This window comes from Macaca fascicularis, chromosome X (assembly GCF_037993035.2).
Source record: "Macaca fascicularis isolate 582-1 chromosome X, T2T-MFA8v1.1".
Lineage (NCBI taxonomy): Eukaryota > Metazoa > Chordata > Mammalia > Primates > Cercopithecidae > Macaca > Macaca fascicularis.
In genome coordinates this window covers 23,914,635-23,986,224 of record NC_088395.1, presented here as the reverse complement: position 1 = coordinate 23,986,224, position 71,590 = coordinate 23,914,635, and the positions used below count along the sequence as shown (strand labels likewise).

At 43.3% G+C, this 71,590-nt stretch overlaps 1 protein-coding gene across 7 annotated transcripts; it reads left to right on the top strand.

Moving 5' to 3' along the window:
- The first annotated feature begins 15,579 nt into the window (after positions 1 to 15,579).
- Positions 15,580 to 65,140, top strand: KLHL15 (kelch like family member 15). Of its 7 annotated transcripts, none has more exons than XM_045384507.2 (4): positions 15,580 to 15,626; positions 17,711 to 17,912; positions 37,994 to 38,705; positions 59,835 to 65,140. In XM_045384507.2, exons 3-4 carry the CDS (start codon positions 38,001 to 38,003, stop codon positions 60,942 to 60,944), a joined length of 1,815 nt encoding a protein of 604 aa, XP_045240442.2. In that variant the 5' UTR covers positions 15,580 to 15,626; positions 17,711 to 17,912; positions 37,994 to 38,000; the 3' UTR covers positions 60,945 to 65,140. The 7 variants fall into 7 exon arrangements, with proteins under 7 accessions (XP_045240442.2, XP_065394609.1, XP_073886338.1 ...); XM_065538537.1 differs by lacking the exon at positions 15,580 to 15,626 and adding an exon at positions 17,084 to 17,140; XM_074030237.1 differs by lacking the exon at positions 15,580 to 15,626 and adding an exon at positions 42,520 to 42,576 and having other exon boundaries at positions 17,452 to 17,912.
- Positions 65,141 to 71,590: the final 6,450 nt, after the last annotated feature.

Sequence of the window (71,590 nt, the reverse complement as noted above, 5' to 3'; positions counted from 1 at the left end):
GGAGTGCAATGGTGCCATCTCGGCTCACTGCAACCTCCACCTCCAGGGTTCAAGCGATTCTCCTGCCCCAGCCTCCCGGGTAGCTAGGACTACAGGCGTGTGCCACCACGCCTGGCTAAATTTTTGTATTTTTAGTGGAGATGGGGTTTCACTGTATTAGCCAGGATGGTCTCAATCTCCTGACCTCGTGATCTGCCCGCCTCGTCCTCCCAAAGTGCTGGGATTATAGGCATGAGCTACCGTGCCCAGCCCCATTCTAAATATACCAGCCAATTACAAAAACCCATTGAGGTGATTAAAATGCTGGGGATTTATATAGTGGCAATGATTGTACATCTTTGTAAATATGCTAAAAACCAGCAAATTGTACAGTTTAACCGGGTGAATCTTACGACTTGTGAATTTTATCTATATATATTAAAAAAAAAAAAAATCCGGCGAGACCACGCCAGTGCACTCCAGGCTGGGTGACAGAGTGAGACCCTGTCTCAGAGAAAAAAAAAAAAAAAATCTGGGCCAGGCGTGGTGGCTCATGCCTGTAATCCTAGCAATTTGGGAAGCCAAAACCGGAGGATCGCTTGAGTCCAGGAGTTCCAGACCAGCCTGCGCAATATAGGGAGACCCCCATCTCTACAAAAAATACAAAGATTAGCTGGGCGCAGTGTTTCACTCCTGTAGTTCCAGCTACTAGGAAGACTGAGGTGGAAGGATTGCTTGAGCCAGGTGGTTGAGGCTGCAGTAAGCCGTGGTCGAGCCACTGCACTCCAGCCTGGGCAACAGAGGAGACCCTGTCTCAAAAATAAAAATGAATAATAAATAATAAAATCCAGCCGGGTGCAGTGGCTCACGCCTGTAATCCTAGCACTTTGGGAGGCCGAGGCAGGCGGACTGTCTGAGCTCAGGAGTTCCAGACGAGCCTGGGCAACGCGGTGAAACCCCGACTCTACTAAAATACAAAAGAAATTAGCCGGGCGTGGCGGTGTGCGCTTGTAGTCCCAGCTACTCGGGAGGCTAGGGCAGGAGAATTGCTTGAACCTGGGAGGCAGAGGTTGCAGTTAGCCGAGATTGCGCCACTGCACTCCAGCCTCGGGGAGCGAGCGAGACTCCGTCTCTACAAAGATAATAATAATAATTATTATTATTATAATAAAATCCGTTGTCAATAGGCAGAATAATAATATGCTTCATCGTCAGAAACATTTATTGGAAGTAGAAAAGTCATAGGAAATAAAATGTTTAGTAATTTAAAAAATGGTTAATTATTGGCACCACCCGAATAAGTATTAACTTTATTTCTCACAAAATCCAATGAGGTAGATATTGTTATTCCCATTTTACAGGTGAGAAAACAGTCCTAGAAAGTTTGAATAACATGCCCAAGATTCTACAGCTAGTAAGTAGCAGAGGTGGGATTCATAGTCAAGTATGAGTATACTCTTTTTCGTTTTTTTGTTTTTTTGTTTTTTGTTTTTTTGAGATGGAGTCTTGCGCTGTCCCCCAGGCTGGAGTGCAGTGGCCGGATCTCAGCTCACTGCAAGCTCCGCCTCCCGGGTTCACGCCATTCTCCTGCCTCCGCCTCCCGAGTAGCTGGGACTACAGGCGTCCGCCACCTCGGCCGGCTAGTTTTTTGTATTTTTTAGTAGAGACGGGGTTTCACCGTGTTAGCCAGGATGGTCTCGATCTCCTGACCTCGTGATCCGCCCGTCTCGGCCTCCCAAAGTGCTGGGATTACAGGCTTGAGCCACCGCGCCCGGCCGTGTTTTTTTTTTAAAAACAGATTTATTTAGATTAAATTTACGTACTATAAAATTCACCGATTTCAGGCCAGGTGGAGTGACTCACGCCTGTAATCCCAGCACTCTGGGATGCCGAGGTGAGCAGATCACTTAAGGTCAGGAGTTGGAGACCAGCCTGGACCAACATGGTGAAACCCCATCTCTACTAAAAATACAAAAATTATCCAGGCAAAGTGTCACGCGAGTGTAATCCCAGCTACTTGGGAGGCTGAGGCAGGAGAATCGCTTGAACCTGGGAGATGGAGGTTGTAGTGAGCTGAGATCGCCCCACTGCACTCTAGCCTGGGCAACAGAGTGAGACTGAGTCTCAGAAAATAAATAAAATAAAATTCACCAATTTTAAATACACAATTCCATGATTTTTAGTGAGTTTACAGAGTTGTGCAACCATCACAAAAATCCAGATTTGGAACATTACCATCACCCCAAAGAAATCCTTTGCATCTATGTTCATTCAATTCCTGTTCCCACCTCCAGTCCTAGGCAATTACTAATGGACTTTCTTCCTCTAAAGATTTGCCTTTTCTAGACATTTCGTTTAAATGGAATCATATAATATGTGGTCTTTTGTGTCTGACTTCTTTCATTTAGCTTAATGATTTTGAGGTTCATCCATGTTGTAGCATGTATGAACATGATGTTGAATAAAATTTCATATCACATTTTATTAATGCATTCACCAGTTGAATAGATATTTGGATTGTTTTCAGTTTTTGGCTACTGCGAATAATTCTGCGAATGAACATTTGTGTGCAAGTTTTTATGACAACATATTGTCATTTTTCTTGGTAAATATCTAGTTGTACAATTGCTGAGTCCTGTGTTAAATCTAGGTTTAATAGTTTGAGAAACAGGCTGGGAGCAATGGTTCACCCATGTAATCCCAACAGGCAGGTGGATCACCGGAGATCAGGAGTTCAAAACCAGCCTGGCCAACATGGTGAAACCCTGTCTCTACTAAAAATGCAAAAATTAGCCAGGTGTGGCGGTGGCCGTCTGTAGTCCCAGCTACTCTGGAGGCTGAGGCAGAAGAATTGCTTGAACCCTGGAAGCGGAGGTTGCAGTGAGCCAAGATCGTGCCATTATACTCCTGCCTAGGAGACAGAGTGAGACTCCATCTCAAAAGAAAAAAAAAAAAAAAAAAAGTTTGAGAAACATTTCAATTGTTTTCCAAAATGGCTGTATCGTTTTACATTCCCACCAGCAGTATATGAAGAAGACTCAGTTTCTCCACATCCTCATTCACACTTGTTTTTTGTTTTGTTTTGTTTTTGAGACACAGCCTTGCTCTGTTGCCCAGGCTGCAGTGCAGTGGTGCAATCTCGGCATACTGCAACCTCGGCCTCCCAGGTTCAAGTGATTCTCCTGCCTCCCGAGTAGCTGAGATTACAGGTGTGCACCACCATGCCCTGCTGTTTTGTTTTGTTTTTTAATATATATTTTTAGTACAGACGTTGTTTCACTATGTTGGCCGGGTTGGTCTTGAACTCCTGACTTCAGGTAATCCGCCTGCTGTGGCCTCCCAAAGTGTTGGGATTACAGGCATGAGTCACTGCGCCTGGCCCCTCACCAACATTTGTAATTGTCTCTTCGTTTACTATAGTCATTCTAGTGGCTTTTTTTTTTCTTTATTATTATTATTATTTTTTGAGACGGAGTCTTCACTCTGTCGCCCAGGCTGGAGTGCAGTGGCACGATCTCGGCTCACTGCAAGCTCCGCCTCCTGGGTTCACGCCATTCTCCTGCCTCAGCCTCCCAAGTAGCTTGGATTACAGGCACCCACCACCACACCTGGCAAATTTTTTGTATTTTTTAGTAGAGACGGGGTTTCACTGTGTTAGCCAGGATGGTCTCGATCTCCTGACCTCATGATCCACCCACCTCGGCCTCCCAAAGTGTTGGGATTACAGGCGTGAGCCACCACCGTGCCCAGCTTTTTTTCTTTTTTAAAGGAAAGATGGGGTCTTGCGGTGTTGCCTCCGCTGATCTCAAAATCCTGGCCTCAAGCAATCCTCCTGCCTTGGCCTCCCACAGTGCTGAGATTACAGACATGAGCCACCCTACCAGTTCAATGTGGTTTCAATTTGCATTTCTTTAATGACTAATGCGTGTTCAGCATCTTTTCATGTACTCATTAAGCCATTCATATCTCTTCTTTGGTAAAATGGCTATTCAAACATTTCGCCTACTTTTATTTTTATTTGTTTATTTTTTTTAGAGAGAGGACCTTGCTCTGTCATCCAGGCTGGAATGCAGCAATCATAGTTCACGGCAGCCTTGAACTCTTGGGCTCAAATGATCCTCCTACTTCAGCCTCACAAGTAGCTGGGAGTTCTGTCATCCAGGCTGGAGTGCAGTGGTGCAATCATAGCTCACTGCAGCTTGAACTCCTGGGCTCAAATGATCCTCCCGCTTCAGCCTCACAAGTAGCTGGGAGTACAGAGGCATGCCACTATGCCCAGGCAATTTTTTGATTTTTTTGTAGAGATGGGATCTTGCCGTATTGCCCAGGCTAGTGCCCTTTTCTTTTTCGTTTTCTGGAGACAGAGTCTGGCTCTGTCACCCAGGCTGGAGTGCAGTGGCATAATCACGGCTCACTGCAGCCTCAACCACCTAGGCTCAAGTGATCCTCCTACCTCAGCCTCTCAAGTAATTGGGATCACAGGTGTGTGCCGCAATGCCTGGCTAATTTTTAAGTTTTTTTGTAGAGACAAGGTCTCAGTATGTTGCCCAGGCTGGTCTCAAACTCCTGGGCTCAAGTGATCCACCTGCCTCAGCCTCCCAAAGTGCTGGGATTATAGGTGTGAGCTACTGCACCCAGCTGGGTGCCCATTTTTTTTTGAAAAATTTAAAAAATTTTTTGAAATAGAATCAGGGTCTCACTATATTGCCCGGGCTGGTCCTGAACTCCGGAGCTCAAGCAATCCTCCCGCTTCAGCCTCCCAAAGTGTTGAAATTATAGGCATGAGTCACCGCACCAAGCCCATTTTTAAATTGGGTTATTTACCTCCTTAATATTGGGTTGCAAGAGATTTGTTGTTGTTTTTTTTTTAATATTCTGGATACAAGTCCTTTATCAGATATTTGATTTGTATATGTTTCTCTGTCTGTAGTTTGTCTTTTCATTTTCTTACTGGTATCTTTGAAGAGTAAAAATTTTTAACTTTCATGAAGTCAATTTATATATTTATATTCTTTTTTATGGATCATGCTTTTGGTATCATATATAAGAACACTTTGGGCCAGGCGCGGTGGTTCACACCTGTAATCCCAGCACTTCAGGAGGCCGAGGAGGGCGGATCACGAGGTCAGGAGTTCGAGACCAGCCTGGCCATCATAGTGAAACCCAGTCTCTATTAAAAATACAGAAAATTAGCCAGGCATGGTGGCAGGCACCTGTAATCTGAGCTACTTGGGAGGCTGAGGCAGGAGAATCTCTTGAACCCGGGGGAGGAGGTTGCAGTGAGCTGAGATTTCGCCACTGCACTCTAGCCTGGACGACAATGTGAGACTCCATCTCAAAAAAAAAAAAAAAAGGAACACTTTGCCTAACCCAAGGTCACAAAGATTTATTTTTATGTTTTCTTCTTAAAGGTTTGTAGTTTTAGCTCTTATATTTAGGTATGTGATCCATTTTGACTTAATTTTTGTGTATGGTTTGAGGTGAGGTTTGTTTTTTTTTTCTTTTCTTTTCTTTTGAGACGGAGTCTGGCTCTGTTGCCCAGGCTGCAGTGCAGTGGCGCGACCTCAGCTCACTGCAACCTCCACCTCCCGGTTTCAAGTGATTCTCCTGCCTCAGCCTCCCGAGTAGCTGGGATTACAGACGTGCATCATCACGCCCAGCTAATTTTTGTATTTTTTTTTAGTAGAGACGGGGTTTCCCTATGTTGGTCAGGCTGATCTGGAACTCCCGACCTCAGGTGATCCGCCCACTTTGGCCTCCCAAAGTGCCTGGATTACAGGTGTGAGCCACTGCACCCGGCCAAGGTGAGGGTTTAAGTCCATCTCTCTTTTTGCCTGTGGATATCCAGTTGTCCCAGCACTATTTGTTGAAAAGACTACACTTTCTCTATTGAATTGCTTTGGCACCTTTGTCAAAAATAAATGGATCATTAAAAAAAGAGTTTATTTCTGGACTGTCAATTCTGTTCCATTGATCTATAAGTCTATCCTTATACCAGTATCACACTGTTTTGATTTTTGTAATTTTATATCACATTTTGAAATTGGGAAGTATAAGTCCTTTAACTATGTTCTTTTTCAAAATTATTTGGTTATTTTTGGGGCCTTTGCATTTCCATATCTATTTTAGGATCAGCTTGTGAATTTCTATAAAAAAGCCTGCTGGAGGCAGTTGGGACAAAACTATAGAGCCCAGGAGCAGTCCCTGAATGACCAGGCCAGTGTTGCCCCTGGTGTCACTGAGTGGTCCCCTGCTGGTTTGCTGGGAGTGAAGGGAATCCAGGCTGGCAGAGCTGGAGCCAGTTGGGGAGCAGGGTTCTGGGAGCTCTGCAAAATCAGTAGCAAGTGCTGGGAAAGGCGCATGCTGGAGACACTTAGAGTTCCCAAGACTTGCTTGAGGCTAGCCCAGTGAAGAAAAACCCAGAGACTCATGTTTCCAGAGGTCAGTCTGTCAGGCAGGAAGGACCCGGGGTTTGAACCCAGCTTCAGTCTGCAGGCTCTGAGGCTGCTCAGGCCGGGAAAGTTCAAGGAAGGGACCTGGTGGTGCTCCACTTCCAGTTCTTTAAAGAATGTTGCTTTTTATTCTCTTAACCTCTTCAAGTGGGTGCAGACTTCTCATAAGGAGCTGGAAGACATTCCTCCCACACTACCCTTCCTGGCCCAACAGAGCATCCAGAAGGCAGTAGGACCTGATTTTTCAGGTACTGGGAACAAGGGGCTCACTGCTTGGACTCTGCTTAGAGTAGGGATGGTAAATATCCTGCTTGCATGGCTTTACCTTCCCTCTAATCCCAAAGCAGGTATGTTCTGGTTGTCACAGAGTTTCATTGAGCCCAGCTGCAGCCACGTGGCCATCTGGAGCTGGTGCTGTAGGTGACCATCTGGTACATTGAGGGGACCGGTTTTCCTCCTTCACTCTATAAGCTGTCATCTTGGGAGACAGGGAAGAGAAGGTGGTGGGCCAGTCCTGTGTCCTCCTCCACTTCCCATGCCCCTACATTACCCATCTGTGTCTCCTCTGCAAAAGGAGAGGAAGAGGCATTAAGGGATGAAGGGTGATTATGTATTACTTATCCATTTCTGAATAAACATTTGTTATTCCAAAAAAAAAAAGAAGAAGAAAAAAGCCTGCTGGATTTTCTTTTATTGTGGTAAAAATTTACCATCGTAACCATTTTTAATTGTACAGTAGTGTTAGTTTTTGGGTTTTTTTGTTTTTTTTTTTTGATGGAGTCTAGCTCTGTCGTCCAGGCTGGAGTGCAGTGGCATGATCTCGGCTCACTGCAACTTCCGCTTCCCAGGTTCAAGCGATTCTCCTGCCTCAGCCTCCCAAGTAGCTGGAATTACAGGCATCTGGCACCATGCCCAACTAATTTTTGTATTTTTAGTAGAGACGGTTTCACTGTGTTGGCCAGGCTGGTGTCAAACTCCTGACCCTGTGATCCGCCTGCCTCGGCCTCCCAAAGTTCTGGGATACAAGCGTGAGCCATGGCACCCGGCCAGTAGTGTTAGTTACATGTGCATTGTTGTGCAATTGATCTCTAGAACCTTTTCATCTTGCAAAATTGAAACCCTGTAGCCATTTAATTTTTAAGACAGGGTAGGCCGGGCGCGGTGGCTCAAGCCTATAATCCCAGCACTTTGGGAGGCCGAGATGGGCGGATCACGAGGTCAGGAGATCGAGAGACGATCCCGGCTAACACGGTGAAACCCCGTCTCTACTAAAAAATACAAAAAAAAATAGCCGGGCGAGGTGGCGGGCGCCTGTAGTCCCAGCTACTCGGGAGGCTGAGGCAGGAGAATGGCGTAAACCCGGGAGGCGGAGCTTGCAGTGAGCTGAGATCCGGCCACTGCACTCCAGCCTGGGTGACAGAGCAAGACTCCGTCTCAAAAAAAAAAAAAAAAAAAGACAGGGTAACGCTATGTTCCCCCCCAGGCTGGCCTTGAACTGGGGTTTAAGGGATCCTCCCGCCTTAGCCTTTTGAGTAACTGGGACTACAGGCATGTGCCATCACACCCAATTAAGTTTTACCCTGCTCTCCTGCTGGAATTTTTTTTTTTTTTTTTTTGAGACAGAGCCTCGCTCTGTCGCCCAGGCTGGAGTGCAGTGGCGCCATCTCAGCTCACTGCAAGCTCCGCCTCCCGGGTTCACGCCATTCTCCTGCCTCAGTCTCCCGAGTAGCTGGGACTACAGGCACCCGCCACCACACCCAGCTAATGTTTTGTATGTTTAGTAGAGTCTGGGTTTCACCGTGTTAGCCCGATGGTCTCGATCTCCTGACCTCGTGATTCGCCCGTCTCGGCCTCCCAAAGTGTTGGGATTACAGGCGTGAGCCACCATACCCGGCCATCCTGCTGGATTTTTAATGGGAATTGTTTTGAATCTGTAGATCAATTGGGAAGAACCATCACTTGACAATATTGACACCTCTGGCCAGGCGCGGTGGCTCACATCTGTAATCCGAGCACTTTGGGAGGCCCAAGGCGGGCGGATCACGAGATCAGGAGATCGAGAGCATCCTGGCTAACACGGTGAAACTCTGTCTCTACTGAAAATACAAAAAAAAAAAAAAATCGGGGCGTAGTGGCGGGCGCCTGTAGTCCCAGCTACTCGAGAGGCTGAGGCAGGAGAATGGCGTGAACCCGGGAGGCGGAGCTTGCAGTGAGCCGAGATCGCACCACTGCACTCCAGCCTGGGCGACAGAGTAAGACTCTGTTTCAAAAACAACAACAACAACAAAATATCTCCAATCACAGAGGGCTATCCTGCCTCACCTATGCTTAACATTCTCACCTCCCTCACCAAGACAGTGCTGCCTCTTCTCCCAAGTCCCTAAGACAGCATGAAATTCACCCCTCCTTTTGTCCAGGCCTGTGCCCAGACCTCTATGTGTGAAATCATACCCCTACTTTCTCTTCCACTACCCACACACAAAGCTGAGGAGGCCAGAATTGACTTACCTAAAGTCCCTCTCTGCCCTGTATCTAGAAAGAAATTCTGTCTTAGAGATAGTTTTGCAGTCACTAGGTTTTTGTTTTTTTGTTTTGTTTTGTTTTTTGAGACAGAGCCTCATTCTGTCACCCAGGCTGGAGTACAGTGGTGCAATAACGGCTCACTGCAGCCTTGACCTCCCGGGCTCAAGCAATCCTCCCACTTCAGCCTCCTGAGTAGCTGGAACCACAACTTCACAGCATCACGCTGGGCTAATTTTTTGTATTTCTTTTTTTTTTTTTTTGAGACGGAGTCTCGCTCTGTCGCCCAGGCTGGAGTGCAGTGGCCGGATCTCAGCTCACTGCAAGCTCCGCCTCCCGGGTTTGCGCCATTCTCCTGCCTCAGCCTCCCGAGTAGCTGGGACTACAGGCGCCCGCCACCTCGCCCGGCTAGTTTTTTTGTATTTTTAGTAGACACGGGGTTTCACCATGTTAGCCAGGATGGTCTCGATCTCCTGACCTTGTGATCCGCCCGTCTCGGCCTCCCAAAGTGCTGGGATTACAGGCTTGAGCCACCGCGCCCGGCCTTTTTTTTTTTTTTGAGATGGAGTCTCACGCTGTTGCCCAGGCTGGAGTGCAGTGGCGCGATCTCGGCTCACTGCAAGCTCCGCCTCCTGGGTTCACGCCATTCTCCTGCCTCAGCCTCCTGAGTAGCTAGGACTACAGGCGCCCGCCACCGCGCCCGGCTAATTTTTTGTATTTTTAGTAGAGACGGGGTTTCACTGTGGTCTCGATCTCCTGACCTTGTGATCCGCCCACCTCGGCCTCCCAAAGTGCTGGGATTACAGGCTTGAGCCACCTCGCCCGGCCAATTTTTTGTATTTCTTGTAGAGATGGAGTCTCCCTATGTTGCCAGGCTGGTCTCAAACTCCTGGGCTCAAGCCATTCGCCCCCCTCAGCCTCCCAAAGTACTAGGATTACAAGCGTGAGCCCCTGCACCCAGCCTCACTGTTTTTTAGTTTTTTTAATTTTAATTTAATTTTTTTTGAGACGGAATCTCCCTCTGTCGTCCAGGCTGGAGTGCAATGGTGTGATCTCGATTCACTGCAACCTCTGCTTCCTGGGTTCAAGCAATTCTCCTGCCTCAGCCTCCCGAGTAGCTGGGATTACAGGTGCCTGCCACCACGCCCAGCCAATTTTTTTGTAATTTTAGTAGAAACGGGATTTCACCATGTTTGCCAGGCTAGTCTTGAACTCCTGAACTCAAGTGATCCGTCCTCCTCTGCCTCCCAAAGTGCTGGGATTACAAGCATGAGCCACTGCGTTTTTGTTTTGTTTTGTTTTGTTTTTTAGATGGAGTCTCACTCTGTCGCCCAGGCTGGAGTACAACGGCATGATCTCGGCTCACTGCAACCTCTGCCTCCCGGTTCAAACGATTCTCCTGCCCCAGCCTCTTGAGTAGCAGGGATTATAGGCGCTCGCCACAATGCCTGGCTAATTTTTGTATTTTTAGTAAAGACGAGGTTTCACCATGTTGGCCAGGCTGGTCTCGAACTGCTGACCTTGTGATCCGCCTGCTTCGGCCTTCCAAAATGCTGGGATTACAGGCGTGAGCCACCGTGCCCGGCCATCACTGCATTTTTAAAAGAACTTAGTTTTAGAATCAGTAAATAACCTAAGAGCCTACATTCAATCTTGTCTGTATCCTTAACCACAGTCCCCAAACCCTGAGGTTGTGCTGCCGGCAACGGTAGTTAATGGAGTGAGTCCGTCCGTCCGTCCTTCCTTCCTTCCTTCCATCCTTCCTTCCTTCCTTCCTTCCTTCCTTCCTTCCTTCCTTCCTTCCTTTCTTCCTTCCTTCCTTCCTTCCTCCCTCCCTCCCTCCCTCCCTCCCTCCCTTCCCTCCCTCCCTCCCTCCCTTCCTCCCTTCCCTCCCTCCCTCCTTCCTTCTTTCTTTCCTTTCTTTCTTTTTTCTTTCTCTCTTTCTTTTTCTTTCTTTCCTTCCTTCCTTCCTTTTCTTTCTTTCTTTTCTTTCCCTCCCTCCCTCCCTCCCTTCCTTTCTTATTTTTCCACTTCTTTCGTCATACAACACCATGTAGCAGCTCTTTATTCCTGCTACTCACCTCAACTCTGGCACTCACACTTAGAATGTGTGCGTGTTTGGGTACACATCTACTGAAATGCAGTACTTAAGAACATTTAGCTTGGGCTGGGCATGGTGGCTCACGCCTGTAATCCCAACACTTTGGAAAGCTGAGGCAAGCAAATCACCTGAGGTTAGGAGTTCAAGACCAGCTTGGCCAACGTGGTGAAACCCCGTCTACTAAAAATACAAAAAATAAGCCGGGCATGGTGGCGGGTGCCTGTAATCCCAGCTACTTGGGAGGCCGAGGCAAGAGAATCACTTGAACCCAGGAGGCGGAGGTTGCAGTGAGCCAAGACTGCACCATTGCACTCCAGCCTGAGCAACAAGAGTGACACTCCATCTCATAAAAACAAACAAACAAACAAACAAACAAAAAGAATATATGGCTCGTATCTTGAGGCTTCTAAACCATAGTGCTATTTTTCATTGGTTCATAACTTAAAAGTGATTAATTTTGCTGGGCACAGTGGCTCAAGCCTGTATTTTGAGCTACTCAGGAGACTGAGGCAGGAGGATCCCTCGAGCTCAGCAGTTCGAGGCTGCAGTGAGCTATGATCACTATGATCACACCATTGCACTCCAACCTGGGCTACAGAGGGATACCTCATCTCTTTAAAAAAAAAAAAACTTTTTTAATGATTAATTTTGGGAAAGGGGGTATGTTAATCCTTTTAACATTTTTATTTACTAAGAGGCATTGTCTACGTTGCATTTCAAAGTAAATAGATTTAGTTAAAATGGTGACATTCATTTCATCTTTCATTGATAGTGATAGTGGATGTTTAGCAATTACAGTATTTTTCTATCTGGCTTAGCATAGCACAGTCTTTGTCTTACTCTTATCTCACTGGCTACTCCTTCTCTGTCTCCTTGACAGTCCCCTATCTTGTCCCAGATGACTCCCTCACATTGCTGTGCCCCAAAGCCCAGTCCTCGCTGTACACTCAGCCCCTTGATAATCTCATAACTGAAGCTGAAGCATAATGTTATTTTTCATTGGTTCATGAGGAGCACAAAGATGATTACTTTCTTTTTAAGGTTTTCATTTACAAGGGGGCATTGTCTACACCATGTTTCAGGGTAAATATATTCCGTTAAAATGGCAATATTCATTGCATCTTTTATTGATAGTGGATGTTTAGCAACTTCCAGTAACTTTCTCTGTAGCTTGTAGCATTCCAAACTCTTGTCTGATCTCCTAGAACCAGTTCTCTCTGTTCTCCAGGATGGCTCCCTAGCCCAGGCATGCCTCTGGGCCCAGTCCTTGCAGCTTTTCCTTCCTCCCCACTCCCTTCAAAACTGATCCTCCTGAGGTCTTTGCGATGTCAGGAAATGACAATTTCATCCTTCCAGTTGCTCAGGACGGAAAACCTTGATGTTATCCATGACTCCTCTCTTTCCCTTATCCCTACCTCCAGGAAATCCTGTTGGCTCTTCCTCCAGAATATTTGCAAAGTCTTAAGCACTTCTTACCATCTCCACTGTTGCCTCCATCCCATTCCATTCCATTATCGTAATAGTTTCCTAACCCATTTCCCTGCTTCTGCCCTAGTCCACCTAAATTCTGTTATTTACATAGCAGCCTGAGTGTCAAATCATATTAGTCCTCTTCACAAAACCTTCCAGTGGTTCCCAATTTCTCACAGGCCAAAGACCTTACAATTGCCTACCAGGCTTTATACACTCTGGTCCCTAATTTCATTCAAGTCAAGGCTCAAATGATACCTCCTACTTTGATCATCCCAGTTAAAATTGGAACACCCTTCCCAAGCTCTGTTATTTTCCATAGCATTTATCACATTCTGATTGGGGGAATAGATGCCACAGAATTAGTCCAGGCAGATCACTAAACAAACAACAAATCTAAAAATAGCAAACCCCACCACACCTGGATTGGGAGTGGGTTAATGAAGAGTCCAGAGTTGCTACAACATATTATCTAAAAGAAACAGGATGTACAAAGAAACAGCAAAGTGTGACCCATACTCAGGAAAATAAGGAGTCAACAGAAAACTGCCTCTGAGGGGTCAGTGTTATTGCGATCAGTGCAATTATAGTTTTTTTTTGTCCTGCATTTTCACATAAGATTATATTAGAAACAACTTCATAAGTCATTAAAACTTCTATGAAAATAATATATATATATATATATATTTTTTTTTTTTTTTTGAGGCAAAGTCTCCCTCTTTCGCCCAGTCTTCTGGGTTCAAGCACTTCTCCTGCTTCAGCCTCCTAAGTAGCTGGGATTACAGGCATGCGCCACCACGCCTGGCTAATTTCTTTGTATTTTTAGTAGAGATGGGGTTTCCCAATTTGGCCAGGCTGGTCTTGAACTCAAGTAATCCACCCACCTCAGCCTCTCAAAGTGCTGGGATTACAGACGTGAGCCACCGCACCCAGCCACATTTACCACATTCTAACAGGCCACATAATTTGCTTATTTATTTTGTTTATTGGCTGACACGTGTAATCCATACAAGGGCTAATTTTCATATGTTTTATTCACTGATGGATCCCCAGTGGGTAGAACAAGACTTGGCATGTACTAGGCACTCACAAATACTTATGGAATGAATAACTAAATAGTATAGTAGATTGCAAACCAACAGTTTATGGAATTAAGTAGGAATAAACATACAACGATGTGAAGATCATTTACTATGTTAATTAATATAATAACACGGTACAGTGGAAAGATCATGGGGTGACTGGGTGCGGTGGCTCACACCTGTAATCCCAGCAGTTTAGGAGGCCGAGGTGGATGGATTACTTGAGGTCAGGAGTTTGAGACCAGCCTGGCCAACATGGAAAAACCCATCTCCACTAAAGTGACAAAATTTAGCCGGGTGTGGTGGTGTGTGCCTGTAGTCCCAGCTACTTGGGAGGCTGAGGCAGGAGAATCACTTGAACCTGGGAGGCAGAGGTTGCAGTGAGCCGATCATGCCACTGCACTCCAGCCTGGGTGATAGAGGGAGACTCCGTGTCAAAATAAATAAATAAATAAATAAATAAATAATAATAAAAAGTAAAAAGAAAAGCGATTACCAAGACAACTACCGCAGACTGGGAATTTCTGAAAAGCCTCAACTTTATTTATTTATTTATTTTGAGACAGCTTCTAGCTCCGTTGCCCAGGCTGGAGTGCAGTGGTGCAATCTCCACTCACCGTAACCTCTGCCTCCTGGGCTCAAACCATACTCCTACCTCAGCCTCCTGAGTAGCTGGGACCGCAGGTCCGCGCCACCACGCCAGCTAATTTTTGTATTTTTAATACAGATGGGGTTTCACTATGTTCGTCAGGCTGGTCTCCAATTCCTGACCTCTAATGACCCCCTGCTGCACCCTCCCTCCCCCCACCCCCCGCCCGCCTAGGCCTCCCAAAGTGCTGGAATTACAGGCGTGAGCCACCACGCCCGGCCTGAATTTCTTAAAAAACAAAAACAGGAGGGAGGAGGAGGGTATGCAGTATCCTAAATCCTCAGAACCCCTGGGGAGGAACCTTATTCCAACTCCACCAGCACTCCCAGGCCCAAGCCTCTAGCATACTTCCGACCTCGCTGGCTGCTAGATAGCTATTGAGGAATGTGTATTCTCAAATACTTAGGCTACAGGGCTAAGAAAAGACTGCTTCCATCTGCCTCAGTGGGACTCTACCAGTGTGAAAGGATACTCTCAAGGTATTTAACGACTCCCATTACAGTCCAGAAATTGGTGGGGAAAGTTAAAATATCTTTTCTTTTCTTTTTTTTTTTGAGACGGAGTTTTTGCTCTGTTGCCCGAGCTGGAGTGCAGTGGCTCACGCTTGTAATCCCCGCACTTTGGGAGGCCAAGGCGGGCGGATCGTGAGGTCAGGGGTTTGAGACCAGCCTGGCCAACACAGTGAAACCCCGTCTCTACCAAAAATACAAAAATTAGCTGGGCGTGGTGGCGGACGCCTGTAATCCCAGCTACTGGGGAGGCTGAGGCAGGAGAATTGCTTGAACCCGGGAGGTGGAGGTTGCAGTGAGCCGAGATGTGCCACTGCACCCCAGCCTGGGCAACAGAGTTAGACTCCATCTCAGAAACAAACAAAAACAAACAAACAAACAAAAAACAAGAAAAGTTAGCCGAGCATGGTGGGACGCGCCTGTGGTCCTAGCTATTCGGGAGGCTGAGGCGGATGGATCATTTGGGCCCGGGAGGTCAAGGCTGCAGTGAGCTGTGATCATGCTTCTGCCCTCCAGCCTGGCCGAGAGTCAGACCGTCTCAAAAAATAATAATAACAACATGAAAATAAGAAATAAGAGTGAAAGAGGCATCATTGGTTGAAGATAACTTTGGGGGGGTGTTATATAGTAAACGTATAGATTGACTGAAAGACACAGCAGTTTTAGAAACTACAATAAGTATCCAAAAAAGCACATTTGAAATTCCCCATATGAGACCTTGCAATGTCAAAATAAGGAGGGGTGGGGGGCACGGTGATCACACAATGGCTATGACATCACTCACTACATTTATACCTGGTACACAGAGCGCAGAAACGTTTCAGCTCTTGCTTCAATGAAGAACAGAAGCCTCTCTTTAGACAGGTCAGTGCCAGATAGTAATGTATAGCTTAAAATGTCTGTTAGTTAATGTACAAAAATCCAAATTCAGCGTTTAGATGTTCGGGAATACTGTATGAAAATTTAAATATTCAGAAGTGGAATGTATGCATTTTTAAAGTTTATGGTTTAATTTTTAAAATTTTGTTGTAATGTGATAAATTCTGGGGTAATTTGTCATATAGTCACAGATGCAAATACAGCAAGCAGGGATTTTAAAATAATGAACAGAAATATCTTAAAGGAGCTATTGGAAAAGATGGAAAGAAAGTGTGAACAACTTGGGAATTTCTGTGTCATAGTTTTTTTTAAGCTTGTAAGTTTAAATCGGAATAAGGAAGCTTTTTTCCAAAAGATTGAGGTGATTCTGTTATCTCTCCCACGAAGTAGTCTACTTCAGCAAAACAGTACACCGTGTGCTATTTTGGCCTCGGGAAAGATAGAATGTTCGAGTTTGCTAGAAAGAGATAATGATCGCTTTTAGCGACACCTCTCACGGAAAGTTCATCGGGATATTGGTCTAGAGAGAAAATGGCGGCGGGGGGTGGGGGTGGGGGAAGCCGAAATACCTCACTTTAGGATCTGCTATGGGCAATGGATGCCCTAATTTAAGGTTAATTGTAGAATCACGGGCTTCCAACTGTGTATTTCCGTCATCTACACTTTTCCCACAAAGAGATGCCATAATAAATTTACAAACCAGTCCTATAGTCTAGTTTTATATTCTTAAGTCAAGAAAAGGTAATATTTAAAAAGTACTAGCTAGAATTCTACAGCTGATGTGTTAAAAATGAACAACAAAAATCACTGCCCTCTGAATGTTCGTTCTTATTTTGACGCAAGTGGAGACAGAACAGCTTTTTTAAATCCGGCATTATCTCCGGGTGGTGCAGACATGCAATTTTTTATGAATTTTCCCACCCCTGGGAAATCGATTTCTGAAACGTGTAATTGTTGTGCAGCAAGCCAAGTGGACAGTGACGCAATAATCCACTGCAAGTTGCCTTACAAAAATGATGTCATTTGGCGCAGATCTAGTCACTTTTATAACAGGTAGCTATGGAAAAGCTCCCTCCACGTTGTCCCCGATTCCCCCACCCCCACCGTGGCCAAGATGCAAAAAGACACTTTCCTGGCTTCCTAGCCCTCAACTTGTCGAGGGTGGGCGCACCTCAGTGGCTCGGGGCCCATCGCTCGTGCAGGCGGAGAGGGACCAAGGGGACGAGGACAGCTGAGTGTCCTCAGCCCCGACGGCGGCGCCGCGGGGGAAGCTGCGTCGGGCCCAGTCTGGGGCCGCGACGCCCGGTCGCCTGTTTTCCTCGGTGGGAAACCGCTGGCGTGGCGGGCCGGCAGCCGGGACGCGGGGCGCCGCGGGCGCGGGACAGCCTTCCCCGCCAGCCCCCCACCCCCGTTCCCACACCCGCTCCCGCTCCCGTGGCGCCGGAAGTGACGCGCTTTAGGCTGAAAGATGGCGGCATTGGCGCTCGACCAGGGGGAAGGTAAACACCCGCCAGGCCACAGGCTGGCCCCCTCGGGGCGCCAGCAGGGGCCGAGGGGGGGCCTCCCGGGCCAACTCCCCGCCCCCAACGGCTTCCCACCCTCCGCCCTCTCTCCCAGCGTGGCGGGCTTCCGCGTCAAGACGACGGCGCACGGGGCCCCGTGCCGGCCAGCCCCGCCTCCCTGGGCGGGCCCCGGGCGGCTCCCGCGGCCCGCAGGGGGCGCGCGGCCCGGAGCGGCCCCCGGCTCGTGGCCCCGCACGCCCCGCCCCTTCCCCGCCCCTTTCCCGCCTTCCTCCACCCCCGGCGTGGGTGATCCCGAGGCTCGGCGCGCTTCGGGGCAGAAGCTCGGAGACGCCGTCCTCGACGCTACCTTCTCTGGTGCTTCTGTCTCTGCCTGCTGCCCCCCAGCCCTTTCCCCCGCCCGCGGCCCCAGTCGGCCCTCCCGCCGAGCCCCGCCGGGTGCTGCGAGGCCCCCGGCGTTGGCAAGGTCGGTCCGGGCCCCGACGCCGCGCCGCCTCGTGCGGAGCCCGACTGTCTGGTTTCGCGACTCAGCGCTGTCTTCTTTCCCAGGACTTATCCAGAGGGTGCTGCAGGCGAGCACGCTCGTGCCCCGCCGGAGCGACCCGGCTCGTGCCGGCAGCGGCCGCTCGTAGACGTCCGAGAAGCCTGCCGAGTGCCGTCCCGGCGCCCGACCGCCCACCCATCGGCCCGCCGGCCCGGTTCTTCCTGATGCAGACTGCCGTCCACTAGAGGCTGGACAGGACCCCCCGAGGTACGTAGCCGCCCCTGGCCGCCGGCCTGCGGAGCCCGGGCTTCGCCCGCGACCCCGAGCTAGGCACGAATTCGCCGGCCCTCTCTACACGGACCCGAGTCAAACATTGGGTAGACGCCGGGACCTCATTTGTCTTTGAGTTTACTTAAATTGTTTGAAATGTAATTTTTTTTTTTCCCAGAGAGAGCGAGAAAGAAAAAGGAAGAAGCATAATTCAGCCATTTTTTGCAGCACACAGCTGCAGGTACCATGATTATTTTTTCCCTAACCCGTTCCTTCCCTTTAACAATTCAATTTATGCCTGAAATAGAACTATGCGAAATGCGAGGCATAAAACTAGGAATCGGAAGGTCTGGGTTCGACTTGGGTGACTCTGAGAAAAAATCGCGTACCGAGCCTCGGTTTCTTATCTATGAAATATAGTCGGTAGTACCAACATCGCAGGGTTGAGAGGACTATATGAGGTCATATATGTGAAAATAATCCTTAACTGTAGAGTGTTGTAAGAATTCAAGGCCGTTTTTTAAAGTAACCTTTGCTAGAGTGGTTAATGTAGTGGCTAACTGTTGCTGCCTCTTTATTTCTATATTACAAATAAAAGCAAATAAGTACGGAATAATAGTAAAGCAGTGCTGTGAATCCATAGATCTATAATAGTCACGTTGCTTGGCCTTCCTCCTACGAAGTGCTAACTGCTTATTTAAATAACGGTATTCTTTAATTCAAATGTAACGTTACTGTAGGCGCTTTGCTTTTCCTCGTTCTAGGCCGCTTTAGGCCCCTTTTCTTACTCTGAATATTTAGTTAACACCTTACATTTGTTTAGTCTTTTCTGTTTTCCGAATTTGTTTGCCTTTGTTGATCTGATTAAGTGGTAATTTAGAAAATGCCTTGCAGACATACATACCCTAATTTTAATGCCTGTTTTTCATATCTAGGGAGCAGGATGCTCTAATACTTCTACTAATTTGAAAATTGGTTAAGAGCTTATCAATGCATTCATGTTTCAGTAATCCTTAATAGATCTAGAAATGTATAGAACATTTCAACTTTTTAGCACTTAATGTAATTATATAATTTGATTCTCATTTTTAATCATGGCATGTAGTAGGTGCTTAGAGTCAGTTTATCAGTGGTAGAGGATGTTAACTTGCACTCTTCATTGCTGATTAATTTGGGGAAAGAATAGGATAGTAAATATTTGTGGTTTGAAAATTGAATTTATTTTGCCAGAATTTATATGTGTAACAGATCAGTATGGATCATTTTTACTTGGCACATCAAAAATATAGTATGGTTTGGCTTAAATGGTCCACAAAAAGTGAAAAAGAAGCATTTTTGGGTACATTGTTATTTTTAGCTAACAAATGGTTTTGAGTAGTTAGGTGTTTTATTAAATTTATGATCGTCTAGTCCAATATCAGTTGTCTTTTCAGAGTATGCTTTTGTGTTTTGTAAAAAGGCAGAATAATAGAAGTTGGACAGGATTAACATAGTAAAAGGAAGAGCCTACTTCAAAGTGGTTGGTTTTATAGATTGGATTTATCACTTAACTTGAAGATAAAATTTTGACAAATCATTGCTTTATTGGGAATTTGAAGGTTTGACCTTCTCTCTACCTCGAGTCGGGTTATCTCAGAAACCTAACCTTGACCAGGGCAGGCTTGCCTTCATGGATGTTCAGAAGGGCCCCACGCTTGGTTTAATAATCTGCATGTAAAACTGGGATTGTACAGTATAAGGGTGAATGGTAAAAGTCATGCTAATTTAAATTTTTAATTTTCCTTTACTCAGAACGACATTAAACATAAAATTTAAAAAACACCCATGAGAGCCGGGAGCGGTGGCTCACACCTGTAATCCCAGCACTTTGGGAGGCCGGGAGTTTGAGACCAGCCTGACCGACGTGGAGAAACCCCGTCTCTACTAAAAATACAAAATTAGCCGGGCGTGGTGGCGCACGCCTGTAATCCCAGCTACTCTAGTTCTAGCTACTCTGGAGGCTGAGGCAGTAGTAGAATCTCTTGAACCCGGGAGGCGGAAGTTCTGGTGATCCAAGATGGCGGCATTGCACTCCAGCCTGGGCGACAAGAGCAAAACTCCGTCTCAAAAAAAACGCCGTGAAATAGTCGACAGATACAGAAGAAAGGAAAAAGCTTTATATTTTACTGCTTTTGACGACTTTTTTTTTTTTCTTTTTTTTAAGACAGAGTCTTGCTCCGTCGCCCAGGCTGGAGTGGAGTGGCGCGATCCTCGCTCACTGGAACCTCCACCTCCTGGCCTCAAAGGATTCTTGGGCCTCAGCCTGCTGAGTAGCTGGGATTACAGGCATGCGCCACCACGCCCGGCTAATTTTTGTATTTTTGGTAGAGACGGGGTTTCACCATGTTGGCCAGGCTGGTCTCAAACTCCTGGACTCAAGTGATCCGCCCGCCTTGGCTTCCCAAAGTGCTGGAATTACAGGCGGGAGTCGCCGCACCCAGCTTTTTTTTTTGTTTTCCTCTTTTGAGACAGCCTTGCTCTGTCTCCCAGGCTGGAGTGCAGTGCTGCGATCTCGGCTCACTGCAACCTCCGCCTCCTGGGTTCAAGCTATTCTCCTGCCTCAGCCTCTCTGGTAGTTGGAATTACAGATGCGCGTCACCATGCTCAGCTAATTTTTGTATTTTTAGTAGAGACGGGGTTTCACCACATTAGCCAGGCTGGTCTCGAACCACTGACCTCAAGTGATCCGCCCGTCTCGGCCTCCCAAAGTGCTGGGATTGCAGACGTGAGCCACCGCGCCCGGCCATCGCCCAGCCTTTTAACGCCATTTTTCCCTGATTTTGAACAAGAGTCCCCGCAAATGATGTAGGTGGCCTGTTGTCAAGCCTGGCCTTTCCCAGTGCAAATGTTTTGAGAGTGAATAATGTTAACTGTGAGGAGAATGAATCTTTAGCTTAGAGGAGGTGGATTACTTTATTAGCATCTATTTTCTCTGAATTGGAGTGCTATATCTCATGTGGTTTTTATTGAAGAGAAATGAAAGTTGGAGCAATGGGTGAGGCATTGTAGAACAGTGTTTAATCAGGAAGGCTCTGAAGTCAGGCGGACCCCAACTTCACAACTTTCTAATAATTATATAGCCTTGGGCAAGTTACCTAACCTCTGAGCTTTGATGTTCTCATCTTTAAGTCAGGGATGGATACAAAACATGGAAGGTTGTGAGGATTAAATTTATCCGTCTTTCCAACAAATATTTATTAAGCACTTATTATGTGCCAAGCACTGTTTTAGGTGCTGGAGATATAACAGTCAATGAAGCAAAACCGCCAAATTGAAGCAGAAAGGAAACTTAAGTAAAATGGATAGCCTGTATTGCCATTTAGTATACTGCAGAGAAAAATAAAGTGGAGGAGCATGGGGATTGTCTGGTTGATGGGGCAGACGGAGTTTTGCAACATTAAAAGAGGGTGTTTGAGGAAGGCCTCACTGAAATGACACAAAAGACCCTAAGGGAACCATATATATCTGGGGATAGTGTGATCCTGGCGGAGGGAACAGGGTGTAGAGAGGCCTTAAGTTGGGAGTGTAGCTGGTTTTCAAGGAACAGCAGCACCAAGGGAGGAGATAGTAATATAAGATGATTATTATTATTGCCATTTTAAGAATCATTGGAAAGGCTCTCATAGTTCATCTCTGCCAAGGGTATATGTTGTATTGCTGCTGGTCCAAAAGTGGAAGGCCTTTTCAGAATTTGAAATTTTAACTTTGGAAACAAATTAGGAAAGGCAAAATATGTTGTCCGGTTTTCTGTTTTTAATGTAAGACCCTTAAAACCCATCAGGCTCAATCACTGAAACATACAAGAATGGATAGAAAAAAATTTTCTTTGCTCTGATAAGATCTTTGAATTTAGTTAATGATATATATCATAGACTTTAATGATTTGCAGGAAATCTATATCATAACAGCAAGACCTTCCAAAATATTTAGTTTGGTTCTATAATTCTTATGAGGAACTGAAAGGCTAACATTACAGTATTTGTGATTTCATGTTAGAATAGAACTTAGATGATTTGGGGTTTTATTCCCCAGTAGAGGCTTTTCCTAGAATTCTCACTGGATCCAATCTCTAAAGGCTAAGGGAAGCTGTTTTCCATGACATCACTCTTGGACTACTACTAGTCATGGTGTGGAATAAGCAGAGAAGCATTAAATTAAAGTCTTCTGATGAAAAATAGCATTCAAGCAGGAGTGTTTTTTTCTTATAAGGGTTCTTGTATTATAGGATGACTAAATGCTAAACATACCTGAAAAGTGAAGTAATTTGGTGCCAGTCTGGAGGCTGGAGGACCCAGGGCCCTCCTAATAGCTTAGTTAAATGGTCATTTGCAGTTTGGTCCTGAGTTATAAAAATATTTTGATGACAAGCAAGAATTTCCAGTATTAAACACATTAAAGTTAACTTACACAACTGCTCCTCCCATATTAAAGTGAGTTTTCAATTTGAGTAGTGTATTGAGAGTAAAGTGACCGCTAATAGAGCTAAAAATTTAGTCTGTCTTTAAATTTGTCTTTTGTTTTAGATTGGTATGTTGAGTTGAGAAGTTGGCTGCTTTGAGATTGTCGAATTTACATTTTTTTGCTTTATAGGTTACAGAAGTGAGAAATGTTATGACTCAGAAATTAATTCTGTTTTTATCCGTAGTAAGCCTTTGCATTCTCTTTTCAGTATGCAACTGTGGCATTTTCTGCATAGGCATCAATTTTGGTAGGAGAACAGTTTGGGGATGAAGATAGTATGAAATTATTTAAATTTTTTATTGAGGATAAGTATATTATATCAACCTCTGAGAATCTAGCTTTTGCATTGAATACGTTAAGCTTTTGTATGAATTTTCAAGCAGCTGTGGAAGGAATGTGAAAGCAATGAATTATTGCTTATGGCATAAACATAGAGGTTAATTTTGAAATGTCTTTTAATTAATTGCCTAGAATTTTGCCTTCACATCAGAATGGCAGCCTTATAACTGAAAAGGAAGCATTTAATTTATTTGCCTTTAATTTCCTGTCCAGTTGTACCCCCACCAAACTTTTTTTTTTACTGGTCACTAGAGAGTTTGAAGTGTTCAAAATTTCTGTGACATAAATAGCAGTAATAGTCTTCCAGGGCACAGGTAGGAATAGGAAGAGGTTGAGGTTTGTGCGTGCATGTGTGTGGTCACTTATCTCTTATACTTTCAGTTCTCAAACCTGTGGTCTCAGGACTTCTTTTTACTCTTAAAAATTAGTGGGGGCCAGGCTTGGTGGCTCATACCTGTAATCCCAGCACTTTGAGAGGCCGAGGCAGGTGGATCACTTGAGGCCAGGAGTTCAAGACCAGCCTGGGCAACTTGGTGAAACCCGGTCTCTACTAAAAATACAAAAATGAGCCAGGCGTGGTGGTGGGCACCTGTATCCCAGCTACTCAGGAGGCTGAGGCAGGAGAATCGCTTGAACCCCTGAGGCAGAGGTTGCAGAGATCATGCCACTGTACTCCAGCCTGGGTGCAGAGTGAGACTGTCTCAAAAAATAAACAAATAAAAACCAAGATTAGGAAGTTAATAACATTTCTCTAGGTCACACAGTAAGTACTAGTAAGAACTCTGATTTCAGAGGTGTTGCTCTTTCCGACCACACTATTTTGTATTTTTTGGAAATAGAATCTAATCTTTTTAGGTCTGTTACATGGTAACCTAAATAACTTTTTTTTTTATGAAGAATAACTTTTCTAAAACAGTTAAGAACTTGGTGAAAAGATTAGCATTGTTTTAAATTTTTGCAAATCTCTTTAATGTCTGGCTTAATAAAAGCCAATGAGCTTCTCATCAGCTTCTGCATTCAGTCTGTTGCAATATCACATACCATGTGTAAACCTCTGGAAAACAGAATGAAAGTGAAAAAGACAAATAACTATTCTTTATTTGTGTATTTATTTTGAGAAGGAGTCTTGCTCTGTCGCCCAGGCTGGAGTGCGGTGGCGCAGTCTTCATTCACTGCAACCTCTGCCTCCCGGGTTCAAGCAATTCTCATGTCTCACCCTCCTGAGTAGCTGGGATTAGAGGCACATGCCACCACCCCTGGCTAAGTTTTGTATTTTTTAGTAGAGACAGGGTTTCACCATATTGACCAGGCTGGTTTCGAACTCCTGAGCTCAAGTGATCAGCTCACCTCTACCTCCCAAGGAGCTAAGATCGTGGATGTGAGCCACCGTGCCTGGCTGACCAATAACTTTAAAAAAATTATTTTGATAATAATTTTGACATTGGGAAGCCCCTTTAGTGGGGACTGGAATCTTTTAGGACAACTGGATTCACTTGTCCCCAGATCATGCTTTGAGAATCCCTATACTGTTCATTCTTAGGCACAAAAATGTGAGGCTTTCTTTTATTTAGTCAGTACCAAGTTTATGAAACAAGATACATTCTTCAGTATTTCTTTCCTGGTAGTATAAGTATGCTTTGTCATTTGGTTTAATTTAGGTTGGTTCCCCTTTTGGGGAAAAAAAAACCCTACCATTTGAAATTCTGAAGGCCATGTATAAAATGTTGATAAACCTATATGTGAAAAGTAAGGATACAGAATTTTTGTACATTGAACATTTTGTCAGTAAATGTTTTTTTCTCAAAGCCTCTTAAATTTTTCCTCCAGCACTCACTGATTTAAAGAGTTCTTATTTAAGGTTTTTGTGTTTTACAATGATTCGTTTTCTTTTGGGAGAATGGGGCTACGCACTTCTTGTTGAGCATGCTGCTGCTGCCGCCGCTGTCTCTGCCATTGCAAAGTAGTTCTTATAATAGTTTTCTTCCTTAAATTGATGTAATTCTGTACTTACATTTCTTTTTAGAGACAGGGCCTTGTTCTGTCGCCCCGGCTGGAATGCAGTGGCTTCATCGTGGTTCACTGCAGCCTCGACATCTTCAGCTCAAGAGATTTTCCTGCCTCAGCCTCCCAAGTAGCTGGGGCCACAGGAGCATGCCACCAACCTCTGCTATTTTTTAAAAAATTTTTTTGTAGAGAAGAGGTCCAGCCATGTTGCCCAGGCTGGTCTTGAACTCCTGTATCAAGTGATCCTCGTGCCTTGTCTCCCAAAATGTTGGGATTACAGGCATGAGGCTGCTGCACCCAGTTAAAGAGTTATGTACACAGTTTTTTTTGTTTTTGTTTTTTTTTTCTGAGACATGGTCTCACTCTGTTGCCCGGGCTGAAGTTCACTGGTGGATTATAGCTCAATGCAGCCTTGGCCTCCCGGGCTCAGTTTATCCTCTGACCTCAGCCTCCTGAGTAACTGGGACTACAGTCACACACCACCACATCTGACTAATTTTTGTGTTTTTAGTAGAGATGGTGTTTCGCCACATTGCCCAGGCTGGCCTCGAACTCCTGGGCTCAAGTAATATGCCCACCTTGGCTTCCCAAAGTGGTGGGATTACAGACGTGAGCCACCACACCTGACCCTGATCTGTTATCAGTCTGCGTTATGATAAACCTTAGGGAGGCATGGGATTGGTAGAGAGGAGATTGAGGGTTCTCACTTAACGTTAATTCATTTATTCACCACCCTAACTTAACAATAAGATGACGATGATGATTATTAGTAATGTATGGATGGAAACCAAGATTAGGAAGTTAACAACATTTCTCTAGGTCACACAGTAAGTACTAGTAAGCACTCTGATTTCAGAGGTTTTGCTCTTTCCGACCACACTATTTTGTATTTTTTGCAAATAGAATCTAATCTTTTTTTTTTTTTATTGAGACAGGCTCTTACTCTGTTGCCCAGGCTGGAGTGCAATGGCACCATCTCAGCTCACTGCAACCTCTGCCTCCTGGGCTCAGGCAGTTTTCCTGCCTCAGCCTCCCAAGTAGCTGAGACTACAGGCACACACTGCCACGCTCAGATAATTTTTGTAGAGACAGGGTTTTGATATGTTGCCTACGCTAGAATCTAGTCTTAACTTTATTTCTAACTACTAGTTCTATGACCTTGAATAAAAAGTCAGTTCACCCGTGGACATTACAGTCTTTATCTGTGGAGTTAGAGTTGACCTGGGTCCTGAGTCCTGAGAAACTATACTCAAAAGGTGGGCTGGGGAGTTTCTTCAGAGTTAACTAGATCAGGCCTACTATTTTGGCTCTAGTAGCACAACATGAAGGGGCATGATAATAAGCCTTAATGTTACAGTGTACTTAAGGTCCATGCACCGTTCTGAGTGCTTTACATCCTTTAATTCATTTAATCCTGACAGCAACCTGTAAGGTAGGTTCTATTAATATTAGTACCCCAATTTTTTTTTTTTTTTTTTTGAGACAGGGTCTCACTCTGTTGCCCAGGCTGGAGTGCAGTGGTGCGATCTCTGCTCACCGCAACCTCCACCTCGTGGGTTCAAGCAGTTCTCCCACCTCAACCTCCCGAGTAGCTGGGATTACAGGCGTGAGCCACCGCACCTGTCCAAGTACCCCAATTTTTTTTTTTTGAGACAGAGTCTCACTCTGTCACCCAGGCTGGAGTGCAGTGGCGCCATCTCGGCTCACTGCAAGTTCCGTCTCCCGGGTTCACGCCATTCTCCTGCCTCAGCCTCCCGAGTAGCTGGGACTACAGGCACCCGCCACCATGCCAGGCTAATTTTTTTTGTATTTTTAGTAGAGATGGGGGTTTCACCATGTTAGCCAGGATGGTCTCGATCTCCTGACTTTGTGATCTACCTGCCTTGGCCTCCCAAAGTGCTGGGATTACAAGTGTGAGCCACTGCGCCTGGCCTGAAGTACCCCAATTTTAAAGTTTTCAATTTTATACTTTTTAAATTAATTGATCAATTTGAGATGGAGTTTCACTCTTGTTGCCCAGGTTAGAGTGCAATGAACTGATCTCAGCTCACTGCAACCTCCGCCTCCCAGGTTCAAGCGATTCTCCTGCCTCAGCCTCCCAAGTAGCTGGGATTACAGGTGCCAGCCACCACACCTGGCTAATTTTTGTATTTGTAGTAGAGACGGGGTTTCACCACATTGGCCAGGCTGGTCTAGAACTCCTGACCTCAGGTGATCTGCCCACCTCGGCCTCCCAAAGTGCTGGGATTATGGGCGTGAGCCACCGCGTCTGGTCCAGATTTTACATTTTAGAGCACAGAGAGGCTGAGTAGCTTGCCCCAATGTCACAGAGCTAATAAGAGGTAAAACCGTGCTTCAAACCTAGGCATCTGACTCCAGACCTATACCCTTACTTACTACTTCCGTCTAGAGACTATCATGTTAGTCACTTAATCACTGAGTATTTCACTGTTTTCTACTTAATACACGGTTACCATAAAAGTAAAATACTGCTGCTGCTCTAAAGTTGTTAGTCTTATCAATAAATGCACTGAGCTTTTTAGGTAGAAAATAAGTTACTGCATATGTCTCGGCTATCGCAGATTAGTTTTAGAAGTCTGTTTAGATCAGGTAAACTTCACAAATGCATTGCTGATACTTTAAAAGTAACTATAGTTTATTTAACTGGCATGCGTATTTAGTGCATTGCATATTTACAAAATCATATGAAAAGAATGAGAATTTTAGGACTAAAAATATTTTAGAGATTATGTCTAGTGCTCTTGTTTTTACAGATGCAGAGAGAAGGCCAAGAAAGTTTGAGTTACATAGTATTTCTGTTCTAAAACTATTAGTTAGGACCCTTGGTTATAAGTAGGAAAAATCAACCTAAGGTAGTAAAGAGGAAGAATTTATTCTAAGAATGTAAGGCTCTCTCAGAACCCAAGGGCAGACATAGAACTGGGTCTAGCGACTGGGAGAATGAGGTGTTCAGGAACGCTCCCTGTCCTCCTTTTGGCTTTATTCTTTCTCAGTTGACTGCCTTTCTCTGATCTTCAGCCCACATGGCAGACAGAAGTGGGTGCCCACAGCTGCTCTTTGACATGTTCCAGTTCCCGTCATACACAGTCAATACACGTCTCTCTCTTTTTCTCTGTTTCTCTCTTCTCTCCCCTCGCCTTTGCTAAGTTTCTGTTCATCTTGATTCATATTTCCCACTCCTGTATGACCATGAGTGACCGTGGCCAGGATCACAGAGTGGGAGGCTGCCTGCTAGGAATCCCTCTCGGCAGGCTGGGTGCCCAGAGGAGAATGCTGTGTACTCAGGCAGGAGCTGTCTTTACGTATGTTTTTGGGGTCTTTTGACTCACAGTTTACCAATCCTCTTCCTCCTCCTCCTGTTTTTTTCCCCCGCTGCTTCTCTGCCTTATGATATTTCCACCATAGTAAGTATCTGGAACCTTGATTGTTGGTTTTTTGTTTTTTGTTTTTTTGAGAAAGCATAGTTTCTCCTTTTGTAAATTTAGATGGAATATTTTTCAGAAATGTGAATATTAACTGTTTTAGACCTTTTCAGGTAGTGATTAACTGTTGAACAGAGAGGGTGACTTTGACATGAAGTATGGTATTTTTAGGCATTGTCAAAATAACAGATTAATGAAACACAAAGTAGTTTACTCTCAAGTATATGAACACTAATTTCCAGCCTTCTATTATTAAATCTTCATTAAATGTGACCAATAAATCTTTATTTTTTCTTTTAGATTTGAGTCTTGTTCTACTGCCCAGGCTGGAAAGCAGTGGCATGATCATGGCTCACTGTAGGCTGAAATTCCTGCCTCAGCCTCCCGAGTAGCTGAGACTGTAGGTGCATGCCACCATGCCCATTTGATTTTTTTTTTTATTTTTATTTTTTTAAGAGATGGAGTCTCGCTCTGTTGCCCAGGCTGGAGTGCAGTGGCGCCATCTCGGCTCACTGCAAGCTCTGCCTCCCGGGTTCACGCCATTCTCTTGCCTGAGCCTCCTGAGTAGCTGGGACTACAGGCACCCACCACCACACCCAGCTAATTTTTTGTATTTTTAGTGGAGACGGGGTTTCACCGTGTTAACCAGGATGGTCTCGATCTCCTGACCTTGTGATCTGCCTGCCTCGGCCTCCCAAAGTGCTGGGATTACAGGTGTGAGCCACCGTGCCCGGCAGATTTTTTTTTTTTTTTTTTTTTTTAATTTTGTTAGAGATAGGATCTTTGTTTCTCAGGCTGTTCTTTCAAGTGATCCTCCCGCCTCAGCCTCCTGAGTTGCTTGGATTACAGGCACAAGCCACCACTCCCTGTAGACCAATACAGCATGACAAGGCAGAGTGATCGTTGGTGACCATAATGATCCTGAAAAAAAAATGTAATGTCAAATTTTTCATCCGGTTTAATTTGTTGTTTTTAATTCTATTTTTTTTTCTATTACTACTTTTTTTTAGAGATGGGAACTCACTATGTTGCTTAGGCTTGTCTCAAACTCCTGGGCTCAAGCAATCCTCCCGCCTTGGCCTCCCAAAGTGTGGGATTACAGGTGTGAGCCCCACACCCAGCCCTATTCTAATTATTTGGAAAACTGGTAATTAGTGTGATGTTGATAGCCCTCTTAGACTGGTTATTCAAACACCACACTGTATGAGATTCCTTTTGTTCCCAGTATGCATTTGTGTATGTAGGAAAATTCTAAGCTCATAAATTTTACATTTAAAAATAATTCAAGCCTGGGCGTGGTGGCTTATGCCTGTAATCCCAGCATTTTGGGAGGCCCAGGCAGGCAGATCTCTTGAGGTCAGGAGTTCGAGACCAGCTGGCCAACGAGATGAACCCTGTCTCTACTCAAAATAAAAAAAAAAAAAATTAGCTGAGCCTAGTGGCGCGTATCTCTAACCCCAGCTACTTGGGAGGCTGAGGTAGGAGAATCGCTTTAACCCAGAAGCTGGAGGTTGCAGTGAGTGGAGATCGCACCACTGCACTCCAGCCTGGGCAACAGAGTGAGACTCCATCTCAAAAAAAAAAAAAAAAAATTTCTAAGCTGGATGCAGTGGCATGCCTACTCAGGAGACTGATGTAGGAGGATCGCTTGAGCCCAGCAGTTGTGTACTGTGATCATGCCTGTGAATAGCTACTGCACTCCAGCCTAGGGAACATAAAAACTAAATCAGTAGTTCAGATAAACAAGACCAAACTTGTAGCTTACTTTGATCTTTTTTTTTTTTTTTTTTTTTGAGACGGAGTCTGGCTCTGTCGCCCGGGCTGGAGTGCAGTGGCCGGATCTCAGCTCACTGCAAGCTCCGCCCCCCGGGTTTACGCCATTCTCCTGCCTCAGCCTCCCGAGTAGCTGGGACTACAGGCGCCCGCCGCCTCGCCTGGCTAGTTTTTTTTGTATTTTTTAGTAGAGACGGGGTTTCACCGTGTTCGCCAGGATGGTCTCGATCTCCTGACCTAGTGATCCGCCCGTCTCGGCCTCCCAAAGTGCTGGGATTACAGGCTTGAGCCACCGCGCCCGGCCACTTACTTTGATCTTAAATGTATTAGTAAAGGTGTTTTGCCAAGCATTGATTACAGTTTCCAGAATTTATTTTTTCCCCCATTATAGATAGCCCTCTTGTGTTCTACCTTTCCAAATGAAATGATACAGCTTTCAATTAATGGAGTACTAATAAAAATTTGTTATTAATTTCATCTTTTACATACTTTGCAGTCTTAGATAAGTGAACCTTTAATGTGGTAGAATCAGTAGGACTTAAAGGTAGGTTAGGGGAGAGAAGGGAGGAAAGAGGGAACCTCAAATACCTCTTGAGAAGATGGGGAATACTGAAAAATCTGATGTGGGGGCAGAATAGAATTACGATTGTTTAGACATGTTGCTTTTGAGATGTCAAAATGGTATCATCCCAAAATGGAGCACCCAGAAGTGTCTGCTAGGCAGTTGATTCCACATATAAATGGACTGGAGTAAGGATGGAGATCTGGACAGAGATTATCAAGGTATTGGTGAAAGTGCATATAAGTAGAAACCATGGATTTAGGTGAGCTCATTTAGGGAGACATAGTATTTATTTATTTATTTATTTATTTATTTTTTTGAGACGGAGTCTTGCTCTGTTGCTCGGGCTGGAGTGCAATGGCCGGATCTCAGCTCACTGCAAGCTCCGCCTCCCGGGTTTACGCCATTCTCCTGCCTCAGCCTCCTAAGTGACTGGGACTACAGGCACCCGCCACCACGCCCGGCTAATTTTTTGTATTTTTTAGTAGAGACAGGGTTTCACCGTGTTAGCCAGGTTGGTCTCGATCTCCTGACCTCGTGATCCACCCGTCTCGGCCTCCCAAAGTGCTGGGATTACAGGCTTGAGCCACCGCGCCCGGCCAGGGAGACATAGTATTTAGATGAGAAAAGAGGCAAGAACAGAATCCTGGGGAATGTTTAAAGGGTAGCTCAAGAAAAGTGAGCTCATCATGAAGGAGATTGAGAAATGAGCAGCCCAGGACTAGGAAGAGAATCAGGAACACAGTATCATGGAGCTGAGAGTGTGATGAGCTGAGCATAATTTATGCTACAGAAGGATCCAGGGAAATGGGGACTAGAATGTAACCTCTGAATTGGACCAATTAGGGCCTTTTAAAGAGATTTTTATGAACTTTTAAAAAAGCAATAATACACTTTTATTGGAAATAGATTAGAAAACACAGATTAGCAAATAGGAAGGGATAAAAGTAAAACTACCTGTTTTATTTATCTATTTTTATTTACCTATTTTTATTTATCTGCCATTTTTTATTTTTTATTTTTTTGAGACAGGGTCTTGCTCTGTCATCCAGGCTGGAGTGCAGTGATACAATCTCAGCTCACTGCAAGCTCCCCCTCCCAGGTTCAAGCGATTCCCCTGCCTCAGCCTCCCCCTACCCAAGTAACTGGGATTGCAGGCACCTGCCACCACACCCAGCTAATTTTTGTATTTTTAGTAGAGACAGGGTTTCGCCATGTTGGCCAGGCTGGTCTCGAACTCCTGACCTCAAGCAATCCGCCCACCTTGGTCTCCCAAAATGCTGGAATTACAGGCGTGAGCCACCGCACTTGGCCTACTCTACCGTTTTAATGTTTTTGGCATTCTATCCTTTTATACTCTTTTTCTTTTTTCTTTTTTTGAGACAGGGTCTCACTGTGTCATCCAGGCTGAAATGCAGTGGCGTAATCATGGCTCACTGCAGCCTCAACTTCCTGGACTCAGGTGATTCTCTCACCTCAGCCTCCCGAGTAGCCGGGACTACAGATGTGAGCCACCGTGCCCAGATTTTTTTCTTTTTTCTTTTTTTTTTTTTTTTTTTTTTTTTGAGACGGAGTCTCGCGCTGTTGCCCAGGCTGGAGTGCAGTGGCCGGATCTCAGCTCACTGCAAGCTCCGCCTCCCGGGTTCCCGCCATTCTCCTGCCTCAGCCTCCCGAGCAGCTGGGACTTCAGGCGCCCGCCACCTCGCCCGGCTAGCTTTTTGTATTTTTTTAGTAGAGACGGTGTTTCACCGTGTTAGCCAGGATGGTCTCGATCTCCTGACCTCGTGATCCACCCGTCTCGGCCTCCCAAAGTGCTGGGATTACAGGCTTGAGCCACCGCGCCCAGCCTCTTTTTTTTTTTTTTGAGACGAAGTCTTGCTCTGTTGCCCATGCTGGAGTGCAGTAGCACAATCTTGGCTCACTGCAGCCTCCACCTCCCAGGTTCAAACAGTTCTCGTGCCTCAGCCTCCCAAGTAGTTGTGGTTACAGGCATGTGCCACCACGCCTGGCTAATTTTTGTATTTTTAGTAGAGATGGGGTTTCACCATGTTGGCCAGGAACTCCTGACCTTGTGATCTGCCTGCCTCGATCTCCCAAAGTGCTGGGATTACAGGCATGAGCCACAGTGCCTGGTCCCCCGCCCCGCCGCTTTTTTTTTTTTTTTTTTTTTAAAAAGAGACTGTCTCACTATGTTGCCGAGGCTGGTCCCGAACTTCTGGCCTCAAGCAATCCTCCTACCTCAGCCTCCCAAAGTGCTGAGATTATAGGCATGAGCCACCATGCCTGCCTTTTCTTATTTATTAGAAAGGGTTTTTTGTTTTGTTTTGAGATGACTTTGGGCTGGGATAACTATTGAATAAATGGGTTAATCTGTCAGGAAGTTGAATAAAGGGTATCATGGACAACATATTGATAAAACAAAGTAGTAAATCTAGTGATAGTTTATTCATGAGAGTGGAGAAGTGGCATCTTTTTAGTGCGTGCATAGATGCCACCTTTTCCTTCTCGGCAACTGAGGGCTCAGCCAAACCCAGAGTACAGAGGGATTCCCAAATGGCACTTACCTCCATACCTAACACAGTACCTGGCACACAGAAGGGCTCTTCCTTTTAGTAAATGAAATGGGAGGGCACTGACAGAGTGGTAACACTGGCAGTGACAGCCTCCCTGAAAAAGGGGGTAGAACAAGTGACAGCAGTTGACTGCAGTGCCAGCTGCTTCTCTGGACGGCTCGGGGTCCATCCAAACACCTAACCAGGGGAAGGACAGAACTTGGGAGATTAGGTCCCGCAGTGTCACTGGTGGAAATTCAGAGCCGTAGATGTTGGCTGCCATATCCTTAGTGCTCTTTTAGGCTGGTGTGATTTATAGATCGTGTTCTAGCAAATACCTCCAACATATGATCCCAAGTCATGAGGTATTCTAGAAGGTGCTTAAAAAATGGCTGTAGTATCCCAGAGATTTGTCCATATCTGTTGTTCTTAGTTTGGGAACATCTTTCATAGTGCATCAGTGTTATATCAGCAGGGAATGCCTCACAACTATTCGGTGGATGAAACTGCCCAGAGGCACTGAAGATTGGCCCAAGATCAAAGGGTCAGTCAGCATAGTTTTTGTTTAGCAGGGCAGGGATGGAGGACAGGCAGAGAGTTAAGGGATGAAGGCCCTAGTTAGAAAGTGGTTGCTCTGATATGGGAAGGTCTAAACTGGAGAAGGACAGAGGGTAAAGTTAGATGATAGACCAAGTGAAAGGAGAGTAGGAGGGTTAAGTGAGAAGTTGACAGTTAAGATTTCAGATGTAGACCAGTTCTGGATCAGGGACAGGTCCAAGTGGGGTGGGAGTAGGGTTTGCAGTGGAATAAGTGGGGAGGTTGTACAGTTGAGATGGTCAGGTAGTTTTGACTTACAGTTTTTGGATGGGTGATCTTATGTGAACATTGATGAGGTGTGAAAGATGACTTAGCCAGGTGTTGAGGTCTTTTTTTTTTTTTTTTTTTTTGTGATGGAGTCTTGCTCTGTCTCCTAGGCTGGAGTGCAGTGGCGTGATCTTGGCTCACTGCACCCTCCGCCTCCCGGGTTCCAGTGATTCTCCTGCCTCAGCTTCCCAAGTAGCTGGGATTACAGGTGCCAGCCACCACGTGTGGCTAATTTTTGTATTTTTAGTGGAGACGAGGTTTTGCCATGTTGACCAGGCTGGTCTTGAACTCCTGACCTCAGGCGATCTGCCCTCCTAGGCCTCCCAAAGTGCTGGGGTTACGGGCGTGAGCCACTGCGCCTGCCCCCCCCCCCCTTTTTTTTTTTTTGAAATGGAGTCTAGCTCTGTTGCCCAGGCTGGAGTGCAGTGGTGCAGTCTTGGCTCACTGTGACCTCCACCTCCTGAGTTCAGGAGATTTCTCCTGTCTCAGCCTCCAGAGTAGCTAGGACTACAGGCACCCACTACCATGTGCAGCTAATTTTTGTATTTGTTTTTTATTTTATTTATTTTGAGACGGAGTTTCACTCTTGTCGCCCAGGTTGGAGTGCAGTGGCGCAATCTCGGCTCACTGCAACCTCTGCCTCCTGGGTTCAAGCGATTCTCCTGCCTTAGTCTCCTGAGTAGCTGGGATTACAGGGGCCCGTCACCACGCCTGGTTAATTTTTATATTTTTAGTAGAGATAGGGTTTCACCATGTTGGCCAGGCTGGTCTCAAACTCCTGACCTCAGGTGATCCACCCACCTCGGCCTCTGAAAGTGTTGGGATTACAGGCATGAGCCACCATGCCTGGCCTTTAATTTTTGTATTTTTAGTAGAGACAAGGTTTTACCATGTTGCCCAGGCTGGTCTTGAACTCTTGACCTCAAGTGATCCTCCTGCCTCAGCCTCCCAAAGTGCTGGGATTACAGATGTGAGCCACCATGCCTGGCTTAGGTGTTGAAGTCTTCATCAAATGTTTGAGAGTGATTGATCAGAAGATGTGTATGGAAGTGATAAGGGGTGACAGAAGATGAATTTTCATTTAAACAAAAGGCCAGATTTTAGAAAAAGAACAATAGAAAGCTAAGAGAGAGAAAGCTCGGAGGCCGGGCGTGGTGGCTCAAGCCTGTAATCCCAGCACTTTGGGAGGCCGAGGCGGGTGGATAACGAGGTCAGGAGATCGAGACCATCCTGGCGAACACGGTGAAACCCCGTCTCTACTAAAAAAATACAAAAAACTAGCCGGGTGAGTTGGCGGGTGCCTGTAATCCCAGTTACTCGGGAGGCTGAGGCAGGAGAATGGCGTAAACCCGGGAGGCGGAGCTTGCAGTGAGCTGAGATCCGGCCACTGCACTCCAGCCTGGGCAACAGCACGAGACTCCGTCTCAAAAAAAAAAAAAAAAAAAAAAAAGAAAGCTTGGAAAGTAGGTCTGTAAGCTCTAACAGCTTTTTTTTTTTTTTTTTTTTCTAACATGCATGGGAGTAGGGATAGAGGTTGGAGGCAGGAGGCCTGGAAGCTGTGACTTTTTTTTTTTTTTTTTTTTTTTTGAGACGGAGTCTCGCTCTGTCGCCCAGGCTGGAGTGCAGTGGCGCGATCTCGGCTCACTGCAAGCTCCGCGTCCCGGGTTCACGCCATTCTCCTGCCTCAGCCTCCCGAGTAGCTGGGACTACAGGCGCCCACAACCGCGCCCGGCTAATTTTTTGTATTTTTAGTAGAGACGGGGTTTCACCGTGGTCTCGATCTCCTGACCTTGTGATCCGCCCGCCTCGGCCTCCCAAAGTGCTGGGATTAGAGGCGTGAGCCACCACGCCCGGCTAAGCTGTGACTTTTAGGAAAACTATGTCTCATTTAAATAAAGTTGAGGAGGGAACTTTCTGTGACCAACCTGAGCATGTAGGGGAGTTTGTTTACATTGAAGTAAGGTTCCACGGGGCACAGTGGAAAGGTTTGGGAGGGAATTCAGGGATGGAGGATGGGTCATTGGGGAAGAAGCTGGGAGCTGTGTAAGGATGAGAATTAAGAAGATAGATGGCCTGGGAGGGGGTATGTAAAAAGGAGAAAATTAATTTGCTTCATAAATAGCCCAGTAGACTGAATTAGTGACTGGGCGCAGTGGCTCATGCCTGTAACCCCACCACTTTGGGAGGCTGAGCCAGATGGATCACCTGAGGCCAGGAGTTTCAGACGAGCCTAGCCAACATGGCGAAACCCGTCTTCACTAAAAATAGAAAAATTAGCTGGGTGTGTGGCAGGTGCCTGTAGACCCAGCTACTTGGGAGGCTGAGGCATGAGAATCACTTGAACCCAGGAAGCAGAGGTTGTGGTGAGCCGAGATTATGTCACTGCACTCCAGCCTGGACGACAGAGCTAGAGTCTGTCCCCAAAAAAACAAAAAAGTAGACTGAATTAGTTTATTCTGCTGTATTTAAGAGATCTAATTATAGTTCTCTGCTGTTTCACCTTCATTTCTCTGATACGGAAAGATTTGGTTTAATTTCCTTTAAAATTATATATTTGTATTTTTAAATATATATGCATCACATTATTGTTTTTCAAAGTAAGGGTAATGAGGTAAATGAAAAGAAAGCCTCTCCTGAAAACCCACTACCCAGGGACATTATTTTGGTACATATTTCTCCAGACTTTTTCTCAGCTAACAAATAATATGTGTGTTTAGTTTTTGAAGATGTACTCAGTATACTGCGGTCACTTGCTTTTTTTTTCCATACAACATCTGGTAAATATTCTTTGTAAAAATAGTTAAACTGTTGGCATCATTTTAAATTGTTAAAGTAATTTATTGTAGGACCGTATTATGTTTTAATAATTTGTTATTGGACTTTTGAATAGTTTCTAATTTTTTAATAATAAGCCTAGATAGAAAAACCTTATATGTACAACTTGGCTATTTATTTGAATATTTCCTTTAGGTAAATTTCTAGGAGTTTTCAGGTATACTTTTTAGTTTCATTTTTGTCCCTTTTCTCATAATTTAGTGTTTGGCTGTGAAATCCTTTTTATGTTGCTAATTTTGGAACATATTTAAAGTATATTTGATTAACAGTATGAAATCAATGGAATAGGCATATATTACTTGTAAGATAACAATTTACCATTGTTTGACATATATATGTGTGTGTGCGCATATATATTTTTATGTATATTTATTTATTTATTATTATTATTTTTTTTTTATTTTGGAGATGGAGTCTCGCTCTGTCTCCCAGGCTGGAGTGCAGTGGCGTGATCTCGGCTCACTGCAACCTCCACCTCCCGAGCTCAAGCGATTCTCCTGTCTTAGTCTCCTGAGTAGCTGGGACTACAGGTGCATGCCACCACACCTGGCTGCTTTTTGTATTTTTAGTAGAGTCGGGGTTTCACCATATTGGTCAGGCTGGTCTTGAACTCCTGACCTCAGGTGATCCACCCACCTCGGCCTCCCAAAGTGCTGGGATTACAGGTGTGAGCCACCGCGCTTGCCCGACATATGTACATATTTTTAAGAGATAGGGTGTTGCTCTGTTGCCCAGGCTGGAGTGCAGTGGTGCTATGATAGCTCACTGTAGCCTCAAACTCGTGGGCTCAAGGGATTCTCCCACCTCAGCCTCTGAAGTAGCTGGGGCTGCTGGCAGTGTGCCACCATGCCCAGCTACTTTTTATTACTATTATTATTATTTCATAGAGACAGAGATTTGCCATCTTGCCCAGGCTGGTCTCCAACTCCTGGGCTCAAGCGATCTTCCTGCCTTGGCCTCCCCAAGTGCTGGGGTTACAGGCATGAACTATTGATGTATCTTTAATAGATTCTTTTCCTTAGGTAGGAAAGCCAAAAACATTAGTCTGCAAACCTTCAGTTTGTCTTCTCCCAAAGGACTTGTACATTTTGGACTTAGGTAGTGGAATTGAGATAATAGCAAAAATTGTTAAAACTCCAAGTTAATATTCTCTTCTGAATGCATAGAAGTGTTTAACATTGTTGTCTTTGATTACTTTTTTTCCAGGTGATTCATGGCAGGGGACGTGGAAGGATTCTGTTCCTCCATCCATGACACCAGTGTCTCTGCTGGGTTCAGAGCACTGTATGAGGAGGGATTGCTTCTTGATGTCACTCTGGTTATTGAAGATCATCAGTTCCAGGCCCATAAAGCACTCTTGGCCACCCAGAGTGACTACTTCAGAATTATGTTTACTGCAGACATGAGGGAACGAGATCAGGACAAAATTCATTTAAAAGGTCTAACAGCTACTGGTTTCAGCCACGTCCTGCAATTTATGTACTACGGTACTATAGAGCTGAGTATGAATACCGTTCATGAGATTCTTCAGGCAGCCATGTATGTTCAACTTATAGAAGTGGTGAAGTTCTGCTGCTCTTTTCTCTTAGCGAAGATCTGCCTAGAAAATTGTGCAGAAATTATGAGACTCTTAGATGATTTCGGCGTAAACATCGAGGGAGTCAGGGAGAAGTTGGACGCCTTTCTGCTAGACAACTTTGTGCCACTCATGTCTAGGCCTGACTTTCTGTCCTATCTGAGCTTTGAGAAGCTCATGTCTTATTTGGATAATGATCATCTGAGCAGGTTCCCAGAGATAGAGCTGTATGAGGCTGTGCAGTCTTGGCTGCGGCATGATAGAAGACGCTGGAGACATACCGATACCATCATTCAGAATATCCGGTTTTGCTTGATGACCCCAACCAGCGTTTTTGAGAAGGTTAGTGTGTTTGAAAGTAATAGACGGTACTCATCATTTAGTTAAGGCAGTGTATGTCTTTATAGGTAAGATTCACAGACTTAGTTAGGAGCCAAGAATGAATAACTTATAAGAGTACTTTATGTGTAAGAAGCCTGATTTTTTGTGCATTTAGGTTTTCTGAAATACATTTTGTGGGTGAAAGATAAACCACGTAGGTAGTAGAATAGTTTTATTTTAAAAGTACTTTTAAAGTTGAAGCATAATTATTTTATGCAAAATATTACATGTTTGCTGTAGCTTTTCATTTCACAAATTAAATCAGAACCGAGTCAGACTAGATCTCTTTTTAAAAATAAATTTAACTAATACATGCAGAAATTGGCATTGAGAAGAGTTCTGCATGGTATACATTAATAGAGTTTCTTATTCTTCTAAAATATAGCAAGGACATACAAAATAGCTCTTGAAAACCAATAGGCCCTAATGGTGATTTTCTTCCCTACTCTTACTTTCTGGTTTTCCCTGTTCTACTGTGAATAGTAACTAAATTTGACAATGAAAACATGTTATGTGTCTAAAAACATCATTTTGGCATTTCTAAACAAGTAGACTATAAATCCTCTGTCTACATTGATCAACCATCCCTGGGCACATTTTACCATCTCTTAAAAATAGTCTTTCTCTGAAACAGCCTTGCCCTTTTTTTGCATGTAAGCATGTTCATTTTTATAGAGTTTCACTTGTGATCCTTTCTTGCCCAAAGGTCATAGAGCAGATTTAGTAATTGCTTAATAACTTAATTGGTTTCTAATCACATGGTTACCTCTGGGGCTCTGTTTACTTCTTGCATCTCCTCTTTTTTCTAGAAAGCACACTGAAAACTTGGTCGGTCACCTTTCATGTTAAATAGTTCCTCAGCTTTAGTTATTAGACCTGGTTATAAAAATATCTGCAAAGGAGGGTTGTTTATGCCATTTGAAAAATAAACCCATTTGCGCCTTTGAATAACAGCAGCCTGACATTTTTTTTCCTCCAAAATGCTGTGAAACTGAGAATTCAGTTTTGTGGATTTTTATCTTTTATTCTCAGAATGTATTGATACAGCAAAAATAATTGAAACTAAAGTATGTGTGTATATATATATATATATAATGTTTTTTAAAATTTGAGATGGAGTCTTGCTCTGTCGCCCAGGCTAGAGTGCGGTGGTGCGATCTCGGCTCACTGCAAACTCCGCCTCCCGGGTTCAAGCGATTCTCTTGCCTCAGCCTCCCGAGTAGCTGGGATTACACAGGTGCCCGCCACTGCGCCTGGCTAATTTTTGTGTTTTTTAGTAAAGACAGGGTTTAACCATCTTGGCCAGGCTGGTCTCGAACTCCTGACCTCATGATCCACCTGCCTCGGCCTCCCAAAGTGCTGGGATTACAGGCCTGAGCCACCCCCCGCCCAGCCAAGAATATATTTCTTAATTATTTTTGGTTTAGTGATAATCATCCCCACATCAATTATGTAAATCATTTGTCTCTGATGTTTTGATTTTTTTTTTCCTTTTGTTTTTATTGCTTTCTTTCCCTGGGGAATCCTGTTTTGTTTTGGGTTTTTTTTGGTTTTTGGTTTTTGGTTTTGAGATGGAATCTCAGTCTCGCCCAGGCTGGAGTGCAGTGGTGTAATCTCGGCTCACTGCAGCCTCTACCTCCTGGGTTCCAGCGATTCTTCTGCCTCAGCCTCCCGAGTAGCTGGGATTACAGGTACCCACCACCACGCCTGGCTAATTTTTGTGTGTTTTTAGTAGAGACGGGGTTTCACCATCTTGGCCAGGCTTGTCTCAAACTCCTGGCCTCAAGTCATCCACCCGCCTCGGCCTCCCAAATTGCTGGGATTACAGGCATGAGACAGTGTACCTGGCCCCTGTTTTGTCTTTATACATTAAATGCAAATTCTTTCCCACTACTAGAACAAAACCCCTCCAACCTCAGTCTAGATGGAAGGTACTATGAAATAAAAGGTGAGATTTTCCCTCTTGTCAGACAATATGATAGATAATTGATAGCAGTAGATTTTCTTTTTTTGAGACGGAGTCTAGCTCTGTCACCCAGGCTGGAGTGCAGTGGCGCTATCTCGGCTCACCGCAACCTCTGTCTCCCAGGCTCAATCGAATCTCATGCCTCAGCCTCCTGAGTAGCTGGGATTACAGGCGTGAGTTACCGTGCCCGGCCATAGTAAATTAAAAAGTGCTGAGCTTCAAAGCCTTCTTATAGTCCAGTGATCAGTTCAAGGCAAACAAAAGTGACAGTAGCTGAAAATTAACACTAGACTATCAGGTAATTTTGCAAATTGTAAAAAACGTCAGTTATATCTACTGGTGGATTCCTTTGGCATGTGCAGCATAGGAGGTGGTTATTACCCATTGGCCAGACATTGGGAGTTATCAGAATAAACATGTTGTTAAGGCTTCCTTCTGGAATTATTTTCTTAGGAAAATTTAGTAAGGACCTAGCCACAGAGAGATAATTGTTTTTTGTTTTTGTTTTTATTTTTGGAGACACGGTCTCGCTCTGTCACCCAGGCTGGAGTACAGTGGCACGATCATGGCTCACTACAGCCTCCCTCTCCTGGGTTCAGGTGATCCCCCCACGTCAGTCTCTGAGTAGGTGGGACTGCAGGTATGCATAACCATGCCTGGCTAATTAAAACAAAATTTTTTTTTTTTTTTTTAAAGAAATAGGGTCTCACTATGTTGCCCAGGCTGTTCTCAAACTCCTGGCCTGAAGTGATTCTCCCAACCTGGCCTCCCAAAGTGTTGGGAGATATGAGCCACCATGCCTGGCCTATGTCTCTTTTAATCTATGAGGATGTTCAAACATACAAAAAGTCGAGTAAATAATATAATGACCACTTGTACAGCTATCACTTAGATTCAAGAACTGTTAACATTTGCTGTATTTGCTTCATATCGATTTTTTTCTGGGTCGAACATTTGAAAATAAGTTATAAATATCATGACACCTCCTCCTATATACTTAACATGCTTCTCCTAAGCGTAAGAACTTTTTCCTACTTAAGTACAATACTAAAATACTATTCTACCTAGGAAAATTAGCAAGACCCTAATATGGTTATCTAATCTTTCTTCATCTAGAACAGTTCTTCGCTCTTTTTTTTTTGAGACCAGACCACCAGTTGCCTCAGTGTGTCCTGCATTCTGGATGTCTCTGATAACTTCCTTGTGTTGGTGTTAACTTAGTTCTTCTATTCCCTTTATTTCCTACTAACACATCTTTTTAGCACCATGTTTTTCAGGAACAGTTACAGGAAAATGTTGACTGCCAGAGAAAAACTTGGAAAAGTACTCTAATCAAAGTAGCTAAGTAGTTTCTATGAACTTTGTATTATGAAGCGAAGTAGCCCAATTCTAGGACTAAAATCAAGAATTTTGTTCATACTATTCGGTATTAGGTTTCTTTTCGATTCCTAAAATCTCCTCCCTCTTTTTGATTTAGAACACTTCCATTTAATGTATTGGGATTAAAACTAGCTAAAGTGTCAGTGACTCTTGAACTGCATTGTTCAATATAGTTGTCACTTGTGGCTCTTGAACACTTGAAATGTGGCTACTCTGAATTGAGATTTCAAAGACTAAGATGATAAAATGAATGTAAATTACCTCAATAATTTTTACATTGATTACATGTTGAGATTATATTTTGGATATATTGAGTTCAACAACTATATTATTCAAATCAACTTCACCTTTAAGATGTGGCTACTAGAAAATGTAAAAATTGCATCTTTGACTCACATTTGTGGCTCAGATTCTATTTTTATCTCACAGCCCTGCTCTAGAAGTTAAGATGTGTTGTTCAATAGAAACTGTCTGAATGTGCATACGGTAAATAGCCTTTCTCACATACTTAACCCTTCTCCCAGATTTCTAGCCTTTAGAAACATTATGTACAGTTAGTGTTAAATGAACTTTAACCTACCTGATGATTCTGTGGATTGGCTGGTGAAGATAACTGTTATTGAGTATAGCATCTTTTTGTCAGGATCCACCACGCACGGCTAATTTTGTATTTTTGTAGAGATGGGGTTTCTCCACGTTGGTCAGGCTAGTCTCAAACTCCTGACCTCAGGTGATCCGCCTACCTCAGCCTCGGAAAGTGCTGGGATTACAGGCATGAGCCACCGTATCTGGCTGGAGATTCTTAATTCTTCCTTTGGTAGTAACAGATTTGAGCAGTGACTTAATAGTGTAGGGAAGGGGGCATTCTGCCTTTACCCAAGGAAAAGCCCCCATTCGTTCTAGGGACTGAAGTCATGTGCTCTAGCTGTGCTGAAATCTTTGGGTTTATCCTTCTGCGGTATCTATGTAGTCCTCTACTGGATTTTCTCCTTAGGTAAGATAAGATTGTCTTAACTTTTTTTTTCTTTTTTTAGTATACTTTTTTTCTTTTTAAATATTTAACATTTTTTTGTAGAGATAGGGTCTCACCTATGTTGTTCAGGCTGATCTTGAGCTGGCCTCAAGTGATCCTGCTGCCTCGGCCTCCCAAAGTGCTGGAATTATAGACGTGAGCCACCGTGCCTGGCCAGATTGTCTTAATTTTTGTACTAAGTATTCTGTGGAACCATCCCTGAAGAGGCCAAGGCTTCCAAATTTCCTGAGTTCCTTAGAGGCAGCAATACTCTTTATCTGAACACTGTGCGCGCACGCACACACACATACATTTATGCTACGTCATGCACTGAGTGCTCTACTGTACATACAGGTAGCATCTACATGTTATCCCCATTTTGTAGATAAGGAAACAGGCACAGAAAGGTTAAGGATCTTATTCCAGACCAAGTGGCACTGTCTAGGCTGAAAGCCAGGGCAGCTTGCTTCCCAATCTGGGACTTCCTGTTACAGCTAATAGAATAGGGAGAAGACCCTAAAGTGCCAGAAGCATGCTGTTAACCTGTGGCCCAGCCTGGGTCATTCAGAAGTTGTTACAAAGCTATGAAAATTCTAAGCTGTTTACATTAACAAAACATAGCCTAAGGGGCAGGCGTATGTTACAGAGTTGTAAAAATTCTAAGTGTTTACATGAGCAAAACATAGCTGAAGGGCCAGGAAGGGTGGCTTATGCCTATAATCCCAGCACTTTGGGAATCCTAGGCAGGAGGATCATTTGAGCCCAGGAGTTGGGGACCAGCCTAGGCAACAAAGGCAAACCTGTCTCTACAAGAAATTTAAAAATTAGTTGGTTGTGGTGGTGCATGCCTGGAGTCCCAGCTACTGGGGAGTTTGAGGTGGGAGGATTGCTTGAGCTGGAGAGGTCGAGGTTGCAGTGAGCCATGGTTGTGCCACTGCATTCCAGCCTGGGTGATAAAGTGAGAACCTGTTCCTCCCTACCCCCCCCCCCCCAAAAAAAAGAAAACATAGCCTAGGAAATTTAATGGCACTGAAAAAATATATATAAAGTGTGGGGAAACTTCGATATGAAAGCACAAATCTTGGGTTTTCACTGAAATAATCAAATTGAAATTTTAAGGATCTTGTCCTTTTGACATAGTTATTTAAGGGTTTTTATGACTCATTTGATCTATAGTGGATTCCTAGTTTTAAAACTAGACTACAGTTTCAGTTTTTACTTACGGAAATGTCTATGGCATGTATTTTTTACTAGCTCTGATGGTCTTTGCACATGTTAACAGATAAGGCCTGACATTTGTCATTCTGAATTTCAGTGATACGAAGATTTAAATAGTTGAAACTGCTTTCTTTGGTCTTTGGTTTTTAAAAAACAATTATTGTTTTATTGAAAACATTGTATGAAGTAAATGTATATTTGGCAAAATGCATATTATACCTGACTTTTATTTATTTATTTTTGTTTTTATTTATTTTTTCTTTTGAGACCAAGTCTAGCTCTGTCACCCAGACTGGAGTGCAGTAGCGCGATCTCAGTTCACTGCAAGCTCCGCCTCTCGGGTTCACGCCATTCTCCTGCCTCAGCCTCCCGAGTTACTGGGACTACAGGTGCCCACCACCACGCCCTGCTAATTTTTTTGGAGATATATATTTTTTCCTTTTGGTTTTTTTTTTTGTTTTTTTGTTTTTTTGAAACAGAGTCTCGCTCTGTCTCCCAGGCTGGAGTGCAGTGGGGTGATCTTGGCTCACTGCAACCTTCGCCTCCCAGGTTCAAGCGATTCTCCTGCCTCAGCCTCCCGAGTAGCTGGAATTGCAGGCATGTGCCATCACATCCTGCTAATTTTTGTGTTGTTAGTAGAGACGGGGTTTTGCCATGTTGGCCAGGCTGGTCTCAAACTCCTGACCTCAAGTGATCTGCCCACCTTGGCCCCCCAAAGTGCTGGGATTACAGGCGTGAGCCACCACTCCCAGCCTATACGACTTTTTGTGCATAAAGTATTTTTTAAAGAAAATTGTTAAATTATTCATTAAAATACCCATATGTTGATTCTCTAGTACAGTGACATTTTAATATTTTTGAACCCAGGGTATCTTCAGTATCATAAATATGCATAAGGTAAGATTCAGCATCCCAATGATCCCCTTAGACATTGTATTAATATGTAAAATACAGTGTCTTCATAATCATAAAATCTTTCAATCTCTCAAAGGGAAAGAAATCTATTTTAAATCCTATAAAGAGAAAAAACACATTAGTTCAGCTTTGTATTTAGGATTTTATAGTTCATTTTTCATTGGCTATTAAGGAAGTAGATTATATAGAAGTATTCTGCTTTAAATAAAGCCATCATGCTTATTCAAAATATTTTATCTTATAAACTGGCTCATGATAGACCCCCGAATGTACTTTTTTCCCCTGTCTGTTAAATGTAATTCAGTGTATATCCCCCCAAAATTGGATTTCCGTAACTTACAGAGAATTTGTTATGAGAATATTCACAACTTTGAGATAATTTTGATAAGTGATAAAGATGACTTCACTATTTCGGAAAACCTAAGCATCTGTAAAAATTAATGCCTCAGGAAAGCTTTTTATTTATTTATTTATTTATATATATTTTTTGAGATGGAGTCTTACTCTGTTGCCGAGGCTGGAGTGCAGTGGTGTGATCTCAGCTCACTGCAACCTCCGCCTCTCAGGTTCAAGCAAGTCTCTTGCCTAAGCATCCCTAGTAGCTGGGATTACAGGTGTGCACCACCACACCCAACTAATTTTTGTATTTTTAGTAGAGACGAGGTTTTACCCATGTTGGCCAGGCTGGTCTCGAACTCCTGACCTCGGATGATCCATCCACCTCGGCCTCCCAAAGTGCTGGGATTAACAGGTGTGACCCACCGTGCCTGGCCGGAAAAGCTTTTTAACATTAAAAAATATATATATCTAATTTAGGGAGCAGAATTAGTTTTTTTTTGTTGTTGTTGTTTTGAGACAGGTTCTCACTCTGTCACCTGGGCTCAAGCGATCCTCCCACCTCAGCCTCCCAAGTAGCTTGGACTACAGGTGCACACGACCATGCCTGGCTAATTTTTTGTAGACATGGAATTTTGCCATGTTGCCCAAGCTGAATCTGTGGCTTTAAATGCTACATTTTAAAATGAGGATTAGGTGTCTTGGACTCACCTTGAAACTGACAGAATTAAAAAATGACAAATTAGGCATCCAAAGTACACATTACTTAGAATGCAGTAGCTCTCACAACTGGTCTTCACAAAACACTAATAATCTTCCACATATTTTCTCTGTGAGCATAGTTGATCTATATAGTATTAACAATAGCCTATGACACGTAAGGACATATATTGTTCTTAATATAATCTCATGCTTAGGTGGTATGCTGTTCTGGTTAATTGAGGCACAACCCATTTGGTAAATGAAACTGCCTGGGCAAAGCCACATCTATGTAAAGTGTAGGTGCTGTATGCCCCTCCAGAATTCCTTCACTTAGGCATTGGAACATGTTTTGACTAATCCAGCACTTGACCAGTGCAAAATTTCTGTCCAGGAACCAAACTGTCACCTGCAGTGTTACCATAATTTAGCCAAAAACTCTTTGGAGAAAAACAGTTCATTTATATCTAATGACTTCAGCTAGAGCCAGATAAATCTAGAGAAGTAGAAATTTCCCTCTAACCCTCAGTTTTTAAGAAGTACATGAGAAATATAAGCTCTCAGTTTTAGAAGTACGTGAGAAATATAAGCAGTGCTGTGTTTGACAGTAACAAACTTTTTTTTATTATTTATTTATTTTGAGATGGAGTCTCACAGACTGCAGTGCAGTGGTGCAATCTCGGCTCACTGCAACCTCCAACTCTCTGGTTCAAGCGATTCTCCTGCCTCAGCCTCCTGAGTAGTAGCTGGGGTTACAGGCGGGCACCACCATGCTCTGCTAATTTTTGTATTTTCAGTGGAGACAGGGTTTCACCATGTTGGCCAGGCTGGTCTCGATCTCCTGACCTCGTGATCTGCCCTCCTCAGCCTCCCAAAGTGCTGGGATTACAGGTGTGAGCCGCCGCACCCAGCTGGGCCAACTTTTTTAAAGATAGTAACCTGTATTTCAAATGTGAAATTTGATTCGAATTTCTAATAAGCTTGAGTTGTTTTTGAAAATGTTTCAAATCTCCTTCAGATATCAGATAATACACAGCTAGAACTTGAAATTGCTTAAATTAACAACTCACCTCTTGGAGTGAAAGCATAGAGATGAGCAGGTTTTCTGTTAGAAACTAGGTCAGTGGGTTAAGTGTACTTTCTCAGTTAACTTAATGTCTTTTTCTGCATCAGACTCCTTTTTGCCAACTCTTCCTCCCCAACCCCATGGACTTGGAAGACTGTAATTAATGCATGTTCAGTTCTTTAGAAATCACGCAAGGTGTTTTTCTTCCCTGAAGTTTTCTGCCTTTTATGTGTAGATGTAGAGTGCTCTTATTTTCTGCCTTTGACTTGCATTCACTCCAGATTCACAGATTCCTGAAGAGTGCCTGTAATCTAGGTGTTGATTATATTAGTGTCCTAGGAAAGATAGGATCTTGGGGAGTGTATTAGACAAACAGGAACCTATAGAAAATCGGAGTGTAAAAATTCAGTCTTACTTGCTGATTCTCTTTTTAAATAAAAGATAGATGAAAACAAGCATAGGACAATTGGAAATTAAAAAGGAAGGTGTGGAACAGGGACAGCTTTGTTGACATTTAAAAGAAGAAAACCGTGGCCAGGCGCGGTGGCTCAAGCCTGTAATCCCAGCACTTTGGGAGGCCGAGGTGGGCGGATCACCTGAGGTCAGGTGTTTGATACCAGCCTGGCTAGCATGGTGAAACCCCATCTCTACTAAAAATACAGAAAAATTAGCTGAGTGTGGTGGCAGACGCCTGTAATCCCAGCTACACGGGAGACTGAGGCAGGAGAAGTCGCTTGAACCCAGGAGGCGGAGGTTGCAGTGAGCCGAGACCTCGCCATTGCACTCCAGCCTGGACAAGAGTGAAACTCTTGTCTCAAAAGAAAATTTTTTTTTTAAATGAGAAAACTCTTTTAAGAAATTGGAAGGAAAAAGCAGATGATAAGCAGAAATTGAAGAGGATCAGAGAGTCTGGAAATGACTGGAGAAAAGGTTTGGAGCAGGAAAGGAAGAAGGGGGAAGTACTATGAGTTAAGTTTTATTTTCAAATTTATTATTCAGAAAATACTATTTGTGTAATAGGTAAGCATTGTTCATTGAAAAGTTAGTTTTAGGATGAAACCTTTTACTTGGCTTTCCTGTTCTATCATCAATAGGAAAAAAAATTCCTTATAAGTTGTGAATTCTAGAACTTAGTTGTACTATCTAAATATTAGTATAACCAGAAAATAAAAAGATGGTTCTAAGTCTTTTTTAAAAATACATTATTAGGCCTGGTGTGGTGGCTCACGCCTGTAATCCCAGCACTTTGGGAGGCCGAGGCGGGCGGATCATGAGGTCAGGAGATCGAGACCATCCTGGCTAACACAGTGAAATCCCATCTCTACTAAAAATACAAAAAATTAGCTGGGCGTAGTGACGGGTGCCTGTAGTCCCAGCTACTCCGGAGGCGGAGGCTGGAGAATGGCATGAACCCGGGAGGCGGAGCTTGCGTTGAGCCGAGATTGCACCACTGCACTCCAGCCTGGGCAACAGAGCAAGACTCCGTCTCAGAAGGCACGGTGGCACACGCCTGTAATCCCAGCACTTTGGGAAGCCAAGGCGGACGGATCACAAGGTCAGGAGTTCAAGGCCAGCCTGACTAACATGGCGAAACCCCGTCTCTACTAAAAATACAAAAATTAGCTGGGCCATGGTGGCACGTGCCTATAATCCCAGCTACTTAGGAGGCTGAGGCAAGAGAATCGCTTGAACCTGGGAGGCGGAAGTTGCAGTGAGCTGAGATTGTGCCACTGCACTCCAGTCTGGGTGACAGAGCGAGACTCCGTCTCAAAACAAAAAAAATAACAAAAAAATTTATGTTCTACCTTTGAGGTTTGTTAGGGTTTTTTGTTTGTTTTTTGGTAGGGATGGAGTTTTGCCATGTTGTCTTGGCTGGTCTCAACTCCTGGCATCAAGCCATGCTCCCATCTCAGCCTCCCAAAGTGCTGGGATTACAGGCATGAGCCATGGCACTTGGCTGAGGCTTGTTAGTTTCTTTTTCTAAAATTTAAAAAAAAAAAAAAAAATTTTTTTTTGTTTTTTTTTGTTTTTTTTGGAGACACAGTCTCACTCTGTTGCCCAGGCTGGAGTAGAATGGCACAATCTCAGCTCCCTGCAACCTCCATCTCCCGGGTTCATGTGATTCTCCTGCCTCAGCCTCCCAAGTAGCTGGGACTACAAGTGCACACCACCACGCCTGGGTAATTTTTGTATTTTTAGTAGAGATGTGGTTTTACCATGTTGGCCAGGCTGGTCTTGAACTCCTGAGCTCAGGTGTTTGCCCACCTGCCAAAGTGCTGAGTCTATAGGCGTGAGCCACCCTGCCTGACCAGAAATTGTATTTTTTTAGAGATGAGGTCTTGGTTTGTCACCCAGGCTGCAGTGCAGTGGCACCATCATCGCTCACTGCTGCCTTGAATCCCTGGGCTCAAGTGGTCCTCCCACCTCGGCCTCCTGAGTAGCTGGGGCTACAGGGGCACACCACTATGCCCAGCTTTTTAAGTTTCTAATAGTGTTCTATTACTATTGCACTGAAATTGGAAGGAAATTAGATTTTGTAAGCATATTTATTTATTTATTTATTTTATTTTTTATTTTTTTTTTTTTGAGACGCAGTCTCGCTCTGTCACCCAGGCTGGAGTGCAGTGGCCGGATCTCAGCTCACTGCAAACTCCGCCTCCTGGATTCACACCATTCTCCTGCCTCAGCCTCCCGAGTAGCTGGGACCACAGGCGCTCGCCAGCTCGCCCGGCTAGTTTTTTGTATTTTTTAGTAGAGACGGGGTTTCACTGTGTTAGCCAGGATGGTCTCGATCTCCTGACCTTGTGATCCACCCGTCTCGGCCTCCCAAAGTGCTGGGATTACAGGCTTGAAGCACATTTATTTTTTAAATATTTTTTACTCTCTAGAAGGGTTGAAGGGATAGAGAACTTTACCAAATTGTGCTGAAACTCTTAGAATCTTGCCCTGAGGGGGCGTCTCTCCCTCACCCCTATTTACCCTGGTCACTTTACTTCTGAAGTTCAGTTCACTTTTGACTTTGCCTGCTTGGAGAGAAGAGGGTGAGTAAATTCTTACTACAATTTGTCTTTATTTACCATTTGGTATTTGACTATAAATACAGTATTACTGAAAGGATTTGTGCTTAGCATGAACTGATTTTTCATAGCTTTATCCTTGGTCATTAACTCAGTTTTTCAGGACAAAGGGATTAATTAAAGGCATATTGCACCTAGCTTTTTTTGTGATGATTTTGTTTTACGTAAATCAATATAAGCTTTAGTTCTGAGCAAGATTTTACAAATAAAGACATCTTATACCAGGGTAGATAGTTTTGCAATATAGCAAACATCTAAACATGCAATGTAGGAACATCTAAAGACTGTTCCATGTTTTACTGAGAATCAAAATTATATCAAATGTAGCTGACACAGGGGTTTTTGTTTGTTTGTTTGTTTTGTTTTGTTTTGTTTTTTGAGATGGAGTCTCCCTCTGTTGCCCAGGCTGGAGTGCAGCGGTGCAATCTCGGCTCACTGCAACCTCTGTCTCCCGGGATTAAACAGTTCTCCTACCTCAGCCTCCTGAGTAGCTGGGATTACAGGTGCCCCCACCACTCCCAGCTAATTTTTGTATTTTTAGCAGAGACAGGGTTTCGCCATGTTGGCCAGGCTAGTCTCGAACTCCTGACCTCATGATACGCCCGCCTGGCCTCCCAAAGTGTTGGGATTACAAGCGTGAGCCACCGCACCCAACCTGATATGGTTTATTTCAGCATTAAAGCACCACGATAGTAACTACTTGGGAAGATTGCATCATGGTGGAGAGGAGATAAAACTGACAACCAAGACTCAGTCTTGATTACCTCTTTTACAGTGCCAGGCACCATGTTAAGTTCAGGAATTGCTCCCCAACTCCCACCTCTTCTGATAAACAAACTAATAAAAGGTATTTTGTTTCTTTGACTTAATATATTGGATATTTTAAAAATTATTTTGTGGCCGGGTGTGGTGGCTCATGCCTGTAATCCCAGCATTTTGGGAGGCCAAGGCAGGCGGATCACCTGAGGTTAGGAGTTTGAGACCAGCCTGGCTAGAGTGGTGGAACCCCGTTTCTACTAAAAATACAAAAAATTAGCCGGGCATGGTGGCATGTGCCTGTAATCCCAGCTACTCAGGAGACTGAGGCAGGAGAATCCATTGAACCCAGGAGGTGGAGGTTGCAGTGAGCCAAGGTTGCACCATTGCACTCCAGCCTGGGCAACAAGTGAAATCTGTCTCAAAAAAAAAATTTTTTTTTTTTTTTTTTTTTCCCAAAAAGTGTATCTTAAATTGGCTGGCTAGGCTGGGCACGGTGGCTCACGCCTGTAATCCCAGCACTTCGGGAGGCTGAGGCAGGCAGATCATGATGTCAGGAGTTCAAGACCAGCCTGACCACATGGTATTCAAATTCTTAAGTTTTAAAAGTAATTTGTATATACCTTCCTTAATTTTGAGAGAATTAAAATGTAACTTGCAATATAATTAAAATAGGGATTTCCACAGAGTTTACTATTTGATTAAAAAATCTGGAATTAAAAAAATATAGACTCTAACTGGCTACAGTCTAGAATTATTTTAGGATTTTAGCCAGCCTTTTTTATTTTATTTTTTTTTTTTTTGAGACAGAATCTCGCTCTGTTGCCCTGGCTGGAATGCAGTGGCGTGATCTTGGCTCACCACAACTTCCACCTTCCGGATTCAAGCGATTCTCCTGCCTCAGCCTCCCGAGTAGCTGGGGTTACAGGCGCACGCCAACATGCCTGGCTAATTTTTGTATTTTTAGTAGAGACGGGGTTTCACTATGATGTAACATTTTGACACTGAATGGAGAAACATGAAATTTTTCCCCAGCATTAATGGCTAGTTATTTCTTCAACTTTGTGTGTGTGTGTGTGTGTGTGTGTGTGTGTACCTATTTACAGGAACTGTATTCAAAATTATTTCTCACACTTCATTGTCAACTATATGCATACGTGCATACACAATTAACATTAAAATAAAAGATGTTTAGATGAAATAGCCAATTTACATTTTCAGGCTGGGCATGGTGGCTCATGCGTGTAATCCCAGCACTTTGGGAGGCCGAGGTGGGAAGAACACTTGAGCTCAGGATCTTAAGACCAGCCTGGGTAATATAGTGAGACCAGCCTGGGTAGTATAGTGAGACCTAATCTCTATTTTATTAAATAATCAGTAAATTAAAAAAATTTTTTTCAGACCACTGAAATTATATGTATAATTATATAATATATTCAGAATAAGACAAAATGTTTTTCATTATACAATTTTTTAAAGTATCAAAGCAACAAAAGTGGTAACATTATTCTTTCCAAGCTTGAAAACATGACAGTTGTTTAATCCTATGAAAGGCAAAGGAAAGTAATTCAGATCATGAAAGAAATGTCATTCTTTCCATACCTCTTTGAGAGTACCTGATATACAGATAGTTAAACTGTTATGTGAGAAATGAAGGATGGGAGAAGTGCCTTCTAAAGATGAGCCATGTACGAGCCACGTACTCTTCTACAGTTTTCTCATTTAACATTTTGAATATCTGTGTTAGTGCATATGGATTAACCTCACTCTTTTTCACAGCTGCATATGGTATATTACCAGAGCATATCCAACCAATGTCTTATTGATAGGTGATTGGAGTTATTCCCAGGTTTTGTGCTGTTACAAACAATAATGCAATGAGTATCCATTCTCTTGACAGTTCTTACTACAGAACTTTTTCTTACGTTGGTGTAAAATCTTCCTCTTAATGGTTCTGAAGATAGTTGCCATCTTTCTGAGTCTTCTCTTGTGTTGAAACATTCCTCACCCATTTGACCATTCTCCCTTTGGATCCCTTCACTGTCTTCCAGATGTGGTCCACTTTGTCAGTGTTTAATAGTATAGTGATATAACTTAGCACTGTCTTGGTTGTGGTTTTACCTGAATGGAGAGGGTGGGCTTGCCTATTTTCTTTTCTTTTTTTTTTTTTTTTGAGACAAGGTCTCACTCTGTTGCCCAGGCTGGAGTGCAGTGGCACTATCATGGCTCACTGCAACCTCACCCTGGGCTCAAGCTGTTCAGTTCTCCCACTTCATCCTCCCGAGTAGTTGGGACCACAGGTGCATGCAGCCACCATGCCTAGCTATTTTTTGTATTATTAGTATTATTTTTTTTGTAGAGATGGGATTTCGCCATGTTGCCCAGGCTGGTGTCAAACTCTTGAGCTCAAGTGATTTGCCTGCCTCAACCTCCCAAAGTGCTGAGATTACAGGTGTGAGCCACTGTGCCCAACCAGGATTGTCTATCCTTTTAGTTTACAGTTTTGTTAGTTCCTACAGCTGCCATATCACTTTAGTTCATTTTGAGGATAGTCAGTTGAAGTTTTACATACGGAGTTCGTGGGTCCCTGGAGCACCTGATAAAAACTGTGGACTTCCAGTCACCTCACCCTACCCCCCAAATGGATTAACACACAATTATTGCTGCAATTTCAGGTGGTTCATGGGTCCCTGGTGTTTCTCTTTTCTTTATGATTAGACCTTGTTGATTACTGAAGTCATAGGTTCTCTCATTCTCTTCCAGTGCTGTTACATCATCAAAAATTAAACAGGAAACTGGGTCATCCTTGGCATTACCCAGTGAGGTCGTGCTGCCTCCAAGTGTGGGGCGCTTTTTTGTTTTGGAGGGCTATTTTTCAACAATACAGGATCTACCTCAGGCTAACCAGTTTGTAGTTCAGGAATCTGTCTGGCTTCTAGTCCTCTCCCATTCATCACAATTCCACACAGATTGCAAAAAGCAATTAAGCAGCCTTATCTACGAAGCCTCAGGATCCCAGGACATAATTTGTGAGATCCAGTGACTTGAACTTGCTGAGAAGAACTAGCTAGTTTTTCTTTTTGTTCTCAACCATCTTGGATTTAAGTTTCTTCTTAGTAATTGTATTTAATCCTCAGATTAGAAAGAATAAGACATTATTAGCTGAGAATGGAAATAAAATAGGAGTAGGGTTGTTTCTCTTTGTTATTTGTTAATACATTAACCACCCCATGGGATGGGGGTGGGCTTCACTCTTCCTTTAACGTATAAAATGCCATTTATTCCATGTCTCTTACTTCGTCAAGTCACAGTTCATCCTGAGGCTTTAGCTTTATTCACTATATTCTTATAGCTCTATTTCACTCATTATAATACTTGTTTTATGTGCCCAATTTTTACCATCTGTTGTAAGTGGTTTTTTAACATCTGAATTCCAGAAAGCTCTCTGTGCAGCACATCAGATTTTTTAGATACATTCCCCTTTTCTTCCTCTTATCAGTGTATTTTGCAATTATGCAGTCAGCGTTATGCTTTTGAGAGCTTCCAAGCCTTCTTGAGCTTCCTAGCACAGTTTCTGATCTTGGAATTGATCCTAATTTTCCTTTGAAAAACTTGAAATCTGCCTATCCAATATGTGCAGCATTCTCCTTCCTTTGTTTCTTGATCTCCAAACAACATGGCTTCTTTCTGTAAAGCTTTCTCCCATTTGTACATTACCAGTCATGTTTCACCAGTGAGGATAGGTCCAAAGTAACTGTTTCTTTCATTTCTCCTCAATCTTCTGAAAGACTAAATTTTTACATAGACAAACGCATGTCATGAGAAGCACTGATTTAAGCTGAGTGACACTTTCACAAATGTCCCCTGGTCATTAGTAATAGCTAATAATAGCTGATACTTTTTGCACACTGCCACATGACAGGCACCATACTAAATCCTTTTCACGTACTCTCACTTACAGGGTTATGAATGTGTTATCCCAATAATACAGTTGAGGATATAGGCTTAAAGATATTGAGCTCTGTGCCCAAGATTGCCACAGCTCATGAGTGCCAAAGTCAGAAATTTCCTAAATTGGATCCTTAATCACCAGACATGGTGCTTAATTACCATGCTGGACAGGATTCTATTACTTGAAAACCTGTGTAGCTCTCAGACCACTGGCTGTGCACAGTAGGCACTTAAATATTTAATTTGAGGTTTATGATTCTTGCTGATTTTCAGAGTATTTCGTTTTCAGCTTCTACAACTCAATAAGAAAAAGATGAGAAAAATGGGCAAGGCACACTATTAGTCAATTTATAGAAGAAATGAATGGAAAATGCTCAGTTTTGTTTTTTGTTTGTTTGTTTTCGGGTTTTTGTTGTTTTTTTGAGATGGAGTCTTGCTATGTCACCCAGGCTGGAATGCAGTGGCATGATCTCAGTTCACTGCAACCTCCGCCTCCCAGCTTCAAGCGATTGTACTGCCTCAGCCTCCCGGGTAGCTGGGATTACAGGCAGGCGCCACCACGCCCGGCTAATTTTTGTATTTTTTGTAGAGACAGGGTTTCACCATGTTGGCCAGGCTGTTCTCGAACTTCTGACCTTGTGATCCACCTGCCTCGGCCTCTCAAAGTGCTGGGATTACAGGCATGAGCCACCGCACCCAGCCTGTTTTTTTGTTTTTGTTTTTTGGAGATAGAGTTTCGCTGTTGTTGCCCAGGCTGCAGTGCGATGGCGCGATCTTGGCTTACTGCAACCTCCACCTCCTGGGTTCAAGCGATTCTTCTGCTTCAGCCTCTCAAGTAGCTGGGATTACAGGCATGCACCACCACACCCAGCTTTTTTTTTTTTTTTTTTTTTTTTTTTTTTGAGACGGAGTTTTGCTCTTATTACCCAGGCTGGAGTGCAATGGTGCAATCTCAGCTCACTGCAATCTCTGCCTCCCAGGTTCAAGTGATTCTCCTGCCTCAGCCTCTTGAGTAGCTGGAGTTACAGGTACCCGCCACCATGCCCAGCTAATTTTTGTATTTTTAGTAGAGACAGGGTTTCACCATGTTAGGCTGGTCTTGAACTCCTGACCTCAGGTGTTCTACCCACCTTGGCCTCCCAAAGTGCTGGGATTACAGGTGTGAGCCACCGTGCCTGGACTGTTTTTTGTTTTTTGTTTTGTTTTGTTTTTTTGAGACAGAGTCCCGCTGTGTCACCCAGGCTGGAGTATGGTGGCACGATCTCAGATCACTGCAGCCTCTGCCTCCTGGGCTCAGGTGCTCTTCCCACCTCACCCTCCCAAATAACTGGAACTACAGGCCTGCTCTATCACACCCAGCTAATTTTTGTATTTTTTGTAGAGACAGGGTTTTACAGTGTTGCCCGGGCTGGTCTCAACTCAAACTCCTGGGCTTTTAAAATCGTTTTGATGGAGAACCATTTTTGAATGGCAAGAACTCTTTCTGTTTATAAATATGATATATAAAAAAACAAAGAATGCAAAAATGTTGGTGTGAGCTGTGCCCAGCCCACTTTAACTTTTTATGTGTGAAGTAAAAGTAGTAAAATGGAAGATCTTAGGTTGTTCTCACCTTTTTTCCTTTATTATATTATTTGTTTTAGTGAAGTTACTTGTTTACTAGTATTCATCATTTGCTATGATTTTTCCAGAGTTACTGTTTTTGCTAGGAAGAATTGGGCTGGATGCCCAATCACTGTGATTCATATGACTTGATTTTTTTTTTTTTTATTAAGAGCAATTCTACTGTCTGTTATTTGAGAAGGGTCATTAGGCTCATTCATTGAACATGTTGTTTTAATAAATGAGTATATAATGTAAAGATTTTTCTAAAGAATAATGGAAGCTGTGTTGTAACGTTCTGGAAATTACATGAACTTTGAAGTAAAATTGTCCTCATTCAAGGTTCAGATCACAACTCAACCAGTTGTAGTTACATAAACGATTTGGGCAAGTCACTTCACATTCTAAGCCTCAGTTTTCTTATCAGGAAAATGGGGATGGTTATTGCACTCTCACAGGAGGAATAATTTAATGTGAGATGTACATGAAAGCACCCAGTGCAGTAACAATGTTAGTTTTTTGTTTTTGTTTTTGTTTTTGTTTTTGTTTTCTGTTGGGACAGTCTCGCTCTGTCGCCCAGGCTGGAGTGAAGTGGTGCAATCTCAACTCACTACAACCTCCACCTCCCAGGTTCAAGCGATTCTCCTGCCTCAGCCTCCCGAGTTGCTGGGGTTACAGGCGCACGCCACCACAGCCAGCTAAATTTTGTATTTTTAGTAGAGACGGGATTTCACCGTGTTGGCCAGGCTGGTCTTGAACTCCTGAGCTCAAGTAATCTGCCCGCCTTGGCCTCCCAAAGTGCTGGGATTACAGGCGTGAGCCACCGTGCCCGGCCAATGTTAGCTTTCTCTCTTATGTGATTGGACAAGGGGTTCTCAGCCTTTTTTTGTGCTGTTTACCCCTTTGCTGATCTTGTGAAGCCCATGAAAGGACCCCTTCTCAAAATAATGATTTTAATGATAAAATGCCTGATATTACAAAGGAAACCAGTTATATTGAATACAGTTATCAAAATACTTAAAACAAATTTGTGGTGCTTTTTGTTTGACCACTGTTTTGGACTAAGGTGAATAAATTAATGAATGGGCTAAAGAAAGGAAGGAGGAAAGGAAAGAGAGGAGAAGGAAGGGGGGAGGAAGCTCTTAAATATATACACCTGGTTTTGACTCCCTCCCAAGCTGTCGTCCCAGATTTCCAACAGGCTCTTAGACATTTCCACCTCAACATCCTACCAGGGAAGTTGAATACCTCTCTCAAACCAGCTCATCTTCCCTGCTTTCCCTATTGATATCACCACTCTCTCCATCACCTCAAGTCTAAATGCTCAAATCACATTTGAGTCCTCATTCTTTCACCCTATTTCAAATCAGTCATGGTTGTCTGTAGATTTTACCTCTACGCTAATTCCTGTTACCCAAATTTAAGACCCTCTTATCCTTGTCTTATTATGACACAGGATTTTTCTGCTTAGTCCCCTACTACTTACATCTTCCACAAATTATCTCTTGAATGTCTTGGGCCAGTTTAATATAATCTTTATCTCTAATTCTGCCGCACTCACAGATGTGCTGTTTGGCTTCATACCTAATTGCCACCTGACTCATTTACCTGTTGGTAAATTTGTATTTGTTTCCACTTTCCCAAATACATTCTAGGTTCTTTAAGGAAATGGATCACATCTTATACTTAATTTTGTTTCTCCCTGTAGCACTTAGCACAATACTTAAAAGTGCTTTATTTTAATTTAATTTTATTAGTTTTTGTAGAGATGAGTTCTTGCTTTGTTGCCCAGGCTGGTCTCAAGTGATCCTCCCACCTTAGCCTCCCAAAGTGCTCGAATGACAGGCATGAGCCACCGCACCTGGCCAAAAGTGCTTTATAAAATCTTGGTAGTCATCATAATTAGGTAGCTCCAGCTCCAGAATCCAAAAGGAAAATGTTTGCCAGGCACAGTGGCTCACACCTGTCATCCCAGCAGCTCAGGAGACTGAGACAGGAGGATCACTCGAGCCAGTTCAAGACCAGCCTGGGCAACAGAGAAAGACCCCATCTCTAAAAATATCTAGTAATAATAATTTTAAAATAAAATTTTAAAAATTAAACAAAAAGTTTGACCTAATATCTACTGAATTCTTTTTTTTTTTTTTTTTTGATGGGGTCTTGCTCTGTCACCAGGCTGGAGTGCAATGGTGCAATCTCGGCTCACTGCAGCCTCCACCGCCGGGTTCCAGCGATTCGCCTGCCTCAGCCTCCTGAGTAGCTGGGATTATAGATGCCCATCACCATGCCTGGCTAATTTTTGTATTTTTAGTAGAGACGGGGTTTCACCAAGTTGGCCAGGATGGTCTCGATCTCTTGACCTCGTGATCTGCCCGCTTCGGCCTCCCAAAGAATGCTGGGATGACAGGCATGAGCCACCGTGCCTGGCCTGAATTCTTTTAGAAGTTGATATCAGACCAAGTCTTTATGTCAAAACCCCAAAATTTTACATGTATTTAAATTTTCACTAACTTAACTCCCCAAATGATTCAGTCACAGCTTTATGGTGTTACTTGTGGTTAAGAAAACTGTGAATATGGTTTCCTCTACTGTGAAGCCCTGTACTTTTCCTCATATTCCTTCCTTGTAGCCCAGGGCTTGACATAATAGGTGCCTAATTGTTTGTTTACTCTTAAAAGCTTGGGAATGTGCATAGATCATTACAAATTAAGAAAATATAGGAGGCCGTATGTGGTGGCTCACACCTGTAATCCCAGCACTTTGGGAGGCTGAGGCGGGTGGATCATGAGGGCAGGAGTTCAAGACCAGCCTGGTCAAGATGATGAAACCTGGTCTCTACTAAAAATAAATTAGCCGAGCGTGGTGGCAGGCACCTCGGGAGGCTGAGGTTGCAGTGAGCCGAGTTCGTGCCAGTGCACTCCAGCCTGGGTGACAGAGCGAAACTGCATCTCCAAAAAAAGCTTTGTAGAAAACAAAAGAAAGTAGGTGATCTTAGCAGGAAAAGCAGTTTTAGTAAAGTGAGCCTAAGATGATCGTGTTAGTCGGCTTTGATAATTTGTTTTTGTCGCTGATGCTTTTTCCTTTGGTTAAATTCTTTTTCTTGTGTTCTTAGGTTAAGACATCAGAATTTTATAGATACTCCCGACAGCTCCGTTACGAAGTTGACCAAGCATTGAATTACTTTCAGAATGTTCACCAGCAGCCTTTGTTGGATATGAAGTCAAGCCGCATTCGTTCTGCAAAACCACAAACTACAGTATTTCGAGGAATGATTGGACATAGCATGGTTAACAGTAAAATACTTCTCTTAAAGAAACCAAGAGTCTGGTGGGAACTAGAAGGCCCACAAGTACCTCTGCGACCTGACTGCCTTGCTATCGTCAATAATTTTGTGTTCCTGTTAGGTGGGGAAGAGCTGGGCCCGGATGGTGAATTCCATGCTTCTTCCAAAGTATTCAGGTATGACCCGAGACAAAACTCCTGGCTGCAGATGGCAGATATGTCTGTACCACGCTCTGAATTTGCTGTAGGTGTTATTGGGAAGTTTATTTACGCCGTAGCAGGCAGAACCAGAGATGAGACTTTCTATTCAACTGAGAGATATGACATCACCAATGATAAATGGGAATTTGTGGATCCATATCCAGTTAACAAATATGGACATGAGGGGACAGTGCTCAATAACAAGTTGTTTATCACCGGTGGAATCACCTCATCTTCCACCTCCAAGCAAGTGTGCGTGTTTGACCCCAGCAAAGAAGGGACCATAGAACAACGGACCAGGAGAACTCAAGTGGTTACCAACTGTTGGGAGAATAAGAGCAAGATGAATTACGCGAGATGCTTTCACAAGATGATTTCTTACAATGGCAAGCTTTATGTCTTCGGTGGCGTCTGTGTGATCTTGAGGGCCTCTTTCGAATCTCAGGGATGCCCTTCTACAGAAGTATACAACCCAGAGACTGATCAGTGGACCATCTTGGCATCCATGCCGATTGGTAGAAGTGGTCATGGTGTGACTGTGCTGGACAAACAAATAATGGTTCTTGGAGGCCTTTGTTATAATGGTCATTACAGCGATTCCATTCTCACTTTTGATCCGGATGAAAACAAGTGGAAGGAAGATGAGTACCCTCGGATGCCCTGCAAGCTGGATGGTTTACAAGTATGCAACCTGCATTTTCCGGACTATGTACTGGATGAGGTCAGGCGTTGCAACTAATGACATCCTTCTCCCTAAAAGAGGCAAACAAAGTATTTGTTTGTGCAGAGTAGTTAATTAAAACATATAAAGAAAAACCTCACCAGTTTTACTATCAAAGCCATTGGTCTAACATCGTAAGAATTTTTCATTCTGTGCTAGCATCCTTTTTTTCTTTTCTTTTCAGTGGCCTCAAACTCATGCAATAAGTTAATTCTAAGTGCTAGCTCTTGAAACTACTTCCAGAAGCAGTTTAATAGAATGCTCCACTTATCTGGGAAATTGATTTTCTGCTTTAAACATTTCTTTCAGATGTTAGCGTAGGAGTCATGTGTCTTCTAAGAGAAGACCTGATAAGTGTCACTGGATGTGATTTCAGTCCCTGTCTCTATCTGAAACCTTTTTGAAGATTTATTTCAGTGTATTTCAATCTGTTATACTTTTTGGTTTTATTATTTAAAAGTTTAAAACTCTTGACCTTTTTGCATGGCTTTTTGCTGAAAATGCAAAAATATAAATTTTCTACAAAATTAACTTTTTATATTCAAAACACTATTTCTAAGCTGCCTTCTCTTATCCGCATTGTGTTAGTGAAAGCATATTCATACTCGCATACAACCTATAAACACACAAGGCACATCCCTTTTATGCGTGGTTAGGATTCTATATTTTTAAGCTAGTGCACTTGCACACACAGTTCGCCATACTTGTTGAATTTTAGATGTAACGTCTTTTCACATATTAACATTTTTAGAAAGTTAAAATAACTGGAGTCCTCATTTGCTATCAAAGTAGCCTATCTTCAGTCCATACTGATTCAGTAATATTTGAATTCCTTATATTTCTGAAACATGTATGGTTATGAAAACTAACATTTTATAGTTTATTTTCAAAAGTAAATGTTAGTGTTCTTTGTCGATGTATGTCTTGTCTTTTTGAAAATGTTTTTCTTTGCAGTCTGTTTAACGTTGCCCTGTTTTTAGTGAGAATCGGAGTGGTATATGACAAGTTCTGGCCCTGCAGCATGCGAGCACTTTTAAAGAGCATTTAGGTAATACCAGACTCCTAAATCAAGGCCCTTAAAAGTAAGTGCAACTCCCATTTTTTACATTCAGTAAGGCTGCTGCATTTGTTATTGAATGGAAGGTAGAAACTGTTAGAAAATTTGAGCTCAGTTTTGACTTAGAGGTAAGAAATAGAATTACAATGTTACTGGTTTTATCTACTTGTTTATTTTGTACAAAATACCCAGCGACACTAGGGATGTAAGCCCTCAGTTTTGTTTTATTTACTGAAAGCTATTAGCATGAAGGATAGTAACCACAAAGTTCAGAATGGATCAAGAATAGCTGTTTAAAAGCATTTATAATAAGTGTTTTAGGATTAGCTGCACCTTTCAACTCTTTAAATGCAGAGGAAAAAACAGTTGACAAAGTTAAGCAAGAATAGCCTGGGAGTGGATCATTAAAATTGATGCCATTTTCACATGAGTAGTCTATATCTGATACAGACTAGATCTATACTGGCAAAGCTTGCCAGATCTTAGAATATTGGTGCAATATTGCAATGCCTTCTATATGGCTGCTGATGTATAAATTTTCTAGTTTCACTTTGTTCGTTTGGTGTTTGTTTGTTTGTTTGTTTGTTTGCTGCTGCCACCATTGAACATAAAATGGAAGTGTGAAGTCGTGGAAATGTGAAGACTTTGGTTTTTGGGGGTTTTTTGGGCAGTTATTAGGCATACTATGAGATTAAACCTGATCTTCAAACTCCAAAATTGGAGGCATTTGGGTTTAAGAAAGTCAGGTACACAAGTAGCTTTTGAAAAAACCATTGGCATTGATTTCAGAAATCAATAATAATCTAATTTTGTATATGAAACTTAAATTTCCATTAACTAGTCCTATCATTTACTTAGAGTTTCCAAACATGAAATTTGGTATCTTGTTTCCCATGGTAATATGGGTAAAAAGTCTTTTTCTACATTTAAAAAAAAACTATTATTTTATTTTTGAAAGCTAGGAATAAGTTAACCATTTAATTTTTTTTTCTACTACATTAGTTTAGTGGCTTTGTATGTGTGCTGTTTTGCTTTAAAGAAAATAACGTCTTCATTATTTTCCTCATTGATGTCTTTTGCTAGAAAAGACCAAGAAAGAGCCATCAGGCCAGGTATCCCCATCAAAGGCTTTACACTCTAGTGGTGGTTCTCTTTAATTGCTTAGATATGACTTTATGGCCCTAGTTAGGGTGACATTTGGGCGAACATTTGAGTATTCTTGGTCTTCAATTTTAAAGACAGAGGCCAAGATCAAAGTTCATGTTTTGTAAAATTCGTAAAATCTTAACTTGAACTAACTCTGGGTTCAGCTTCACGTAAGTCACGTCGGACCTGATGTTAGCTGTAATCAGTTTTGAGCTTTAAGAATAGTTGCTGTTGCTTGGGTTCTGAATGTATGAGAAAACTCCCTGTTTATATGTAGTTCTAATTTAGGTTATTTTAAATCCGTGATTAACTTACATTCCCTTTTAAAATTATGGTTTAATTGCTGCAAGAGATTTATTTTTGTTATACTAAACTATGGAAAAGTTTTTCATAGCATTTTTTTCAAGTTTATTTTTTGTGTGCTTCATCTGGAATTTTTGTTTATATACTTTGCGCTCAAAAAAGTAGTTTTTCGAAAAATTCAGTAAGATTTGAATCTGTACAGTTTAACTGTTATGACCTTTATGCGTGTTGTTTTCACTTTATATCTTAAATGCCAGAGTTCACAAAAATAGCTGATCTTCATTAATTACATCTTAATTAGAACTATTTGTTCTCTTCCGTGTCTTTGATCTTCTAAGTTTTGATTTTAAAGAAATTCCTTGCACTACAACCTTTTCTTAAAATGCAAGATTCTCACATTGAAGGTTTTGTGTTGGAAGAAATGCTACTGGTTTTTAAAAAGCAAAGCTTAACTAATAGAATTACTAGCTTTTCTTGAGACAGCTTTCTGTGTCCTCATTACTCTGCTCTGTGTGAGTGTTACTAGAATTTGTGAAATACTGACTGAGCCCTTCACTTATCTTTTCTAAAGCAGCACCTTTGGACACCTCATTCTGGGAAGCCTGCTCGAGTCATAGTAAAGGACACACGCTTTATGTGGGGAGAAGTGGTAAAAATGGAGTTTTGTCTTAATTACATGAAACTAAGCTTTAAAATATTTTATAACAGATTATTTGAGCTGCATAATCTAAACATGTCAAACGTTCAGTGGGACTATTTTTATATATGTATATGTGGGTGTAGGTCATAACATTTCAGTTTATAATATAAATTGTTATTTCAGTTTATAAGCTATCTCTCAAAGGAGACTAGCTCTTTTGAGAATTCATAATTTAAAGTTTTAGACTGAAGTAAAATACAACATAGATAATAGTGTAAATCAGATATAATTGAGGGCTATATGGCAGTAAAACTGCTAGTGCCAGTTTTCTTGTTTGCCTGTTATACATTTTTGATTTTTGTTTTGTATTCTGAACATTTTGAGAGATCATATGTTTGTTCAATTACATTTAGAGTTGGTTTGGGAATAAATATCTTCTAAAAAGAGATTTATCTTAAAAATGGAAGTCCTAAAAATTAGTTTATCCAGAGTTTATAAAGTCAAATATTCACTAGGCATAGACTGGAATAGATAAATTCATGGAAATCATATCCTTTCAGTACACCATATAACTTCAATATTACACAAGTAACATTGAGGAGAATGCCATCAGCTTTGTTCTCCCTTAAATTCTTAGGTTTTCTTTTTACATTTTGGGAACAACTACATTTAAAATGTTATTAATCAGTATATAGTAAGGATTAGGTGTTTGCTTTCTGAAGGAATGGTCCAGTGAGGTGATTGGGAGAGGTTATTTTCTACCTAACTTGTATATGCCCTGTACCTCTTGGGCATACTTTGTCTATAGAAAAATATTTTGACCTTTAGGTACATTTTGGGCCAGTAGTCAAATAATCCTAGGGCCGATATAAAAATCTTAGAATAATTTAAGGTTTGCCTTTTATACCTGTTTTGAAAGCCTTTACATTTTTGTCAGGTAATTTTTCCCAAGCCGTGGATATAATCTATTCAAACATGTTTATGCTATCCATTCTGTTTTTAAATTGAAAAAAATGTTAAAAGTGTTTATGAAGAAAAGTTTAAATAAAATATTTTTAATCTTTAAAATATACCTCTTTATCTCTGATTATTTGCTGTTTTTTTTTTTTATATATAACCCATCACTTTCAAAGTCACTAATGACTTGATTAGCAGAATACATTTTGTTTTCCTTCAACATGCCAAGGAAGTGCCATGAAAATGTGATTTCTGCCAATGCTTTCAGCCGCAGATTCAAATGAGAGCATTAGAGTGAAATTATTTATACTCTTATATGCAATGGAAATTTTATAATGAAGCCAAGTAATTAAAGTTCTAACAGAGTTTTGCAGTCTTGCAAAAGGAAAATATAGAACTGAGAAAAAGCGTTTACAAGCCTCAAGCCTTAGTTTGGTGATTTTTAGATTTCCTTTAGCATTTTTGATTCATTGGTCTTCCAGGCATTTCTGAAATTCAGAACTTGGTGGAGGCCTTGGGTATACATCGGCACATGTGTGCCATCTTTCAAATAGACACCTAAGAAACCGCAACAGGATTCCCAAGCACCTAGATCCTGGCCTCAGGCAACCTTTCCAGCCTCTTTCTCTCCACCACTTCCTACACTCCATTCTGTTGTGATCTTTACGTGTGTTCCTTTCCAGCCTAAAATTACTTGCCTTTCTTTCCCCTGCCCTGCTTGTTAAAATCCACTTATTTTTGCAAAGTCCAACTCAAATGTTTCCCTCTCCTGAAAGCTGCGTTAGCTCTTCTGTTGAATTAATTGCCTCTTCTACACTCAACACACTTACAGTTTCTATTTAACTTCATTTTGCATAATAATTGGGCATGATTCTTTCTCCACGACTAGATCATAGTCTCCTTGGGTGAAAGGATTTTTCATTCTTTGTACCCTCATATCTAGCATTTGTACACAGTAGGCACTGAGCTAAATGTTTATTGCAGCATATGACAAATTCCATATGTAACAGACAAATGGTATAAGTATTCAGATGAGAGATTACAGTGCCCTGGGGTTTTTGTCTCTGCCTGCTTTTCAGTCTACACACTCTGTACTATCTCATCCATACCTATACCTGTGGCTTCATCTACAACTGTTACTCTTTGGTTTTTTTGAGACAGAGCCTTGCTGTGTCACCCAGGCTGGAGTGCAGTGGTGCAATCTCGGCTCACTGCAACCTCCATCTCCTGGGTTCAAGTGATTCTCCTGCTTCGGTGTCCCAAGTAACTGGGATTACAGGCATGCGCCACCATGCCCAGCTAATTTTGTATTTTTAGTAGAGACGGGGTTTCACCATGTTGGACAGGCCGGTCTCGAACTCCTGACCTCACATGATCCACCCGTTTGGTCTCCCAACGTGTTGGGATTACAGGTGTGAGCCACTGCACCCGGCCTACAACTTTTATTCTGATACCCATCATACCTGTATTTCTCAACGCAGAGTTCCAGCCATCTCCTGAACATCTCTCACGTGTTGTATTGGAATTTCAAACTGAACAGGTGCAAATCTGAATACATTATCTCCTCCCCCAAAACATGCCCTTTATCTTCTCTGTATTATCTGGCTTTACCATTGCCTATGATTGTTCATGTATAACCTTGGAATACCTCTCCCACTTAACCCCAACATCTTAGTTCATCCAGTTCTAGCACTTTAAATTCTCAACTGCCCTCTCCTCTCCATTCATACTGTCCTAGTTCAGACCCTTGTCCATCTTGCTGGCCTTCTGGAGCTTTCTGATCATCTACCTCCATCATCCACTTTTTTTTTTTTTTTTTTTTTTTTTTTTTTTTTTTGAGACAGAGTCTCACTCTGTCCCCCAGGCTGGAGTGCAGTGGTGCAATCTCAGCTCACTGAAACCTCCACCTCCCAGGTTCAAGCGATTGTCCTGCCTCAGCCTCCCAAGTAGCTGGGATGACACTCCCGGCTAGTTTTTGTGTTTTTAGTAGAGGACGGGGTTTCACCATGTTGGCCAGGCTGGTCTCAAACTCCTGACCTCAAGCAATCCACCCACCTCGGGAACCTTTTACTGATCTCCCTTCACCCTGAGACTAAGATCCAAATTCCCTAGCGTGCGTGCCACACAAGGCCCTTTGTGCGTTGCTCTCTTTGTACCTGTTCAGTTTGTTTTACATTCTGTCCTCTAGCTATGCAAACTAATTGTAGTTCCTGAATAGACCGTGTTTTCTTTTTTTTTTTTTTGAGACGGAGTCTCGTTCTGCCGCCAGGCTGGAGTGCAGTGGCCGGATCTCAGCTCACTGCAAGCTCCGCCTCCCGGGTTCACGCCATTCTCCTGCCTCAGCCTCCCGAGTAGCTGGGATTACAGGCGCCCGCCACCTCGCCCGGCTAGTTTTTTGTATTTTTTAGTAGAGACGGGGTTTCACCGTGTCAGCCAGGATGGTCTCGATCTCCTGACCTAGTGATCCGCCCGTCTCGGCCTCCCAAAGTGCTGGGATTACAGGACCGTGTTTTCTTGAGCCTCTCTGTCTTTGCACACATGCTTCCCCTCTTCCATTCCTGCCTAACCCTTTCTTGGCCTTCAAGAACCAGCCTGGGCATCATGCCCTCTGTCAGGTTTTGGGTTTTTTTTTAACCCCTTGGGCCAGGTTAACATTGTCCCCTTGGTCTTACCATAACACTTGGGGATACCTAGACCCCATCTCCCCTAACACGTGATTAGAACTGTCTTCTCGGCCGGGCGCGGTGGCTCAAGCCTGTAATCCCAGCACTTTGGGAGGCCGAGACGGGCGGATCACGAGGTCAGGAGATCGAGACCATCCTGGCTAACACCGTGAAACCCCGTCTCTACTAAAAAAAAAAAAATACAAAAAACTAGCCGGGCGAGGTGGCGGGCGCCTGTAGTCCCAGCTACTCGGTAGGCTGAGGCAGGAGAATGGCGTAAACCTGGGAGGCAGAGCTTGCAGTGAGCTGAGATCCGGCCACTGTCTTCTCCATCCCACCCTTAACCGTACTCCTTGAGAGCGAATACTGTGTTGTTTTCCAAGAGTCTGACTTAATGTCTGGTACACGGTAAGTCCTCCTTAAAAACAGAACCCAGAAACTTGGAATGTTGCCAATGAAAAGTTCCGGGTGAGGGGGTACCTGTATTAGAGAGCTTGATTGTCTGCCAAAGTTGACCTCCCCGAGGAATTTCCCTCCATTTCCACTACCACCGCTCCTTTGTCTAGAAGGGTAATGCATACAGCTCTCACAGCTGTCAACAAATACTTCTTCCCTGAACATCTCACTGTTTGTGATCTAGGCTGAAAATATCAAGACAGACCAAAGGGTGTTTTTGCAGAACATTAATCCCATGAAATGCTCTGTTGGGGGAAGAAGTGTTCAGTGGTCACAGTAATCTTGGGAAACACTATGCTTCTCTTCTTGGAGAATCTTAACCAACATTAGCATATTAAAGGCTCCCAGAAGTCCTGCTGTTAACTCATTTTGATTTTGTTTAGCTCAGTATAAACCAAACATTTGACTATTTGTAAACCAGTCCAAGAGCTGAGCTCTTTTTCATGGAATATGTGTGATCCCTGAATGCTCTTGAAAAAGCCTTGCTAAGGAATAACTGAAAGAAAACAACCCAGGTACTTGGGAGGCTGAGGCAGGATAGTTTGAGGCTGCGGTAAGCTATGATCACGCCACTGCACTCCAGCTCAGGTAACAGTGAGATCCCATCTCTAAAAAGAGGATTTCACCATGTTGGCCAGGCTGGTCTTGAACTCCTGACCTCAAGTGATTCTCCCACCTCAGCCTCCCAGAGTGCTGAGATGACAGGCATGAGCCACTGCACCCGGCCAGTATAAATTTTTACAAACCGTATGGTTTGAGGAGCAGTGCTTCCAAGAAGGCCAAGTAAGGAGCTCAGCGAATCCTCTCCCTAAAAAGCAATGACAAAACTGAACAAACTTGTCAAAAAAAAATTTTAAGACTGGACTGGAAGTTGACCAAAGGCATACAGCAAATTGAGGAGTGTTTATTCAAGAAAAGCTACTGAAGCCCCCTATAAGAACAGCGGGAGTCTGTGATGTTTTAACCTGGGGCTGCTCCCATCCCAACTCCCTTCTCCCCAGGCTCTATCACAGAAGTTCTAGGGCTGCGGGAGGGGGCTGACTTTATTTGGAGTCGAGTGTGGAGAATCCCGTATCTCAGTGTGGCCAACATTGCAGCTAGCCTGAGGTCTCAAATAGTGATTTGGGTTAACAATAGAGAGGCAGACAGCAGCGAGCAGTTTAACAGGGAGGTCTTGGGAATGTGACAGCAAAATAAGCTTGATAAGATCCTGCTTATCCCTAGTGGTCCAGAAGGCTCTGCTCATCATGTGCTGGGCTGTGTGCACCCAAGAAGAGACCTAAAAGGGCCCTAGCAAGCTACTTGTCCCTGCCTGCGTGTGAAACCTTGCAAACAAAATCAAAACTGGAATAAATAGACTTGGAAACTGCTCTGACTTGAATGCATTCCCCAGGTCACACGCATTCATCAGCAGAAGGTGAGAGCTTTACTGGCTCAAGGTGTTTAAACACAACTTCTGACCAATCATTGGCTGACCTATGCCAACTAAGAAGTGATCCCTCGGAATCGAGTCTTAAAAACAAGAATTTCAAAAACAGCAGAGACATCAGTGGCTGTACACTGAGGAGTGGGGAGAGTGAGTAGGGAATAGAAGCCACAGAATTAGCCCAGGCAGATCACTAAACAAACAACAAATCTAAAAATAGCAAACCCCACCACACCTGGATTGGGAGTGGGTTAATGAAGAGTCCAGAGTTGCTACAACATATTATCTAAAAGAAACAGGATGTACAAAGAAACAGCAAAGTGTGACCCATACTCAGGAAAATAAGGAGTCAACAGAAAACTGCCTCTGAGGGGTCAGTGTTATTGCGATCAGTGCAATTATAGTTTTTTATCCTGTATTTTCACATTATATTAGAAATAATTTCATAAGCCATTAAAATTTCAATGAAAATAATATATATATATATATATTTTGAGACAGAGTCTTGCTCTGTTGCCCAGGCTGGAATGCAGTGGTGCAATCTCACCTCACTGCAAGCTCCGCCTCCCAGGTTCAAGCGATTCCCCTGCCTCAGCCTCCGGAGTAGCTGGGACTACAGGCGTGTGCCACAACACCTGGCTCATTTTTGTATTTTTAGTAGAGACAAGGTTTCTCCATATTGGCCAGGCTGGTCTGAAACTCCTGACCTCACGTGATCCACCCACCTCAGCCTCCCAGAGTGCTGGGATTACAGGCATGAACCACCATGTTCAGCCTGAAAATAGTATTTTTAGTGATTACTTAGTGTTCCCTAATATGGTTATACTGTCATTTATCTAACCATGCCCCCATTATGATAAATACTTTTTAAAAATTATCTTTATTTTTTTGAGATGGGCTGTCTCTCTCTGTTGCCCAGGCTGGAGCACAGTAGCACAATCTCGGCTCAGTGCAACCTCCACCTCCCGGACTCAAGCGATCCTCCTGTCTCAGCCTCCCGAGTAGCTGGGATTGCAGGCCTGTGCCACCACGCCCAGCTAATTTTTGTATTTTTGGTAGAGACAGGGTTGGTCTTGAACTTCTGAGTTCGAGTGATCCGCCTTCCTCCGCCTCCCAAAGTGCTGGGATTACAGGCGTGAACCACCACGCCCGGCCAGAGTTGGTAGAATTCAGATTTAAGTGTTTGCACTTGGAAATACGGAGTCACAGTGTAGTGTCCTCAGGCTCCAAACAAGGGGAAGGTCGAAACATCCTGTTCTTGAGTTGCTAGCAGCCAAAAATGAAGAGGATTTGTGCCAGGGGAAATTGCATGGGTAAATGCAGAGTGGAAAAGCATATGGAATGCTTTGGGAATGATGAATTCCTCACTGACAGAGCTATGGGAGCAGATGTCAAGCAAAAACAAAATCATATTCATGAATATTCTGTGGATCTGCAGATTACTTTGTTAAAAGAGGATAAGAAAAAATAGGATCTTACAGCCCCCCATTGAAATGCCTCACAACTTTTCACTAAAATATCCCATGACCTTATAGGAAAAGAAAAAAAAACTGATTAAAATAGAGATTGACAGAAACATCATATAAAATTGTGAGCTGCCTTGAAAATAATTTTAAGGCCAGCGGAGTTAGACTGAGAGAAGCAGATCCATAGTTCACCTTATGGAATACCCAGGCTTCCCTTCATGAGAGCAACTGGAGAAAGACTTTTTTTTTGGCCAGGCGCCGTGGCTCACGTCTGTAATCCCAGCACTTTGGGAGGCAGAGGTGGGCGGATGACGAGGTCAGGAGTTCGAGACCAGCCTGGCCAACATGGTGAAACCCTATCTCTACTAAAAATACAAAAAATTAGCTGGGCGTGGTGGCGTGCTTGTAGTCCCAGCTGCTCGGGAGGTTGAGGTGGGAAAAATCCCTTGAGCCCGGGAGATCGAGGCTGTGGTAAGCTGAGATGGCACCTTGGCACTCCTGCCTGGGTGACAGAGCAAGACTCTGTCTCAAAAAATCTTGGGGCAGCCAA

Bases quoted from the DNA above. Each gene is read 5' to 3' on its own strand.
- KLHL15 (XM_045384507.2), top strand. From the start codon at position 38,001: ATGGCAGGGGACGTGGAAGGATTCTGTTCCTCCATCCATGACACCAGT. The intron at 38,706-59,834 runs GTTAGTGTGTTT...TTGTGTTCTTAG, and splicing joins CAACCAGCGTTTTTGAGAAG to GTTAAGACATCAGAATTTTA.